At 26.8% G+C, this 72,089-nt stretch overlaps 7 protein-coding genes across 15 annotated transcripts in view; 3 read left to right on the top strand and 4 right to left on the bottom strand.

Moving 5' to 3' along the window:
• The window catches only part of LOC119678848 (muscle LIM protein Mlp84B), an 11,706-nt gene extending 1,915 nt beyond the window's left edge, over window positions 1-9,791 (top strand). Inside the window, exons 4-9 of the mRNA XM_038090918.1 lie at window positions 3,912-4,041; window positions 5,521-5,617; window positions 6,960-7,044; window positions 7,673-7,969; window positions 8,033-8,353; window positions 9,473-9,791. Of these exons, the coding sequence (XP_037946846.1) occupies window positions 3,912-4,041; window positions 5,521-5,617; window positions 6,960-7,044; window positions 7,673-7,969; window positions 8,033-8,353; window positions 9,473-9,743 (1,201 nt within the window). The 3' untranslated portion in view covers window positions 9,744-9,791. The remainder of the gene's footprint in view (window positions 1-3,911; window positions 4,042-5,520; window positions 5,618-6,959; window positions 7,045-7,672; window positions 7,970-8,032; window positions 8,354-9,472) is intronic.
• Window positions 9,792-12,956: 3,165 nt separating this feature from the next.
• LOC119678847 (histone-lysine N-methyltransferase 2C) lies at window positions 12,957-21,443 on the bottom strand. The gene is made up of 13 exons (XM_038090917.1): window positions 21,304-21,443; window positions 20,489-21,091; window positions 20,296-20,415; window positions 20,053-20,222; window positions 19,710-19,900; window positions 17,516-19,617; window positions 17,078-17,115; window positions 15,428-15,504; window positions 15,320-15,356; window positions 15,007-15,241; window positions 14,418-14,620; window positions 13,740-13,881; window positions 12,957-13,668 (listed from the first exon to the last, which is right to left on the bottom strand). Exons 2-13 carry the CDS (start codon window positions 21,084-21,086, stop codon window positions 13,004-13,006), a joined length of 4,578 nt encoding a protein of 1,525 aa, XP_037946845.1. The 5' UTR covers window positions 21,087-21,091; window positions 21,304-21,443; the 3' UTR covers window positions 12,957-13,003.
• A 2,028-nt stretch (window positions 21,444-23,471) lies between these two features.
• LOC119686420 (E3 ubiquitin-protein ligase RBBP6) lies at window positions 23,472-41,487 on the bottom strand. Of its 2 annotated transcripts, none has more exons than XM_038101003.1 (13): window positions 41,168-41,487; window positions 40,885-41,116; window positions 40,350-40,532; window positions 40,146-40,285; window positions 39,930-40,088; window positions 39,539-39,864; window positions 38,545-38,903; window positions 34,682-34,828; window positions 34,344-34,619; window positions 34,193-34,285; window positions 34,057-34,134; window positions 32,810-32,926; window positions 23,472-25,602 (listed from the first exon to the last, which is right to left on the bottom strand). In XM_038101003.1, the coding sequence occupies exons 1-13, from the start codon at window positions 41,331-41,333 to the stop codon at window positions 23,664-23,666; spliced, it is 4,215 nt and encodes a 1,404-aa protein (XP_037956931.1). In that variant the 5' UTR covers window positions 41,334-41,487; the 3' UTR covers window positions 23,472-23,663. The 2 variants fall into 2 exon arrangements, with proteins under 2 accessions (XP_037956931.1, XP_037956930.1); XM_038101002.1 differs by having other exon boundaries at window positions 39,539-39,867; window positions 41,168-41,486.
• Window positions 41,488-43,335: 1,848 nt separating this feature from the next.
• Window positions 43,336-51,257, bottom strand: LOC119677896 (methyltransferase-like protein 9). 7 transcript variants are annotated; one of them, XM_038089469.1, is made up of 5 exons: window positions 45,095-45,195; window positions 44,846-45,017; window positions 44,508-44,638; window positions 44,097-44,378; window positions 43,336-44,005 (listed from the first exon to the last, which is right to left on the bottom strand). In XM_038089469.1, exons 3-5 carry the CDS (start codon window positions 44,598-44,600, stop codon window positions 43,454-43,456), a joined length of 927 nt encoding a protein of 308 aa, XP_037945397.1. In that variant the 5' UTR covers window positions 44,601-44,638; window positions 44,846-45,017; window positions 45,095-45,195; the 3' UTR covers window positions 43,336-43,453. The 7 variants fall into 7 exon arrangements, with proteins under 7 accessions (XP_037945397.1, XP_037945395.1, XP_037945398.1 ...); XM_038089467.1 differs by having other exon boundaries at window positions 44,802-45,017; window positions 45,095-45,183; XM_038089470.1 differs by having other exon boundaries at window positions 44,802-44,957; window positions 45,095-45,183.
• Window positions 47,058-54,425, top strand: LOC119677895 (guanine nucleotide-binding protein G(s) subunit alpha). The gene is made up of 9 exons (XM_038089464.1): window positions 47,058-47,139; window positions 48,613-49,094; window positions 49,162-49,258; window positions 51,024-51,144; window positions 51,587-51,715; window positions 51,783-51,962; window positions 52,249-52,373; window positions 52,967-53,040; window positions 54,063-54,425. The coding sequence occupies exons 2-9, from the start codon at window positions 48,819-48,821 to the stop codon at window positions 54,207-54,209; spliced, it is 1,149 nt and encodes a 382-aa protein (XP_037945392.1). The 5' UTR covers window positions 47,058-47,139; window positions 48,613-48,818; the 3' UTR covers window positions 54,210-54,425.
• A 7,593-nt stretch (window positions 54,426-62,018) lies between these two features.
• On the top strand, window positions 62,019-66,055 carry LOC119683400. 2 transcript variants are annotated; one of them, XM_038097063.1, is made up of 5 exons: window positions 62,019-62,318; window positions 62,557-62,602; window positions 63,774-63,813; window positions 65,682-65,770; window positions 65,893-66,055. In XM_038097063.1, exons 1-5 carry the CDS (start codon window positions 62,253-62,255, stop codon window positions 65,997-65,999), a joined length of 348 nt encoding a protein of 115 aa, XP_037952991.1. In that variant the 5' UTR covers window positions 62,019-62,252; the 3' UTR covers window positions 66,000-66,055. The 2 variants fall into 2 exon arrangements, with proteins under 2 accessions (XP_037952991.1, XP_037952992.1); XM_038097064.1 differs by lacking the exons at window positions 63,774-63,813; window positions 65,682-65,770; window positions 65,893-66,055 and adding an exon at window positions 63,398-63,597.
• A 1,576-nt stretch (window positions 66,056-67,631) lies between these two features.
• Window positions 67,632-72,089, bottom strand: part of LOC119684869 — a 5,123-nt gene continuing 665 nt past the window's right edge. Inside the window, exons 2-4 of the mRNA XM_038099002.1 lie at window positions 68,680-68,876; window positions 68,206-68,483; window positions 67,632-68,140 (exon numbers count right to left, since the gene is read on the bottom strand). Of these exons, the coding sequence (XP_037954930.1) occupies window positions 67,897-68,140; window positions 68,206-68,483; window positions 68,680-68,876 (719 nt within the window). The 3' untranslated portion in view covers window positions 67,632-67,896. The remainder of the gene's footprint in view (window positions 68,141-68,205; window positions 68,484-68,679; window positions 68,877-72,089) is intronic.

Below are 72,089 nucleotides of genomic sequence, written 5' to 3'. Positions count from 1 at the left end.
TTTATTTCTACAATTTCATTGAATTTGTCAGATATTTCAGTTCACATTATATATGTATATGAGGTTTTTTATTGCTGTAGAAGCTCAATCGTTCCTTTTCAATATTCAAGCTTATTGTTATAGTCTCAATGTGCTCTTATATCGATTCCTCTACCTTTACTTCAATCTAGTATGTTTTACACTTTTTTTAATTACTTACCAAATTTATCGAACTTATCGAAAAGAGCTCACACTCAAAAAGATGCATGACACCTTAATAATGTAGAGATTGATTATATCTTAATTGATTATATTAAATAATACAACAAATAAAGATAATAAATAATATTCAGTAAAAGAAAGAATAAAGAAAAGAAAACACTTAGCTTCACACAAATTAATTTTATTAGATAGTTATAATCTATATTTCAAAGACGATTAGTTAATCTGTTAAAGAATATTAAACAGAAGTTTTTTGAAATATATGTAACTATTAAGTAATTATTTGGTATGTAGTAAATATTGTGCTCACTGCATGCGTCCCATGCTCTGACTAGGATAGCGAACATTATAATATATAACATCATTATTAATAATACTTGTTTTAATATATATTTGTATATAAATTGTCAAGGAACTAATAATTTTTTTAATTAGTTTATATATTTAAATTATTTAGTACGTAGTACATATTGTGCTCACTGTATGCGTCCCATGCTCCGACTAGGATAGCAATCATTATAACATATAACATCATTATTAATAATTCTTGTTTTATTATATATTTGTGTATAAATAGTCAAGGAACTAATAATTTTTAAAATTAGTTTATATATAAATTTTATTTTTTAATGTACTCACAAATGTGCACGCAGAGTTTTTAATATAAAGTTTTTCAAAAATTCACTTTAATATTTTTAAAATGAATATAACTAGATTTTGTTATATGTTTTAAATTAACAATAAATTATCAAAACTCAAAATTACGGTTTGCGGTCAGTTGATTAATAAAGGTGACCATGCGGTTAAAATTTGGGAAGGTATGAGTTCAAATCTTGATTCTTGTAGTTCAAAAAATTATTAGTAAATAATTAAATAAAAAAAAATTATAAAAACCATCAATAGTGGGAATTTCAAACAATTTAATTAAAGTTTGTAATAAAAATTATTTATAAAAAATTATATATGAAAATATGTCCAAAGACCATTAGAAGAGGAAATTTAATTTTAATTAATATAAAGAGGTTTTCGAACAGAAGTGAAACAACAACAAAAATTTATTTTTAAATTATTTTAATTAATTGAATTTTTGGCTGACCATACAGCTGTTTCGAGTATTGCCAAATACCCTTCATCAGTGATCTTGGAATTATTTCTTATATTTAATTATTCGTAAATAATTTTTTTTTGATACTGCAAGTACAAAGAGTGGGACTCATGACTTGCCAAATATGACTTGCTCAGAATCAGCGCACCTTAACCAACTGATCCAAAGCCGTACTTGACTTTTTTATGTTCGCATATTTTTGCTGGAGTTTTGTTACTTTTGCTATGAAAGTTTTATTAACAATTTTACTTGCTGCATTTATATATTAGAACGAAATCATAAACCAGCTGTAGAATAATTGAATTAATTAATTAATTATATTTTTTATTTTTAATTGTTAAATTTAAAAACTATTCTATTCGTAGAGGCATTATTTGTTGCATGATTTGTTCTTTCTTATGTATAGAACCTAATCTAGGAACGTAATGCTGAGAAAGTCATGCTAATGTTACTCCACTAGTCGCACCACTAATTTTAATTAATTAAATTAAATTTTGTTGTAATTTAACACTGCTCAATATACTTATATTTCTTTCGTTTCAATTAACTTTAAATTAAAAAAACAATATTATTTAAATGGCTGTTAATTTTCACCTAAAACACTTATACAAAAAACATAGAATTATTTCTATGTTTTTGCTTATACTATGTCCATTACCATACTCAGAGTTAGAGCCAAATAGATTACTTAGATTTAATGATTTATATTATGTTGAATCAATCGTGAACCCTCTTCACTTCATAGTTGACAACTTGAAATATTTATAATTATTTAATGTCATTAAGACTAAAAAGTTTTTAATGATATGTTTTTTAAAAAAAAAGTTTTTTTTTCTGTAAAAAAAAATAAAAAATTTCTACTTGTTTCTTTTTTTTAAAATTTTTTTATTTTTTTTTTTTAAAGTGTATATTTAGCTATTGACTAATAAGCCCGTTGAAAAAACAAAAGTATCTTTGAAATATTTATATAATCCACTTTATGTAAAGCAAGTGTCAATACTTATCATTGAAATATTTATATGATCCACTTTATGTAAAGCAAGCGTCTATACTAAAATTGTTTTATCCAAAAACAAAGCATTTTAATTCTGTATAATTCTAATTTTATAGCATATTTTTAAAATTAGTTTTTTATCTTTATTGAAATTGTCAAACCAATATATTATATATTTAACATTTAAAAATGAAACCTTTTACTTTTAAAAAAAATAACATATTAAATTCAGTAATTAATGAAGCATAGAACCACAAAACTTCTCCATCAATCATAATACCACCAATACACATTCTTGTACGTGTATCGAAACACACTTTTATTAGTAACCAAAATATATCCTTTAAAATGATACGATGAAGAAGACAATTCAGTTCCTATTTGTGAATTTGCGGATCTAGTTTTCGATTCTTTGGTTATCTATGTCCGGGTACGCGGAAACGAATATGCAGACAAACTAGCCAGGAAAGGAGCAGGACATAGTATGCTCCTTTCTCTCATAAAATTAAAGGAGAACCAGAACAAAAAGGATTACTAGGATAATATACCAGGATTAACACAATCGAAATCACTTTTTGGTACCTATAACAACAAAAGATACCAGAATTGTATGAACCTATCAAAAGAAAAACTTAGAATCATCGCAGGGATGCTAACAGGGCACTGTAAATTAAAATATCACCTTACGAGACTGAGTATACATACGGATGCAAACTGTAGATTCTGCGAAGAGAATGAGGAGTCAGCCACTGCACTAATGCAGATATGGGATAGACTTCTGCGAATGTATATTATTACGTAAGATTCAATAAAACTATGTAAAGTAGGTTTTATTGACTAAGACCTACTGGCTAAGAGACGTACTGTAAACCCATAAGGGGTCACAATAGACTCGATGGTCGCAGTGCCACATCCCTTAACAATAACAATAATAAGGATTTCACCCTATGCTCTTACTAAGAGCGGTATCTTTACTCATAAAGATAATCAAGAATTATATAGTTCTAACTAAATAACTATGTTTCTTACATACTTAAATTAATTTGTTCTACTGCGATTGCATTACTAGAAAATGACTAGCAGAGATGATAATTTATAAACTACAGGGAAAGTAAATTAATATTTGTAAACTGAATATATATATATTCAATGATATATACCGCAACTGCTGAAGTTGTTAGTGGTTTTACGAAGTTTTTAGTTCGTAATTGATATTAAACTATATATGTTTACAATTTAAAAAAATAAACTTTTTCTTATTGCCACAACGAAAATGTGTCAATTATTGTTGTTGTAAGTTTCCTTATATATACGAATAAACACATATATTTTACATAAATATTTCTTAAATTATATTTAAGAAAAAAAATGCTCTGTTTAACTCAGTAACTCAGTAACCTTTAAATATATATATTAAAGCATGATCTAATCAAATTAATGAGACCATTCTCTCCGTAATGCCTAAACAAATTATTATCATAATTTTTTTTTTCAAAATAGTTCCAATTTAGTAACAATAAAATAATATCACTAAATAATTATTATTATTGAATAAATATTATATAATTAATAATTATTAAATATAATTTGTTTATTTACTTTTATTTTTAGCGATATTGATGGTGTTCGTAATGGAGCCCGTCTTGAACCAAGAGTAATCGCAAAAGCTCCAGAAGGAGAGGGATGTCCAAGATGTGGAGGTTATGTTTACGCTGCGGAACAAATGCTTGCAAGAGGCCGCGTAAGTAATATATATATTACATATATAAATTAATACATAATTACTATAAAGGTTTTAACCCTGAAGACAAGAGTTCAGGGTTATTTAAAAGTACCAACAAACCAAGAGAAAAAAATTTTCGAATAATTTTTAATATTTCACAATTAACTATATTATATGTTATATAATAAAATATATAATAACTAAATTCTGATTGAAAAATTTTGTGACAAAAAACTTTAATATAGAGTATAAAAAATATAAAACATAAAACATATTTTGATTAGCATAGTGTAACGAAAATAATTTTAATCAACTATACCAAAACACTGCTGAAAACAGTTATATATAATTAGTTTCCATGTATAGGAATACATACTTATTTAAACATTTTAAAAAATGTTTATTTGTTCTTAAAAGATTTTATTTTAACCGATATTTCGACTATAATCTATAGTCATCATCAGGGTACTATAAAATTTAAATACAGTGCAACAATATTTTAGTACATATCACAAAGAAACGATTGTAAAATACATTAACATTGAAACATGAATTATATATATGTATATAGAAAATATTTATACAATACTATGACAATAGATATAAAAAAACAATATATATATTTATCCTCTTCCGGATTTATTGAAGTTGTTTTTATACACCTAAGCACAGTGTTGTATGTCAATTTTACAGTTGAGTCTGGTGTTACTAAGAATTTCGAGGATATATAGCATTTCCAAGAAAAATCATTTATGTTCATTATTTTTTTGGTGTAACACCTTTACTTATTTAAAAAATATAGATTCTATTCATACTTTTTTAAAAGTAGCACAAAATGAGTAGAGGTTGTTCATAAATAAAAATAGACAAATTAACAGATAAATTATATTACATTCACTGTCTAAATACAAATGTATACAAATATTAGGGTTACCATAGACGTTGCTTCAAATGCGTTCTTTGTAATAAAACTCTGGACTCCACACTGCACTGCGATGGTCCTGATAAAAGTATTTATTGTAGAGGTATTTTAATAAAAGACTTAATTAATTCCAAAAAAGTACGAAAAGAAGATAAGTATATTGTGTACAAAAACAGATTCAAAACGGAATGATTTGTTGTATTTTTTATTGTTTGTTCTCTTAAAAGAATAATCAGTATATTATTTGTGTGTTCAATGCATTATTCTATATGTATAGTGAAAGATTTTTATATGTTTTTAATATATTATATATATATTAAATAAGTTAAAATTTCACAACAAATTGGCAAATGAGATCAGTTAATAAAAGTAGATAATAATACCATATGTAGTTTTTTTTGTTATTTTTTAGACATGCTCGTATGTTAATAATATTATATGTTCTACATTTTATGAAATCCAATACCTTTAGATTTATACAACTTTGGTTTATTAATTTATAGTATATTGTTAATTTTGTATATTATGCATAACTAACTATAACTATTTCAAATAAAATATTATATATTTACTAGCAATGGCATAAGGAGTGTTTCAAGTGTGGCAACTGCGCGAAAGGGTTAGATTCTATACTATGCTGTGAAGGTCCAGACAAAAACATATACTGCAAAGGTATTTGATAAAAATAATATATAATTTATTTCTAAAAGTATTAACAAAAAGTTTGGAAATTAATAGTATATATTAAATGCGTAGCTTAGTTTTAAGATAAGTAATACTATTTTAATTCAAAAAACAAAAAAATGAATGATAAATGTTTTAAGTATAAAAATATATCAGAGTCCTAAGAATAAGGCGGACAGGCTGTATGTACCAACGAAGCGCTATATCTTAATATAAAAAGTTGAAAAGTAATATCTTATAAATAAATGCTTACAAATAAATGAGTGGTTAATGTTTTAAGCATTGAGATACATCAGGAGCCTAAGAATAAAGTGGATAGGCTGTATGTACCATAGAAGCGCTATATCTTAATATGAAAAGTTGAAAAATAAAACCTTATAAATAAATGTCAAGAGATTTTTATTTTTAAATAATTATATGTTATATATATTATATATATATATATATATTATATATATTATATATATTCCTCGTATTCAGGTTTCCATATTTGCTGAACAAAAACTCAATTACTTGAGCTTAAGAGTCTGTTAGAAAGGTCCACGCGTAATCAAAACAAGGGGAACTTTTTGCTCAGATTCATAACTGTTGATGAAGAGTGGATTCATCACTGCACTCCAAACACTAAAGAATAATTAAAACAATAAATTTAAACTTACTTAACTTTTGAATTTTCTGCGCTGATTTACAACTGTTTATGAAGTGTGGATCCACCACTGCACACCAAACTCTAAAGAATAATTAAAATAATAAACTTAAAGAGGTGGACACCACTGAACATCAAAGACTAAAGAATAATTAAAATAATGAACTTAAAGAGTTGGAATAGTTTCAAAGAATTCGAAAGTTGAAAAGGGTAAAAAGATATTTGCTATAAATGGATATTTTAAAGACTTTGACGAAATGCACCATTAGAGGGGCTAAAAAACTTAGACCTATATTAAAAAAAAAATTGGCTAAAACGATGTTATGTTAAATAATAATAAATTTTAAATCATTCCATTTTAAATTTAGCGCGAAATTTTTTAAATACCCTTCGGAAATATATACTTCAGAATATATCACTACTACTAAAGATTAAATATTATTATTAAATTGAATGAACTATTAATAGATTTAAAAATAATATATCTATGTGTATATTCACTACAAAATGTTTATTACTGTTTAACAGCCCTTAGTAGTCACTCGTATTTTTAGTGAATACAATTAAAAACGTATCTAAATTTTAAATAATGCATAAAATTGAATTTGAATGTGATTAAAAATTTTTATTTAATAAATTAATCCAGAAGCATGATTTATAATTTGTGTGTTTAATGTTATATAGGATGTTATGCTAAGAAATTCGGACCAAAAGGTTATGGTTATGGCCAAGGTGGTGGAGCTCTTCAAAGCGATTGCTACGCAAATGGGTAAGTACTTTATACAAAACAGAAATAAATCTTAGATATATATGTATATATTTAAATTTATATGTATCTTATATGAAAGTTTTTAAAATCGATAATGACTTTTAAGTTGACTCTATTTGGCTAATAAGTAAGATTTACTACTTTAGGATGCTATGCACAAAAGTTTGGGGCTAGAGGTTACGGTCATATAGGCATTTCATCTCTTGGTTTGATGTGCGATATTAAAGATACGGAATGGCAAAGGTATTTGGGTGTGAAGTCAAAGCGTGTTATTTTCATTATTTCAAGTTCGCATTCTCAATGCGTATAATTATTTAGTGTTTAACATAAAATACATTTACTTGGTGCCCATTTGATATATTCAATAAAGGGATATTTGAAAGCAATTTATTGTAAAACTTTTAGCGAATTATACCTGAAAAAAATGTTAATAAATATTTATTGTTAACTGTTAATAGTGTTCATAGCAATGTGGTGGTAATGTTGGTACAATCCATTTATTTTCCTAAACACTTTATGTTGTCATTATCCATTCATAGGGAAAGAACTATTTTTTAATGTGCTACCATATATGTTTTTGTATGTATTAATAAAAAAATATTTTTATCAAAAATTTTGTATATTTCAGTGAGATGGCTCCAAAAACAGCAGCTATTGATGTTGGTAAAATCCAAGCACGTCCTGGTGAAGGTTGTCCACGCTGTGGTGGTGTTGTTTTCGCTGCAGAATTAGTATTATCAAAGGGTCGAGAGTGGCATAGAAAATGTTTTAAGTGTAGGGATTGCACAAAAACTTTGGATTCAATTATTGCATGCGATGGACCCGATAAGGAAGTTTACTGCAGAACTTGTTATGGCAAAAAATGGGGCCCACATGGATATGGTTTCGCTTGTGGTTCTGGCTTTTTGCAAACTGATGGATTAACGTATGTATATTTACTTTAATATAAACTATTTTATTTATATTAGTTTCAATGTTATTAAAACAGTGAAGATCAAATTTCATCGCAACGTCCCTTCTTTAATCCTGATACAACATCGATTAAAGCTCCTGAAGGAGAAGGGTGTCCACGTTGTGGAGGTGCTGTATTTGCTGCTGAACAACAATTATCAAAGGGAAAAATGTGGCATAAAAAGTGTTATAATTGCTCAGAATGCCATAGACCACTTGATTCAATGTTGGCATGCGATGGACCAAATAAAGATATCTATTGCAGAGCATGCTACGGCAAATTATTCGGACCTAAAGGTTTCGGTTATGGCCACACCCCAACTTTGGTGTCCACCAGCGGTGAATCAACAATTCAGTAGTAAGTTCATAAAATTAATTTAATAAAATAATATTATTACAAATATTTATAAATATAATTTTAAAAATATATATTGGAAATTGCAGTAGAGATTGCAGTAGAATTGCAGTAGAAAACTAATATTTTTATATAAAATACAACATATACGTATATATAATATAATCTATAATATAATCATATTATCTATATATTATACAATTTAAAACAAGTAACTAATTTAAAACTTAATAACATCTATTTAGTTTTATAAAAAATATAGAACTTATTTTACAGTTGTCAGATATATAGCACTAGATAGTAAAAGTGGTTAGAATTTTTCAAATGAAAAAAGGAAAGAAAAGTTTACAAAAAATCCGATGATTAGCTTTAATTTTATTTAATCCAAACTTATAATGAAATACTCAATAAAATACTTATTTTTGCTAAGTCATTTAGATTTTTAGTGGAATAAAACCAAGTAGGATTATACATTATTTAAGTATAAATCATCACAAGGTTAAAAATCAAATGAACAATAAGAACTTCGGTTGATATCTAAAATCCTTTTAAACACACTTCTGTTTGAGGCTAGATAACTAGGCATATCTAATTGTATATATAAATATAGTATTTTCGCATATTTTAAAACCACCGTTAGATGTAGAGAGAATTGTAACTTGTACAACATACGCACAAAAATCTTTATATGACTAAACTCTATTTGTGGCTTTCGTATATTTTGTCTTACCAGACTTGTTTACTTGTAGGATAAAAACCTTAAAAATATCTCTGTTTGGATATTCGTCAGCTTATATTTCGGAACTCATTTTAGATAAAATCAGAATATTGTTTATATTTAATATATATTTTATGATAAATTTGAGAAATTTTATTAGATATATTCACTTGTGAAACACACGATATCAAAAATTCTTTTTTGACATTAACGGATTTAGTTTTTACATATTTTAGAATTATTGTTAAACATAGACACTTATATACTTATAGAGCATCGAACATTAAATTTCCCTAATTATATATATCAAAAATAATGTTATGTAAATGCACTTCAAATAATAAATGTATATTTTGTGAAAACCATAAATAACATAATTTTTATATACTTCATTTAAATTATAGTCCTGATGGTAAACCTTTGAATGGACCACGTACATCTGGTGGTTGCCCACGTTGTGGATATGCTGTATTTGCGGCAGAACAAATGATAAGCAAGAGCAGAATTTGGCACAAAAGATGCTTCTTCTGCGCCGATTGTAGGAAATCTCTTGACTCAACAAATCTCAATGATGGTCCAGATGGAGATATCTACTGTAGATCTTGCTACGGAAGAAACTTTGGACCTAAAGGTGTCGGATTTGGCTTGGGCGCTGGTACTTTAACGATGGCATAAAGCTTTTTTATAAAACGAAAAAAAACGAAATATATAATTGAAATGAAAGATATTTTAAAACTGAACATATTTAAAACGATTTGAATCAGTAAAGTAAGTTTATTTTTTTGAAGATTAATGCAGGGATAATTGGATAATTGAGCAATAAGTTTGCATCAATAAGTATTTTCTTTTAATTTGGCTTATTCCATATTTCTTATTTACTGATTTCATTTACTAGAATATTTATAAAACCCTCATAAAACTATTGTGTCCAACAATAGATAGTTTTATTTTTACTCTATTCATTTATTTATAGTGTATTATATAAAAAAAATTGCTTGAATATATTAAGCTACTTAACTACATAAACGTAGCTGATAAGATGTAAAAAGTTTAAGTATGAATTATGGTAATGCCCTATATACATATTGCATAGATATAATGAAGCTTACAGATTTAATAATATGCCAAATTGTCGTGTTTTGGTAGTTATTATTATTTACATCTTATTTTTAATTTAGCTTAATTTTACAAGTAATTTAAAAATTTAATTCCTATTTAGATTTACTGATTTTTTTATATTTTGTATATGGACTTAATATAGAAATATTTGATTCCTGATTTTATATATTCTGTATATATGTATGTAAGAGTAAGTGCTACTTCTACAATATAAGTACAATTATAAGAAAGTATAGATTTTTTACTCTAATCCTAGATCTATTATACTAAATGAGGAATTTCAAAATTGTATTTGAAAGTTTAATAAATGAAATGAAAAAAAGAAAAAAAATGTGTCTATTTACAGATCAGATTGAGGTGTGAAATTACTTCCTACCTAAAATTTTCTTCACGCCTACAATAACAGAAAATAAACCAGAGCAATTAAAAGTTTTTGTTCGGCTCAAGCTCCAACATAATTGCCATATTGACAGGATACCGCTTTGTTGAGCAAGCATGCCCCGTCCAAATTTATCACAATAAGCCTTTATCACAATGTCTTACGTTCTAATTAGATTGAAAATCTCTTTTGAGGTGGGTTGTTACATCATTTCTCAAAACTTTATTCTGTGGTATCACAAAGAACCTTTAACTCAACAGCTAAATGACTTTTTTTATTGATTTTAGAACTCTTCTTCAAGTTTTGTATAGATAAGCATGGTTTTGTATTTTAAAGAAATTGAAAAAAAATTATAATGATAATGTTAACATTATAATGATTATTCAGTTTCTTTTATTGTTCAAAAGAAACTGAATAATGGTTTCAAAAACAATGAAAAACTAAGATTCACATTACATGTACATTAGTCATTACTTTTTAATGATGAAAAATTTTCATTTTAGCTCTTTACATTTGGAAACTTTCGGACCATCATTATTTTATATTTTATATCCTATCAATGCCGTTAGAAAATGTTTTGCGTCCGGTTCTCTATATGTTATTCACTTATATATTATTCATGATATTATCTCGAATAACTTGTTAACATACAATATACACAGATAATACAGCAATCGCATTTACTGTTGAAATTCTAAAACCAACGTACAAAAATCTGTACAAATTATGTTTACGCTGAGAAGAGAAAGCTTCTCTGTTATTTTCAATAACAGTGCGACTCCAAAATGAGAGTCTTTACACTATCTAGAAATAAAGTGGAGGCTTACCTAGATAACTTAGATAAATACCGAACAGTTGCAATTCATAATGAAGATAAGAAAAATATATTGGTTATATTGGTTATTGTCAATTACAGTGCAACTCCAAAATGAGAGTTTTTACACTATCAAGGAATAAAGTGCAGGCTTACCTAGATAACTCAGATAAATCCCAAACAGTTGAATCTCATAATGAAGATAAGAAAAATACATATTGATTATACTGACCTATTTCTTAGTTAAGTTAAGAGACCAAAATACTTAACTAAACAAATTTAAAGCACTTTATGGGGATATACTGCAAAGTTACTAATCTAAAATAGAAAAATTGCCAAAACATAGATCCATGCATTCTTTTTGTAAAGATTATTTGCTGCTTATTTATTACATTATTCTTTCTTGTGTAGATAACCTTAGTTGAAAGAAGTGGTGTTTATGTTACTCCATGATCACTAAATCGAAACGGAAAATTGAATAATATTTTTGTTCATTTTATTTTATATTATTTTTTTTATGGTCAATTGCAACGAAAAATAACCTAATTTACCACTGAAGAGTATTTGGCACCACCCAAAACAGTGTTAAGATTACTAAAATATATAATGCTACATATTTACTTTAAAAAAAAGTTTATAGTTTTTGTTACTTAATTTCCGAAATATATTTAATAGAAGACTTAGAGTATTTGGCAATACCCAAAACAGTGGTAAGATCACTAAAATATATAAGGCTATATATTTACTTAATAAAAATTTTAGTTTTTGTTACTTAATATCCGAGATATATTTAATCATAAACTATTTTTTTGTTTTGAATTTCTCTGCCCTAAGCAGAGTTTGTTGCCCTAAGCTAACCAAGACAATTTATAGCCATTGACAACCTAAAATTATGTCTTAATTTCCTTAATTTTATTCGGTTGAATGAAAGTCAAATGGAGGTACTGGATTCGTATGGCATCAACCGTTATGTACGAGTAGAAAAGACGCACGGACACTTTTTAAAAGGTGGTATGTGGTAGACATTGCTAACTCATATAAGCTGTTTTGATTGTTTTAAGCGTTTAGAATTGGTCCAGGCATTTTCAAACAATTTTTATACACGTTGTTCCTATGTACTGATGCAGTCTGCCAAATATTCTCTGAAGAAAGTTAATGCTTAATCTTTTGAAAGCGTTATATTTGTTTTAATACCGTTGAATCCAATTTGGTCAGGTATCTAGACGAGTGTTACTTTATTCGAAGTAAACCGCTCATACATACGATTATAAAATCAAAGGGCAAACTAGGATTTTGTGGTCCTGGATTCTCTTGAGCATTTTATTTTTGTAAAAATCTATATCAAACATAAATATATCCTTCAATTTTATGAAATTTTTATTCTTATATATTGAAACAAATTATTTTATAAAAATTTTATTGATGTTTTATTAAATTACTCTTTTTGTTAGTTTGAAATGACAAAAATAAAGTATACAAATAAAAATCAATTCAACAGTATAATAAATAACTAACTTACAGCTTTTATACAATTATTTATTACTTTATTTTTTTGTTATTTTTTTTTACTTTCGCGTAATTTTTAATTTTTTTAGAAAATATTTCTATTATTTTATATTAATTCTATACATTAATGGTAGATTTTTCATTGTCATCTAAATCCAATTTATTTAAAATATTTTGGTTTGTTGACAATTCATCCAACTCTGGATCTGCATATTCTAATATATTAAAATCGTCACCTATTTCTGTAGTTAATGATTTTAAAAGATCGTCATCATCTCCTTCGCCGAAACCTCCTAGTATATCACCTAGTCCGACATTTTCGTCTGGATCAATTCTTTCTAATTCAGCAACATTACTACTTTCCACATTATCGATTACTTTAAGATCGAATTTTGGATCGATAGAGATATTTGATTCCAACATATCTGTTTGCTGTTGTGATTGTTGTTGATTTATATATATATTATGTGTCATATTACTGTCATTTGTTGGAACTGTATTTGTTATGGTACGCGGTTGTATTGCTAAACTGTTTGTTGGTGGAATTGTATAAACTGCCTGCGTTTGTAAAAGATTTCGTAAATGTTTGTTATTACTATTTGAAATATTTTCAAAATCTTTCTTTCTATCCACTGCACATATTTCACGATTAATCTGAAAACTATTTTGTAAGAATTCAACAGTCTTTGTCGGATCAGTAACATTCTCAGAAATTTTATTTCCATTATCTAGGACTATTTGTCGATCATGTAATTGTAAATTTTGGTTTAAAGAATCACCAACTAAAAATATATGTATAAAATATATGTATGTAATTAATTTAATCTATATAAAATAAACTGTTTATACTTACTTAAATTTTTAAAATCATTTGTTGTAACTATTTCATTGGGTTTTGGTTGTGGTTGTTGTTGTGTTTGTGGTTGTTGTTGTTTTCTTATATCTTCAACATAAGGTTTTGCTACTTTTTGTGGCATATATGATTTTCCATGGAACTAAAAATATTAAAGAAATACTATTTATGCCAATCTATATATAAATGGAAAATATTAAAAATTGTGTTGCTGATTCAAATTCGCCATCAACACAAAAAAAAACCAAGTAAAATTATATTTTCAATATTACGAATAGATTTTCTACAGAGATTTGAAAACCTAACTCTTGAATCTGCAGTTGTTGATTGTATTTTCTGATTTGATTAATTTCATAAATAAACAAAGCCATATTGTTGGGTTTTGTAATAATACTAAAGCAAAAACAATGTACAAGACAAAAACAAAATATTCACAACAACGTTGTTGTCTTGTGTGCTAAAAGCATTAATTTTTGCAAAACTCATTTAAGTGTAAGTACATCTAGTAATGAAAATGTTTTCATTTCAATGCTTTATTTAGTTAATAATTTTAGAATATTTTTTCAATATTTTCTATTCCCAACATTGATCAGGAATACATGATTGAAAGAAAAATATATGTATATATAACCAAAAATTTTCCATATTAATATTAATATTGTAAAAACGAATGCATACTTGCTGAATCCTTTGTAATCTTAAAGCTGATCTATTATCCTTTGCATGTTGTAAAAAGGGTGCCTTCTTTTCTGTCGGTAATGAGCGCCACTTTTTTAGTATTTGCTTACAGCGATCATTCCAATTTGGATAAGTTTGTTTAAGTTCAGGAAACTGAGTGTTAGCGTATAGCACTGCAGATATAGTAGCCATTTCGCCCAATTCTGTAATTACACGACAATATATTATATACATGCAGTTTTTTACTGTGAACAAAAATAATATTTATATAAACCAGATAGGAATTGTGTTTTTAATATTTATAATACTTTAAAAATTTTAAACAAAATTGATTGTTAAAATATATATATAATTACATGCACACTACCAAACAAAAACAATAATTTGTATAGTGTGGTCTTAAAAATAAAAATTAAATATTTTTTTTTCTTAAATTAATCAATTTTTTTTTTGAATTAATTAATTTCTGTTTTTAAGACTACACTATACAAATTGTAATTTTTGTTTGAAAAGAAAGAAATCGCTTCAAAGGCGTTTGAACTTTTTAATGTCTGGTATGTCCAATCACTATAATTAACTATAGGTTTACCTTCATCGCGTCGCATTTTCTCTGCGGTTTTTTGTGTTCCCGCAGCAACTGATTCAACGTTTTCTTCTGATGCCATATTACGTTTGGGAACAGTTTCTTTTTGCACCACTTTTTGCACTTGAAGATTTTGATTTTGTAATTGAAGATTGTGATCCATATTTATTGTATTACTCGATGTTTGCAATGAGAAAGCCGTTTGATTTAAATTTATATCACACTGTGTTGGTTGCATAATCTAAAAATATTATTATAATATAAAAATAAAAATATAATTATTTAATAATATTTTTTTAACATAAAAAAATGTATTTACCTGCACTGGTGCAGTTGTATTTTCAACTCTGTTTAAGCTATAATTAAACAAAAAAATATTTTGTATAATATATATATGTAGATATATATAATTAATTTATATACATACCTATAACCGATTTTATTATTATCTATTACTTCTTTCGGAGATTGGTTTATCCTTAAATTATCCATTACAACGACTCCCTGCATGTTAAACAATTTTTTCTTTAAATATATTACAAAATTTTATTTAAATAAAAATAACAAAAAAAGTAACTTTTAACATTGCGGAAATTTAAATACTGTTAAAACACATAATTATGATCTAAATAAATATTCGTTATCTTAACGAATTTTGTTAATTTTTATCTTATATTAACCTCTATCTCTCATTTGTATTATTAAGGGCTTTAACGGTTACGTCCACAGCAGAATAAGTGTTTTAACATATCACCAATAGTATCATGATATGTGATTCATTATACAGCAATTCTGTCACCAAGCTAAAATCCAGAGGACAATTAATTCTGATTTTAGAAAAACTAGAAAAACTTGACTAGTTTCTGATTGGTATATACAGACATCTAGGTGAAAATGCGGATAAAAGAGAAAGAATTATATGCTAGTTATGGATACCAATCTCGGTATTCCGGGATTAACTAAAATTGGTAATTCGGAATTTTATTTGTTTGATTGATTCATGTAAACAATAATTTTTTTCATATACAACATTAAAACACAACATAAATTTTAAAAAATAAAAAAATATTCTTTTTAGAAATTTGACCGAAAACTACAATTTTTGGGAAACTGTATTACTTGTTTGAAAACACAATAAAGCAACATGCCTTTATTTTGAAACGCGATTTTGTTTTAAGTAATATTGATAGCAAGATTTAAATTAATTTTGCAAAATATTCTGATGAGAGATTATGATTGATATGTGTAAAATATTAATAATAAATTAAAATTGTAGAAGTGGAACGCTTTTTCTTCTGCAGGCTAAATATACAACAGTTTTCGACCCCGACTGGAGGACTGCACTAAATCCCTTAGTATGTTTAAGATCTGTTTTCAAACATTTTAGTTAAAATAAAAAATATTTTTTTAATTGGATAAAATGTTATAAAGAAATAAAGCAAAATATAATCTTAGCATTACAAAGTGTCGAAAATTAGCATCACTTTCCAAAACTCATTTGATAACATTTGATAAAATATATTAAATTTGCGTTATTGTCCAAACTATAAAACGCTTTTAAACACGCACTGCATAGTTTTTACATATGTGCATAAGTCAAATACTACCAGTAATGAGAAATGCAGGTAATGTATAGAACCAGTTTTTAAAAAACTCTGAAAAATCTCTTCTGTTTCCAGTTCTTTCGATAACTTTACTAAAATTGTTTGGAGCTGTTACTTTTAAGGTACTGCACTTCGTTTTTGATATTGGGGTATATGTTGGAAAAAATGGATAGCATGGAACTATGAATGGAGGTAATGGAACCTAGTTTGAGGTCATTTATGTTAAAGTAATTTGTATCATGAGACAGAAATACAAAGAAGAAAGTCATAAGCTTTATAATAGCAAAAGTGCCAAGATTTGTATATATTCACATCTTTTTTAAGAGTTTTTTATTAATGAATTCTTTTGTTTAGTGTAATATTTGTTAATGTCTCTATTTTCTATTTAACATAGAAAATATTTTTAATGTTATTAAAAATGAAATAATAAAGCACGGTATTTATTTATTGTATACAATTTCAGTTTTACTTACGTTTAAATTTCCACAGTTATTGTTTAAAACAGCAACGCCTGAAATGTAATATTATCATTAATATATAATAATTTATAAGTAGATAATGTTCAAATTTGAATAAATATTTTATAACATATATAATAAATGTTGTGTGAAATTTTATAAGTTTTTTTTACTAAGAACTTTGAATACATTGAAATAATTAATAATAATGTTCTTTATTAAAAATAGAAGAAAAAAAACTGCAAGTTAAGTACACTAAAAACACAATATCGATATGAAAAAATTCGTTGTAAAATACATATCACAATATAAACAATCTTAAGAATATTACCCCACACAAATGATAATCGCAACAGCATCCACAGTTCCAATAAGTTCAATCAGTACAACTGTTTCTGTTGTACTAAAAACATATCATCTGCACGGGGCACATATATAATAAATTTAAATTACCTGCAGTATCATTTCTGAATACTTTCTTCTCGACCGTTAACTGCGTGTTAAGATTTTGAACTTCGTATGAGTTAGTTCTTTTAAAATTATTTACGTACATCGCAGATGTTAATGAGCTTTCAGCATTTATTTTAGGTGGCGCATTCAATGTAGTTGGTATCGGATTCTGTTGTTTTTCAATAGTAATAGAATTAACAGTTTCATTTTTTTCACTCTGCGTTGTCGCGGTCACATTATGTTTAGGCACAGATTTATTCTGCAGAGCTGAATACGCATCATTTACTAATTTGTTTGAATTATTATAATTGAAGTCATCTGAAGAATCTGACTCCCATTTTGTACTGTCTTTCGCATCTAAAAGTGGTTTTCCAAAGAAAGCTTCTTGTAAATAAGAAGGATACGTATCAGTTAATTTTTCTTTCGACTTTTTACGTGCCATTTTTTTCTTTTTCTCATTGTTTACTGGTTGACCGGTAACTTGATTGTTAGCTGAATCCGGTAAATTAGAATTTTCCAAATCTTTTTTATAAATGCGATTTCGAGCGAGAAAACCACCGATTCCCAGTTTTTGTAAATTACGCTGCCGTTTTTTGCGAACAGTTTGTGGTGGACTATTCGTTCCGCTTAGACCCATTGCACTTACTTCGTTTCCGTTTTCTCTTTGGACTTTTAAATTGCTGTCACAGTCATGGCCGTCATCAACAATATTTACATTGGCAGCAGAAACCACTGATTCAATTGCAGCTTCTACACCTTCATCTTTCACTGCAACCTCATTACAGAGACGCATTTTCCGTTTTCTTTTAATTTCCGCGGTTAAAGATTTAATACAACTAAGACCTCGTTCAGTAACATAAACATCATCCAGTACATGTGCCGTATCCATGGAATCATTTTGTTCAGTTTGTGAATAATGGGAAAAAATAGGTTCAGAATTTTGTTTACGTACCAACGCGGTACTACAAGTCGCAAGTCTGCTATCAGATATTGTATAATTAAGTGAACTATTGCTATCTGCCCGTATATGTGGAGAACTACTTTCGTTTGGTTTACAAAATATACAATGATACTCGTTATTATCAAAAATTTTTGTATCGTTTTTGATGTAGAAAGGATCACATTTACAATGAAGCCATCGTTCACAGCTGTTACATTGAATAATAAGTTCATGTTCATTGTATTGCCGGATACATATACTACATTTTGTTGTGCTAGCACAAGGACCACAATTCATATATTCGTCAAACGTTGAGTTTTTTCCTGGTGTACTTCTTCCACACTTTTCACATACTGCACACAATTTACATTTCCAGTTTCCATGTGGAACTATTTCTAATGGCGGTTCCATACAATAAATGTGATAAGAAATGTCGCACTCGTCGCAAAGTATTAGTCGTGCTTCATCATCTTTTTGACCACAACCTTCACAAACAGTGCAATCTAAACAGCGCCAACCCTTTTTAAGCAAAATCTTAGACAGTTTCACGTTAGCACAGTAAGTATGATAACATTGACCACACTGTGCACAAGATATCATTGCATCCTCATCATCAATGCCAACAGATCCACACGAAACACAAATATCTCCTGTAAGTGTGAATATATCATTAGTTGAACAAAATAGCAATCTTTTTTCCATAGCTATATCATCATCAACACTTCGACTTTTGTTTTTATCCATCATTCTTTCTAATCCATTATTTAATATACGGTTCCTTCCACGAGCTCCGCGTTTTCTGTTTAAATGCGTTAGCAGGCAGGTTTTTTGAAAAGCTAATTTTCCTCCACGCCCCCGATAAAAATCTTTAAAATTCATACGTTTCTTGGAATTTTTAATTAGTTCGGCAGTTTTATCTTCTAGACTATTCTCTTGAGAATTTTTTTCCATAAAATCCAACTCTAAGCATTTTCCAGATTTATCACTAAAACCATCTAACGTTGAAAGTGCTGTATCCGAAGCATGTGTACTTTCACTTATTGCAAAATCAATAATGTTTTTATTTTTGCAATGCGGACATGTATAATCATAGTCTGGATTGTGTTCTTTTCTCTTGTGATAAATGCTAAGATCAGCTTCCTTATCACATTGGCTATGTACGAATCTTTACGAAATAAAGAAAAAATGATAAGTTATACAAAATTATATTTGAGATTCAAATTATCTTTTGTAAAACTCATTACAAATAGCATTTACCTATGACAAGTGCTACATTTAACCATTTCTTTGTGAGCCGCTGCCCTATACGCCTTGTGACATATCGGACAAGAGAAGCCTTTATTACGTTGTTGATAGCATGAATCACATATGGTGTAATGACAGTGCCAACGTGACGATGTTCCTCCACCCGGTGTTCGAGATCCACAGTCTGAACAAACTCTGCAGTACTGAAAACAAATAGTAAACAATATGAATATGTACACTTAATTATTTTAAAAAAAAATAACACTCTTTCTTTAAAAAGGATTTTTTATTTATATAGGAAAGATTTTTTTATTATATGCATATAAACTCTAGACTTTACTTAAATGCTGCTTACATTGCATTTCCAACCATATTTTGGAACAGTCGTTAAAGCAGGTCTCAAACATGTTGTATGATAAAGCTTTTGGCATTGTTCGCATTTTAAGGAACGCCCTTCTTGTGAATCTGATTGTCTACAAATTTGACATTTGCTGCAGTGGAGGCAATTCCAACCGGATCTTGTATCTTTATAAAAAGAATTTTATATGAAAGAATTCTGTGTAATTTTAAATTAATTTGTATATATATATATATATACCTGGAGAATTTACAAGTCCTATACAAGTAGTGTGATAATGTTCGCCGCAAGTAGAACACATAATTAATTTTGAAATATCTCCAAAAACAGAACAACTTCTACATACATTATTATCTGTACCTAAAAACAGAGCAAAACGGAAAAAAAATAGCATACATTTTAATTTTAATTTGAGTTTTTTAAAAAGACTTACAATGGTAAGGCACTTGGTTTAAATGTTCATTGCAAAAAGCTGTAAAAGTTTGCAACACTAGAAAACACCCTGAAGCGGCAGCACATGGTAAATGATATGCTTTTTTGCAATCCAAAGAACATGTTATACTGGCACCATATTGATCACAGTAACAACATTTGCGTTGTAAACTCACTATCCCGCAATTTTGCAGAGACTCAACATTAATACAATTTGTTCGGGTTGTCCACATGGCACACATTTGATGTACATAAAAAAAGGTGCCATCACACTGCATTCGCAGTTGAAGCATTTCTGAATGACCAACATTATCTAAATCGTGTACATCATTTCCAAATTTTGCTTTGCCAGTATTTTTTATCCGACGTATTGTTTGTTGTGACAGCTCTTTATGTTTGATGTCTCCATTAAAAATATCATCGATGATATTAGTTTCAACATCGTTCAGATTACCAAATATTTCTAGTCGCAAAAATTGTCCCTGTCCTAGAATACTACGTTCACCTAAATTGCACAAAAAGCAAACCTTTCCAGGATATTTTTCTAAATTGATATTTTCTTCTGAGCTTGGCGATGCGTTACTGTCCGGATATACCATGTTAACTAAAACAAAAATTAAATTAATTGTAAACGTTGAGTGAAGTGATCAATTTTACAATAAGTTATATGTAAAGAACAATAAACAAATATTATTGAAGATAAAATTTATTTGAAATTTAAAATACTTTATTTAATTCAATAATAAGTATGGCATAAAATTATTTTTATGGTCTTTACATATAAGTGGAGGCATCAGCATTTATTGTATTACTTACTTTAAAATATTTTTTAAAAAAAATAAAGTAAACACAAAAGTGCAATTAAGTTTGCATAATCGACAAACTTTAACGAAATAACTCAAAATAATTTAATATTTAAGTAACCAAATTAAAAAGATTTGTATACAATCGTAACTATAACAATAATACAAACATGAGTGGAACAGTTGACATTGTGGAACATTAAAAGAGCCTGTCAAATTTGAGCTAACAATTTAGGAAGAGTGCATGATAAAATTACCTTTATTTTTTTTTATTATTATTAAATAAATTAGAATAAATTGTTGTACTCAATATTGTTTTTAGTTTGTCATGTATTTGTTTTTATTGAATTAAGATTGTAAAGTTCATTCAAAGTGTGGTTTATAAAATTTAACTGTCGTAATCAGCAACTGATGATATGATATATTTTCTTAACATTTTTTCGCGACGAATTAATCAAACGAATTAATAAGTTAATAAATTACTTTAAGTTCAGTAAGGCCTCAAACACTACTATTCACCAACTACAAATTGCACAAAGCCAGGTTCTGAGAAGACTTTTTCAATTGCCATTGTACATTAGGGCAAATGACATTCTCAGGGACCTCAGGATGGATCCGATCAAAAAATACGTAACAGATAGAGCCCTGAAACTATTTATGAAAACTGACAGACTTACCAACACTGCGTTACCGAATCTCAGAATTGTTACAGGCTTCTCGAGGAGGTATGCAGATCTGAGGTCAGTTATTACACAGTCTGATGAAGTGATAAACAATAATCCAGTCAAGTTGTATAGAGGGGTTATGAAGAAACCTTACAGTTAGTAGAGAATAAAAATGCTTAAGTGCACTGACTCAATTAGCTTCAACATATTAAATTACAGAAACGATTTTTTTCATTTCACTTGCTTTGACTCCTTTCTAGTTTTAGATTTTACCTATTATTGTATACCGATCCTCAAAGTTTTATGCTTGAATATTGTTTCAAACAAATTGTAAATATTGATTTCCTTTAACCAAAAATTAACTTTTTTGAAAACTTTTTTGCGTTATAAAATATTCACCCAAAATTATAATTATACTATCTACAGATATGTTTGAAATGGTTAATATCTTTTGAATTTTAATTTACAATTATTCGATAATAGTATTCAGAGGCGAATAATAGTATTCGCCAAAACATCGCTTAACATGTATTCAATACACACAATTGTCATAACATTTCTAAACCTTTTACTGGATTTGTTGTTACTTTTCCCAAAAGAAAACACAGCATAGTTTTTCATCGTTTTTTTTCAGTAACTAACCGTTGAAATATCATGAAATTTTGAAAAATATCATTTAAATGTTGCGACTTTCTAGAAACTGTATAGCAGTTAAATTAATTAAATCTGATTAAATTTTATTGTAGTTTTGGTTTTAAAATCTAAATAAGCTAGTTGTCTTATACGAGTACAATAGTAAGTTCTTATGTATGATCATATATATGTTACTAGCATTTACCTTGATGCTACGTCATTATTGATTCTAATTGGTTGATAAAACAGCGCTTATTTATAAATATTGTTAGCAGTCTTTATTTTTCACTGACAAACTTCATATAATCGAATGAGAAATTTTGATTATTATCAATTCTTTAAATATTCGAAATGGAGAGAAAAGTAACTATAATATATTTTACATATTTACCATCCTACAATTTATAAATCTTAAAAATATTTTAATATGATCTATTAATCATTAAGACCACCCTTACAGCACGGTGCGTGTATATTTAAAGTACGGTATACATAGTCGGCATTCAAACTTTACTAACATCTGGCCTAATAACATGCTTTCAAAAATTGTTTAGGAATGATTAGTGGTTCTGTTTAGTGGTAAAAATAATAAAACACATCAATAAGACATTAGACGTTATTAAAATGGACTAACTTTCACCACTTAAAAAAAATCTTTGTCTTATATATTTAGCAATGCTATTATGTGTTTAATCCAAGTCAACACAGTACTAACCGCTTTAAAATTCTGTAGGACAACTGTAGGGCAAAGATAAATTATTAATTTCTGATTTAAATGTACACAGTGATGGACTTTAAATTATAATTATGAACATTTTGTACTTACTTAAAAAATCTCATAAGAAACTAAAATATTATATTTAAGTTTTTTATTTTTAATATTCATTATGTATTTATTCTTGATATTGACATATTTTAAAAATACAAACGCATTTTTTTAATACAGTTATATTTCTAATTACATTTTTCTTTTTTGCTGTATTTCTACTTCGATTAAATTTCTTATAAATATCATATATAAAGGAGCAAAATTTACAATTTGTAAATATAATTATTTTCTTTCAACGTTAGATCCTTATTTCTTGCTTTTTTTCTTTTTTTTCGCTGACTTACTTCGCTTTTTAACTTTTATATTCTTCTTTCTTTCACTTGATGTTGATTCGGACGATGATGTACGCCGACTTTTATCTTTTTTTGTTTTATGTTTTCGTTTCCTTCTTTCATCAGAATCAGAACCTGAACAAGAACCTTTTGTTTGGTCTAAATCCTCTAATTGTATTTGCATTTTATTATTTCTATCAAATTTTGTAGAGTAATCTCTTCTGTCTCTATTATAATCTCTATTTTTTGTTGCAAAAGGATTCTCATATTTTACTTCTTTCTTTTCATTACGATTAGAATTCCTACTGTCATATTTATCATAAAATCTTTTGCAATCGTCAGTATCTTTTCTATTATTAAATCGTTTATCAACTTCATTTACTGAAGACTTTAATCTTTCTCTTTCCGAATAATTATTTGAATGATAGCGCACATCTCTTTCTTTATCTCTCACGTTATCTCTTTCTTTATCTCTCAGGTTATCTCTTTCTTTATCTCTCAAGTTATCTCTTTCTTTATTCTTATCTATAGCATCCCTCTCCTTATATTTATCTAAATTATCTCTTTCTTTAAATTTATCATTTATAGTATTTCTTTGATCCTTTTTAGTTGATCTATCTCTATAATTTTCATTTTTCATTCTATCATAATTTTTGTCCTTTGAATAACTTACTCTTATTATAGTAGCACTTCTACCACTCTTATCTTCTGTAACTTTATCACCAAGTCTTTCCATAATTGGTTTTTTAATAGTTGGAGAATAAGATCTAATTTTCTTTTCATCTTTAATATCAATGGATCGTCCATCATGGCTCTTTGGTACTGTAATTTGAAAATTTTGTAATTCACTTTTGGAGTTACTAAATTTAATCGATTCCTTCGGAGACGATCTTATAGAGCTACTAGTCTTTCCAAAATCTGTACTGGCCTTATGGCTTATATGTTTATCTAACTTTGAAATTTCCGGTGAAAATGATCTTTCTACTTGTTCTTTGCTATTATGTACTTTTTCCACAGCACTCTCAATTATTTGCCTATCGAGATTAATTTGATCATATTTTTCTTTTGAAATATTATCTTGCTTTAATTTATTTTCAGTTTCATTCATTTGTTCCAGCTGTTTATTTTGTTGTAAATTATTGTTTATCGGTGAAAATGTTGCACGTTCATTATTAGATTTTTCATCTTTTTCTGAACCAGAATTATCATGTTGAGAATCAGAATCATTTACAGACTTTCTTTGACCTTTCTTTTTTACATCAAATTTTTTATCTTTTTTTAATTTTTTTCGAAGACCTTTCTCCTTCTTCTTTTTCTTTTTTTCTTTGACCTTTTCCTCAATTTTTGCATCTACTTTTTCAAAATATTTAGCAGTTTTTTCATCACGGAAAGTTAACTGATTTGTTTCAGAATTTTCCTTTTTTATGTCACGATTTGGCGAGTGAGACTTTGATACTTCTTTTTTGTCAATAGTATGAACATTATCATGACCTTTATTTGTTTCCAATACCTTTTCTTCTTTACCTTTCAGTTGTTCGGAACTATCATCTACTTTTCTTGTTTTTTTTGAATCAATTTCATCTTTCAAATCTGTTTTCTCTTTCTCGTCTACTTTTCGAAACAGATTTGTTTTGGGTGTTTGACTGCGTGAATGCCTTCTCTTTTTGGAGATATGAATATCTTGTTTTCTGTAATCAGGTAAGTTATCATCATTCTGTAGTTCTGGTGTTCTGTCATTTAGGTTTGGATTAGCATACGATTTTGCGTTATTATATAGAGGCGATGGTGGTTCGAAACCCGGTGGTGGTGGTTCATTGCTTTCAAACGAACTGTTTTGAAACATATCCGCCAGTTTATGTGACGAATTATCCCTCTTAAATTCCGGACTCATAGATAATCGTTCGTGTAGGGGCCTTGAAATAAAAAATAAAATAATTAATTGTAAAATATAATTAATTTTAATTATAATTAAAATATCATCGTTGTATCATATAAGAACAATGATTTAGGTAAATCTTAAAATTGGATCTTTGGGAAGATCTTCATCTTGCACAGCAGTATATGTAAGGTAAAAGTTTAAACGTTGGCAAAGGTGTGACTAAGTTGCAAGTTTTAAGAGATGGTGTATTTTAAAAAAGGTCATTACTGAGCGCACCAATTATTTTAATTAAACATTACCTTGATCCCTTAATAGAATTTGCTAGAATATGATCCACAACGTTTTATATGCAAACAGTTATCGGCAAAGCAAACTGCTTACAAAAAAAAATGCAATCAAAATTCAATAAGTTAGTAGTTCTGAATTTAATAAATAAAACATAACTTTAAACAACTTGAAACTTTAACGAAATGATTTAGTTAATTAATAATAGCCTTTCTTCAATAGTTCTTTCTTTGATTTTGTGACTACAAAAATTAAAATTTTGTTAATATGGTAGTAAAATGAAACTCTATAAGAAGGTGGTTCTTTGTCCCACTTGTCTCCGTCCACCAAGTGCCGTTCAGAACTTCCGTTAGGTTATTAATATTCGCAAGAAGGTTTTATCATGAATATATGATAATGAAATTTAATATTTTGCTCAGATTCTAATCTTTGTAAATTATTTTGAGCTTTAAATGAAACTTAGGGTTTTGCTCTAGAAGTTTACTAAGTCTTTTAAACGAATACGATCTTAGACAAAAAAAAACTACGATATTCGTGTTTGAGTCGTCGACGTGAGAAAGAGATTTTTTCGTCGCACTTAAGCCTCATGTAATTAGAGGGTCCAGAAAATCATTATAAATAATCGTAAAGTTTGAGTAGATAGTAAACCGATAATGCAAAAAATGTGTTCGAAGTGAATGCCTCAAATGTAGGATTAGTGAAGAGATAACCAAATCACTGGCGACTACCACCTATTCCCTGATGTCTAATATTATAGGGAAAATATATTGCTTAAACAATGAAGTTACATCAGAAACAAACGCCTATTTTAGGGCCGAAGGTACATTATTCCACAATAAGGGCATGAAAATATTAGAAACGTATTGAAATGAATGTATTGCTGTTGATGAAGTCAATTTTTGTAAAAAAAAAATATTGCTTCTTAATAGTCTCGAGGCTTACTGTGTGTTAAAAAAAAGGAATGCAATTTTCGTGGCATCGAGATCTCATGACGAATTTAATTAAAATCAAATATTTTGAACAACTTTTTCCATAACTCTTGATGTCGACCGAGCCTAGCCCTTTTAAATATTTGGCTTTACAGCACGATATATAAAGAATTAAACTATATTAACATCTTTTGTTATGAAAAAAAATTACTCAAATCAACTAATTTGTTCAAAATCCGTTTTACAATCGTGGCGTCCCGGAAATCATAGTCGTGCTGAAAAAAGAATCAGTTGTTTTTATTTATTTGTGGCAATTGCTCACGAGATTCATATATAAGATTTGGAAAAGTGCAGTTACAGCACATTCACACTGTCTCATTTATGCAGTTTTGCTTATTATAGCCACTAATGAGAATGATTTACCATACAAAAATCTTTCAAATAAATGAACTCATTATCAATGAATCAGCTCATTTAAGGCGAAAAATGTCAAATGCAACCCTTAAAAATATATTTTCCACGGGACAAAATTTACATAATTTTGAAATAAATTTCATATTTTTTATAAGTAAAATGTAAACAAACAACAGCTGAGCTCTAAACAAAGGCACTGAGAAAGCAAGTATTTAATAAAATCTTTGTTTTATTTAGTTGAATATGTAATTGATATATAAAATGTATATAAATGATTTAATATATCAATTATATATTTAATTTTCTTGTGTCATATATTATTAAGTGAAGTTTATAAAATTCAATCAGCTGCATAGATGAGTTCATTATAATGTGAACGTTCACTCATTAATATAAATGACCAAGTGCCAAAATGAGACAGTGTAAATATACTATTAAGCTGCAATAAACAGATGACGAGTAAATCTGATTTCATCAACAAAAATACTAAAATATTATTAAGTTACACAATGTTCGACATCGATTATTTCAGCTAAAGTTCTATCGTAAAGTGGTTGCCAATATTCTATTATTAACAATTTTAATTAATTCTCAATATACTTTGAAATCTTCGAAATCATTCCAATAAGCTTAATTAAATAATAAAATAATAATTGTAGTTAATCAGTAAATAAAAAACTACTTTATTTAATAGAATCCCAAATAGTATCACTTCATAAAATCATTTTGGTTTATACTGGTGAGAAATAATTCAAATCGTTACCTATCTTACAGTACATTCACCCTGTCACATTTAGGCACTTGCTCATTTATATTAATGAAAAAACGTTCACATTATAATAAGCTCATTTATGCAGCTTATAGCACTAGTGCAGCTGTACTTAATGTACATCACACAAAAAAATTAAATATGTGATTAATATATTAAATCATTTTTATACATTTCATATAACAATTACATATTCAATTAATAAAAACAAAGATTTTATTAAATACTTACATTTCCTCACTGCCTTTATGTACAGATCAGCTGTTGTTTCTCTACATTTTATATAAAACATGTGGTCAAAAACCAGAATATTTTTCAAAATTAAATATGTGGTGATTCGATTTGCATCGCTTTTTAGAGTATACATAAGCATATAAAATATATCTGTTAGTATGCAAATGATCTATTAATGTGATGAATCACTGGAAGCTCGGACTAGCGGAGATCTACTACTTTATGTTAAATGTGAACGAAGAGCATAACATCGCTCTTAATTGAAAACTCAGAGCTGTAAACGTATTTTATTTTAATTTATTTTAATACGAGGGGTGCCTTTTAAATCTTTAGAACTAACAATGAAAACACAGTGGTTAATCAGTGAAAATGATTTTACTGTTTTTCAAAGTATTCTCAAATGGTGATCAATACATTTTTGCATTCGATTGAAGCAATTTTCGAAATAGTTTTGCCACTCTGAAGTGGGTATCTCCAAAACCAGGATGTTGAATGTGTCAGCAACCGGTTCGGGTATAGAAAAACACTCGCCACGCATTTTTTTCTTAATATTTGTGAACAAGAAGAAGTCGGATTGAGTTTTTTGAAGATCCGGTCAGTAATATGCCGATTCATCTCAATAATTTCTCACACCGCATCGATGTGTGCAGGTACAACAACAGTTCTTCGACGACGCATTTCAACTAAACGTTATAATAATATCTATGCTAGAAAATATCAAATTTTCAAACCGAAATGTTAAAACTTATCTGACAATAGTTAGTGTTACTCTACTACAAGACTTAAAAGGCAGCCTACGTATTGCATTTTGCATGTAAGCCGACAAAAATCCGATTGTATTTTTAAACTATTTAACTTTTATAAAATCACATTTTATAACTATACATATACTAAACTTCTGCTTTAGGCCTCTGTTTTTTGGTGGTTTCCAAAAACATTTCATATATCACATGGGATTATATTCTAACTACATCTTTACATCAACATAGTAAGGCATGGTAGACAATACCATTTCCATAAAAATGCTTTCTTAATCAGCTCCAAAAAATTAGGATGTTGGAGAATATTATGGACTAATCCAATGTATGCTGTGCACATCAGTATGTCTGCATAGTGTGTGACATGTATATTGGGATCGAAAGTTAAAAAATAGTGAATCTCTGATAATATAGTAACAACCAAATATTAATTTTTAATAAGTCTGGTCTGTAGTTTCAAAGTAAATAAAATTTTCATTGTTAAATTCATGTAGATCATTATAACAATTTAAAAAAAATATTAATGTCTAAAAATTTATTGGAAATAACCCATCACAGAAAATTTCAAAACTAATCACCAGTCAATATCAATTATACTAAATAAATAACACAGATGAATGTTATTAAAAATGAACACATTTTTTCTTTTTAATTTAATTTAATTTTTTAACGGTTTTACACAAAATTGCACAAATTTACAGACCGTTTTTTTTAGATTTTTTGGTTTTTAACAAAAACTGGTTAAATATCGAAAATTAATGTTTTAAACAGATGATGTAAGTTTGGTTTTTTCAGTAAACTATCTACGACTGAATAGAAAAACATTTTTGCCTTAGACATCATTCTCCAAATTCTTTTTCTTACTTCTCAAAGACATATTTTTCTTTAAATCAACTTATATAAATTATTAATTGATTATGTGAAAAGGGGTAGTGCACTACAAACTAAAAGACCTATTGTTCCCTTAGTCGGATTAGAGTGTTTCTCCAAGTCCAATTTCTTTAATGAAACACAGTATAAAGCTTATCTTTCCTAGTCTTCAATCCTTATGATCCATGAAATACCCTCCTAGCTGTTTTTTCCGCTTGTGCAACAGTGCCGGGCATTCCCCATGGTATGCAGTTTCTAACTTATACAAAAGACAGTTTTAAAAAATATTTTAAAAAAAAAATCACATTTCAATTTATGGACTTTAATCTGTTATTGCCGGAAACATGTATATGTAAAATAAAAACGGGTTGAAGATTTAAGAACAGCAGTCCCAAATTAACCTAATGGAATTAAAATATCAAAAAGGAGAATAAAGATTCGTATAGTGTAATTTTGAAAATTTCAATTTTTTAATGACACGTGACAAAGTTTTATATTACGACCATTATCGATTCTTGAATAATAAGTGTTTGTTCCATAAAAATTAATTAGTTTTAGTGGTTTGCTTTACTTATCGATGACGTTGAAGTTTTAATTTGGTAACTATACCATAAAATAATAAAAAAAAATCCACGAAAATAATTTAAATGGTCATAAAATGACTTCAAAGGATATAACTGAGACTTTAAAGATACCAATGTAAAGGTAATGTGAGCACGAACATTCATTACATGAATATAGATGTAGTGAATGTTCGTTGTTTATAGATGCCACATTTGTTTATAAGCTCTATTGATCTCATAATGATTAGTGCGTTTAAAAGAAAATTCCGCAAATAACCTTTTTTTCTTTACCTTTTTTTCAGTATGTTAAAATGAAAAGAGATTTTACTTTAGTTTCAAAACAAATACCCAAATATATCTGAGACATAACAAATATCTATTTTGAGGCTTGAGATAAATCGTTTAACAAGATGAAGAAACGTTAGAATGATATTGTTTGCTTTTAAGGAACCTATTTTGATGAATAAAGTTAATTTTTGGATATAAAAACAATATTGTTTCAAGCAATTGGTTTCAGCAATTACTGAGTGATATGTTGTATGTAGAAATTCTCTCAGGGTTTTCATAAAATATAATATAAACTATAACATTTAATATAACATAAAATATAAACAGAACAACATATAATAAAAAATAAGTTTATAGATGTATTACCAAATTTTCTTCTTAATAAACATAGATTAATTTACTTATCATTTTTTTATGGTACATAATATACAAGGAAGCGTAATTGAACTGCACCGCATTCTAAACTCCAATAATTTTCAAATTGCTAAACAAATAAATGATCTTAAGAGAGAGGTTATATGAAAATTCATACATTCGAATAGCTATAATAACTCAAATATCGTTTTTTTCATCGTATTGACGACCGATGATCACGTTTCGTTTTGCGTATTTTAAGCATTCTCGTCAAAGTTAGTCTGATTGTTTAGTGCAATCATGGGAAATCAAATATATAACTGATCAAAAGTGAAATTTTAACACGATTTTATGCTAATGCTAGAGACATCGCCGAGTGTGTTGAAGAAAGGGCCCCCAGAAACTTAAATCTAGTTCTGGCCAAACCTGAATATAGACACATCAGGTGTTCTGGTGGCCTTTCTTCAAGACCTGGTAGACACGCACTTAAGGAGATACCACAGAGTAGGCCAAGTCTAGCTCCATGCCGTCCTATGGTCCAGTGCCCTATAATGAGAAATACTAACCTAGATACCTCTGATTTGCTTCTATGTACAAGAAAGTCATTCTTCTTGAATAATTGAAGAATCTACAGATATTATTTATACATCTCATGATACGTCGGCAACTATTTCAGAGTCTTAGTTGATGTTAACTACGATTATATCAATATTTAATAATGAATTCCAAAATTTGAATGATTTCTCAACATAATTATGTTGGCTTAACAATATAAAATTTCTGACATGTCACAGTTCAATTCAGCCACATTGTATTTTGAGCCACAATTTTATTCATTTGTCTGCTAAAGCTGTTTATTTAAAAATATTAAAAACTTATTAACAAACATAGAAGTAAAACTATGTAACTAAAAAAACGATTTTTTAAAAAATAAAACAACAAATCCTTCAGACAGCTGATTGAGCTGGTTTCACAATTGCTTTAAAGCTTTAAATTAATATATAAAAATTTTAAGGATAAAATTAGGAAGAAGTTAAAACATCCCGCTTTTAATATAGGCGGAATATAAGTAAACAATCTACGTTAATATTTTAGTTATTAATAATTACAGTTTATAATTGAATAATTAAAAATGAATCAATTAATAAGAGTAGATATATCGCATTGACGTTTAATTAAAAATTTCCTGCAAATAATAAAGTACTATTATTCGTCGCTTAACTTTGAAATCTTTATTAAATCTATTTTAATTATACTGATTTTGTTTATTTTTGTCTACATGTTTTTGTTTTATAGATTTATTATAAATTTTGTGTTCACCTTTTTTATCTTGCCATGGGGACAAATGCTCTACAAAAATATTTGATTAATATTATCAATAATATTTGTAACCCAAATTAATTGAAACAAATTACGATTAAGAAATTTACTTCAAAATGAATTCGATTGACTTAAATAATTATATGTTAAGTAAGGTTTTTATGTATTTGCATAAACTATAAATTATATTTGGAAAAGTTGATTTTCGTTAATTACAATTTTTATTTTATGAATTGTAATAAACAATTTAACAAATGAAAACCGCACGTTTAGTGCGATCGGCGGTTTTTTTTGTTGAATACAAAATATATTTGAATGCTAAATTATATTTTAACTTATTCGAATTATTATCACATCAATGTTTTATTAATTATAAAAAGCATTAAATCTACTAAATGTTTTTAGAAATAATATTAACTATATATACATTTATGCTATATTATATATTAAAATGTACCTTAATACACCACTCTTTACATATTTATCAGATTTTGTGTTATTTTGCGATGTGCGATTATTAGAAGTCCGTTTTGAATGCTGGTAATTATAGGAGCGTTCACGACTACGACTTCTCCTGTAATTTAAAAAAAAATTTGATTTAATTAAAATAAATTATTATTTCTTATATAAAAAAGGATTTCTCTTAATAAAATTATAAAACGTCTTTATATATTACACTTTTTTTCTTCATATAATTAAATTATAAATTATTCAATTATTAACAATTACTTATTTTTATTACTTTTAAAAATAATAAATACTTGCTTTACTTAATAAACATTAATTTATTGATTATTAATTATAAATAAATACTATTATCAATAAATAAATTATTCTCAAAATTTTTTAAATTTTAATTATTAATTTTTTATTATAACTTTTAAATATATAGAATATTAATACAAAGTATTTTTTTGTAGACAGAAGTAATACGATATTATAAGGTTTAAAATTTAAAAGCATTTGTGTTAGAATTCATGGTAAAGGGTTCCTATAAATCACCTTTATATCAATACATTAATTTTTAAAAGCACATGTTTTATTATATGCCCAACATCAGTGTTTCTGACTCCAAGGCTTGGCAAACTATTTAAAATAAAAATCAACTTAGACGAAAATACAATCTTTTACTGATCGGTTAATTTTACTCGAATTTGTAAACTTAAAAAGATTTAATTTTAAGGACTACTTTCAAAAACATATAAAAATTAGTGAAAATTATGTTAAAAAAATTAAAAATTTCATTATAAAAGTTCTGAAATTAAAATTATTATTTTATTTATAATCAATTTTTTGTAACAAACTAAGTAAACTTTTATTAGTCTCCCTCTATTTCTACTACAATTTTAGTTGTTTGTTCTTTTTTCTGACTATGGAATTAGTACTGATTAGAATACTTATTATTTTATTAATTGATAAAAATAAAAAAAAAAAACTTAAAATGTAATAATAATAATAATAAAATAATAATAATTAATATTAATATATTAAATTAATATATTATTATTATAATAATATTATAATAATAATATTACAATAATAATAATATTATCATAATAATATAATAATAACATAATAATAATATAATAATAATATTATAAAAAAACATAATAATAAAATAATAAATTATGAAACCTAATATTTTAATAATTAAAAAAGAATTTTAAAAGACTAAAGGCTAATATTCCATTAAAATAATTTTACCTAAAATGTTGCTTAGCATTGTTGTGACGATATTCATCATCTCTGCTGGGTAATCGATTTCTAACACCCTTTAAGAATCTATAAATATTAAAGGGAATTAGATATATGATTCTAAAAATGTGTTTTTTTACGTTACTTTTCTTCAGCATATGCACGTTCACGTGAACTTCGTTTATTCATCGGTGAAGCATTTCTTCGTTTATATGATGGGCTTGAATTAGATCTGGATCTAAAATTAAGTATTGATTAAACAATATTATAATTAATAAGTGAATTAATTTTATTACCTTGTATTTCTATCACTATAAGAGTATGAACGTCTCCGACTATATCGTGTATCCTTTTCTCTAACTCTATTATATCTACGGTCTTGATCACGCGAGTGTTCTCTTTTCTCTCGCATAGGCTGTCGCCCTTTACGATCATATGGCGATAAACGATGATCTTTATGTTGGTGTTCAATAGATCGTGACCGTCTAAAATCCATCATTCTATTATCTTGTTTCCTTTTTTCTTTTTCTTTCATTATTCTATTAAAAGCTTCCAATGGATCATCAATAATTCTATATTAGTAAAATGAGAAATTATTATTTTAAATATTTAATATAACTTTGTATATACATACCCTGGACCCACTTTTGCAGCTACTCCTTGGTATACAGAAGCTAAATTCATTAACGGCGCGGAGTGCTGCATATTTTCAGCATCATTTCTAATAGGCATACACATAGGATTCACATTGGGATACATTGGTCTTCCATATTGAGGATAACTATATAAATTATGAGTGGTAAATGAATTTTAACATTACAACGAACGATATTGTAATAATATATATTTCACTGTAGCATTATTTTAAAAATAGAGTGTAGCGAATCATACTAACCAACGATTTAATTAATGACATTATTATTGACTCTAAAAAGATAGATATTTTAATATCTTAATAAATTTCCTATCTCGTATGCATAAACATAAGAAATATTTAGATGTTTTTGTTGAAGAAAGCAATGTTTGGTTAAAAGGATGATTACTGGAAAACAGTGCATGATAGAAAGATAGCAACGTATTGATTACGAACTGAAATTTTTTTTAAGCTATTGGATATATTGTAAATATAATTTTTGGACTGACATCCTGTATATCGCTGAACATTGAAAAATTTATCATCTTCGCATATAGTTTTCCGTATCTTGAATCAAGAAATTATGTCTCGAATTTATGTAAATTGTTAGGCAACATCCTTTATTATATATATATATATGATAATATTTTGTTTCTTGTTTGTTTTTTTTAACGATAAGACTTAGTGCCTTATTTATTTCATCCTCCGATATTGTTCTAATACAATAAAATTTTATCGTGTTTTATATAATATTACCGAATAATAAATTATTGAGCAATTAGTCTAACGAAAAACAACATAATATTTTTAGTTCTGAAGTGATTTAGTTCAGTATTTTGATAGCCTGTTCACATTGGTATAGTTCAAAAGCCGTTCGGTTTGTACTATTAAGATTCCGTTTTAAGAGCGGCTCTATGCAGTGATTTTAATAAACAAATGTTGTTTATAACACAAATAAATTAGAAATAATTTTTTTTTTTTTGAACCAGTTCTATTTAAAACAACATTAATTACAAATATTTCTGAGCTATATTTAGTGACCCACATTTAAACTATCTTCTCTATCTAAAGGAAAATATGAATCTATATACAATTCATCTTTTAAATTTCATCAAAATGTTATTACGGATTTTGGAACAATATGTATTATTAAAGTCTTATCGTTATTAAAGTCTTGGAGTATGAGCTGGTAATTATTATATTTAAACATTTAATGTGTATTTATTTTATAGACCTTAATTCTTTCAATTTAAACATACAATACAAGGTTTTTAGATGTTAGAATTTTAGATGTCATCGTATCTGCTATCTCAATCAGTGTTTATTTTCAAAGATTGTTGGTAGCAAATCAAAACTTCCAATTTTTTATTATAGCATATTAACAAATTTAGTACTATAAAATTTGTTTTAAAATTTAAATAATACAGTATACCTGCTTATAAGTATGTTAATTTTTCAAGTTAAATCAAACCAGGTGTTAAATAGTTTACGTCCAACGTTCAGTTTATGAAGAAGTACTTCTAACAAAGCAAATAAATAAGCTTGTTGGTGTCAGGTTTAGTCCCAATATCTTAAGTATTCACTGAATATATTTGCTTTATCTGAAACCCGTGGGTTGTATAAGGCTATAAGGTCAAATCAGAAAAATAGCGTACACAAAATTTTAAAATCTAAAAATGAAAATATTAGGATGAAAATAGGTCAGATGTAACTATAGTATGGCGAAATATGATTACTGAAAATGTTTACACAGACGTTTACAACATAAGCTCTTTTAGTAATTTTTTTTTTTAGTTAGTTCTTCCAAAGAACCTGTTCTGCTTTTTCCGAGTAAATCGATCCGATTTATTTAGATTTGGAGACTAAAATGAGGAAACTCATGAAAGCCTTCATTAAATCATATTGTATCTCTTGCACCCTAATACAAATTAACCGCAAAACTAAATTATCTTTTCAGAACAAAGAGTAAGAATCTCAAAGCCGTTTATCCATAAATTGTTCAAGCTGGCCAGCACAGCAGAATGTTTAAAATGTTAGGAAGAATATAAATTTGTTATTAACTTTATGAAATAAAAGTCTGCTATCCCAAAAAATATTCCTGAGAATGTTTCTGTGTAAGTGTAAAAAAAGTTAAATACTGCGAACGATAGAAAACTACTGTCTAATACACATAGACAAAAAAAACTGTATCGAAATTCTCAATGATACTACCAGCATATACTTTCCAGATTGCATTACTGTAAGTAACACTGAACCAACGAAAAGGATTGCTGACTCTGTACCTAAAAATACCATATTGTTTCCAACGAAATTCTCAAGTGGGTTATTTATTTATTTTATTTCTATGTTAAGGCACCAACTCTGAATATAATCTTCCCAGTCATGATACAAAGAGCTTTAGGATTAGTGCAACCATGGGTAAAATTAATCTGTACAGGGTGTCTTTTGGGATATAAAGAATATGCCCTGGAGTATTTCTACTTTAAGCAGTCTTGATGACTTAAGAACTGATAATGCAACTAATATTCTAAATTGTAAAAAGATAAGACCTTAATGGAACGAAGCTATACTAACCAGAGAAGAGTATCGAAAAACTCGGTGTTTTAACGCCGATCCTTTGACTACTACTGATAAATAAAAATCTCGATAGATTTGAAGGTAAAGTTCCAAAATTAGTTGCATATGCAAAGGACAGGCGTAAATGTCTAAGAATAAATATGTTACCTTTTAGAAGAAAGTACAAGTATTTTTCGAACACTACTTAATCTAAACGTAATTCAATTAAACTTAAAAAATCGTGCCAAATACCTAGGAATAATCTCTGATAATAAACTACTGTAAAAGCTTAATATAAAGGAACAGATGAAGAAAGCACTTATGCTCTATACACATGTAAAAAGTGCTGGGAAGCACATAAGGCCTTTCTTCTGGACTTATGCACTAGTTTTGCTCTACGATTTTTAAACCCAAAAGTTATTTAATTTTTAATAATTATATTTTCAACGCTCAATTAAATTACATTAATAAATTTAACCATTTTATTATAAGTATAGATAAAAAATAAATATAATGCAACAGTATTTTCTTTTTTGTATATAAGAACTAATAATATTAATTAATTTAAATAAGAAGCTATCTTGGCTAAATGAGATGTAAGGACTACTTCTTAGTGTTAATGATCTATGACTATAAATTTAGATGATTATCAATGATTCACAAACTAAGATAAAGAAAATTTTTATTTAAATAATAAACACTTGATTGTTTATAATATTCTAAAGAAAACATTTACAGAAAAAAGTAAAAATTAAAGCATATATTAAATATTTTTTATTGAAATTTTCAATTCTAAGCTAAAAAAATATATTATTTATTATTAACGTCAAGCAAACATGTGTAATCTCTTAATTCTTATATTTATATTTTATAAATTCAATTGAATTTAATTTTCTTTCTTTTGCAATTTACACCATGATTTATATTCTTTTTCTTTTTTTATGCACATAATTATAATAAAAGTAAAACTAAAAAAAAAAATTAAATTAAAAATGCATTGCTGTAGTAACACATTTTAATATATGATTAAATGTTTTTTTTAAAAATGAATCAAATTTCCGCGTGAACAAACAATATTCTTATTTCAATTATTTTTAATTAATTCTGATATGAAAATTTCTCGATTTTATTTAAAACTTTTATTAACATAATTTAACTTCATCCACGTTTATAATATTTAAATACCTACAAATTATAAAACAACTACAAAATTATATCTTACGCAGTTTTTTAAACAATATATATATATATATATATATATTAATTGTTAATACATACAACAAAAATAAAAAATATTCATTACATACCGGGCATCAGAACGTACTCCCATTTGATTATACATGTTATTATACGGACCCATTTGTTCCATTACTGGATTCATAAGAGGTGGTTGTGTTGGTACTTGATGATAAGCATTTAGTCTGTGAGGAGGTCCCGGATACCTGTCCGTCATATTGTTTGATCGCATTGAATACTCTGGTTTCTTAGAGTAAGCATAACTTTGTATTATATTTCCCTGCGATTTATGTGTACTTGTTTGTTTATTGTGACTACCATTTTCATACTTATAACTCTCTACTCCAGGCGTATTTGTTCTTCTCTCTGCATGATTATATGAGTTAGAATCTGAATGTTTTTCATCTCTGTGTGAATCGCTATAGGATGGCTAATGTTATAAAAAAAATTTGATTATAAAAATGAAAATTATACAGTAAATCAAAATATATATAAAAAATAAAAGTAATAACATATAAAACTATTTTAAATAATATTTTCCACTACATACAAAATAATTAACTTTACAAATTTGAATTTTAAAGATTCTATTCTGAAATTATAAACTTTACAGAAAAGGCAAAGTTCTTTAAAATTATTTGTACTTTAAAACGGTTATTAAAACTTCAGTCTAATATATAAACAACTCAACTAGACATTCAATCCAGTAGGATTACAGAAAAGTGTTCTATGGGACAGAAATATTATATTACGGTGGTTTCTTAACAATTGAAACATTTTTTTTATTAATACAGAGAAAGCTCTATTAAACGAACGCACTCATATGCGACATCTTTCTCAACTCTGTAATTTAGCTAATCCCGTTTGCAATTTTCACACAAAATATCTTCTTTTAAACGTACAGTGCTCCTAACCGAACAGAAATACTGGTGCTGCTGATTTTCGTTTTACTGATCTTATATTAATGCATATTAAATAAACCCAGCTGTTTTCGTTTGATAGTCAAAAATTAATATTATAGCTAATTACTGAAAAATATTTTAAATTAATCATTTCATATATTACCTGTAAATGTTTAATGTTGGAACTTTCCGGCGTTCTAGTACTACGCTGACTACGGTCCTTACGATCAACTAATTTTACATAATTACTCTCCATTTTATTTGTTGGCATTGTAACAGTTATATTATCATCATAATCCGATTCTCCTTCATCATGACATTCCTTGGTAAATTCTTTTGAAATTTCTTTCTCTTTATTTTGCTCTGGTGTTGGGTCATGGGTTTCTATGCTATCTGGTGATTTATTAATAATGAGCTCATCAGTTTCTTCTTTCTCAGGAGATTTTGGAGGCGGAGAATTTGATTTCACAGGTTCTGGAATATTTTTCACTGCTAATGAAAAATAAAATAAAGGTTTTTATATTTAGTATTATATCAAATTAATATATATTTACACTTTTTGGATCCGGGATCCTTATACCCAGATTCATTCTTAAACGCATTTACCGAGTTTCGCAAAAATCGATTCGGAATCAATGAACCTGGTGAAGAACCTCTCTCTTTGCAATCAGGACACTCGTTATCTTCGGATTCTAATAGAGCACTGCGAACACCTAAAAAATAAGCAAAATTTTAGAAAATATAATTTAGTTACAAATTTTTAAACATACAATCATCACAAAATGAACTTCCACAACATGGTATCATAACTGCGTCCACAAATATGTCATTACATATACTGCATATCAGATCATCTGGAATATGTGTGATTTTCTCCGTAACTTTTGGTTCCACTTCAACTTCTATTGCTCTATTGAAAAAAAAAAAAAATTATATTAAAATTAAGTAAATAATCAAAGGGTATTTTTATTCACTTCTCCTCCTTGTTGCGAAAAGATTTTGGTATGCCAGTATTTCGCTTAACAGCTACCTCCATATGTTCCTTATTTGAATTCAGTGGACAATTTTTAATCCAATGTCCTCCTTTTTTACACTTATTACATCGGTATGACGCAGGAACTTCTGAATTCATGTTTTGCCCTCGAACTTTTTGGTAACTAAAATGATGAAAATTTATTTAAAAAATGAGATGTGTTTAATAAAACTACTTAATAAATAAACTACTTAATAATTAATAAACTACTTAATAAATATGAAAAAACTAGAACTAAAAAATATTCCACTTGGTTCAAAGACTACGTCTTTCAGATGGGGTGGGCATAAATAGAGCATTACATTTGTACGCTAATAAAATATACATATAAGCGCATACTATACCATATATACAATCTTGACACATACAATTTACAAAATAACTCAAAATTCTTTAAATTTCTTTTTAAAACTCAATTTATAGTTTGACAATTAATTTGTCAATGAAAACAAAATTAATATCAAAGAATATCTAACCTTTTCGGATCATAATCAACAGTACTTTGATGTATCATTTCTTGGATTTTTTCTTCTTCGGTTCCAGTCATTTTTGACAAATCTAATGAGGTGCCATCTACTTTAGTTGTAATATTGGGCAAAACTGCTTCTGTATATAGATGAGTTGATTTTTTCTGAGCATTAGTTAATGGAATCCGCGCTATCACTAGTGACGTATTTTTGGGAATAAGTACAGAATCATCGGCATATTCTAAAAATTATAAGTTATTTAACACACTATATTAGCGACTATATTTTTTACCTTCTTTTGTTTGTGCATTCGTAATTTGCAAATCAAAATCGGTAACTTTGCCTAAACGCTTTTGATGTATAATTGCTTTTTTAAGATCACCCACAGAAATGTGCAATCCATCAAACGTAATTGTATCAAAGTCTCGAGTACTTTTGAATTTATAGTGCACAGACATATTTACAATTATATAGTTTTTTTCACGTTTATTGAGCACTTAAAATCTTCAAAACCATCTTCAATCCGATAAAAGAAAATAAAAAGGCAAACGTTTCATGGCATCTTATTTCATTTTCAATGTGTGTACTCAAACGTTTTTGGCTGTAAGCGAAAGAGATAATGAAACATAACACAGACCGTTACTCATAATTTAAAAAAGTTGTAAAAATTTTAAACTGTTGTGGCTGTTCTTATTATCATAATTGTTTTCATAGTTAAAATGTAGAATATTAAAACATTTAAGGATTACTACTTTGTCAATTGGAAAGTAAAATTATATAAATAATTAATTAAAGTTGTAGACCAACAATTTTGTTAAGAAGTTTTAATATTAGGACTGTTCCACGAGCTACTCGTAGTAACTTTAAGTAACACTGTGACTTTAAATAGACAAGTGCGTTCTACCAGCAAATTTTCCCTGTCGAAATTTGAAAATGCTACACAGACTTTACTCGTACATTTTACTTTAAGTAAAATTTGTATTAATATGTAAATCAGCTGTTAGTTTGAGTTTAAATTTTTGTATTACTTATTTGCGCGGCACTAGTTCTCACCAGACTTTACACAAAGCTGTTTCATGAAAATTTGTGTAAGGAGCGTAATTTGGCATTTGGATTTTATTTGTATTTTACTCGAGTTTTACTACTAATAGCTCGTGGAAGAGACCTATTATTTCAGGTAAACTTTCAAAAATTTATTTGCACCATAACAATTAACGTATTTCCATAATTAACTATTACCTTTTGTATTTGTATTCTTCAAACAAATATGTTCAATGCAATTCAGAAAACAGAACATTTCTTTGTTAGTACCTTCAAGTTGGCAGAATATTACCTCGAAATAATGATTTGTGGGCTCTACGTTTAGGATTTGTATTATAAACTGCAAAAATATATCAAAACATATCTTATTAAAGAGTAAATTATATGCAATAATTATAAAAATTTAAAGTTTTCAAAAACAAATTTAAAATAAAGTTATTGGAGTTAGATACATTTTATATTATTTTATTTTTAATAGATTTAATATATAAATTAACTCTAAATTTTTGTGAATCTTATTATTCCACCTCATTATTTTCGTTGTTACACAGTTCCTTATTATAGTATATTGACACTATCTCATTTACTCACTTGCTCATTTATATTAATAAGTGAAGGTTCACATTATAATGAGCTCATTTATGCAGCTGATAGTATTTTTATATACTACACTACTACCACAAATACTACTATCACACAAAATAATTATATATATAATTGATATATTAAATCATTTATATACATTTTATATAACAATTACATATTCAATTAATTAAAACTAAGGTTTTATTAAATATTTACTTTCTCAGTGCCTTTTTTTTCATCTTACATATAAAACATATGACACATACTTCAAATTTTGATCGTATCCATTGTGGGAAATTTATTTTTAAGGGTTGCATTCGACATTTTTTGCCTTAAGCGGGTAATACACATTATACTTGGTGCGACGTCGCTTGTTATTACACATCATTCACTGCCGACATTATTATGAACACTCCTTAGCAAAAAAATACTACAAGTATACAACAAAATAGAAACATGCGCGCAATGAAAGAATATTTTCGGTTCCATGACAAAACAGAATGAAATTTGCATGAATTGTATACGAAAAAAACGACACAAGTCTGACGAAAAATCAAAATATTTTGATTTCTATCGCACCATTTGTCATATCAGCAAATGTTACTATTACACATGGTTTTATGTGTAATACTCCGTTTAAATAAGCTGATTTATTATTAATGAGCTCAGTTATACTAAAGCTCTTTATATGACAAATTATCCTCATAAGTGGTTATAATGAGCAAAACCGCCTAAATGAGACAGGTGAATAACACGTCTGTATATATTAAAAAATATATTTATGTTCTTGAAAAGTTTAAAGAAAGAAACTAATGGTATAAGTAATCTGTTTAATTATCTAAAATTTATTCGTTTGTTTTATTTTATTGAATGTATAAAGTATAATAGTTAATGTACATAAAGAAGCTTCATTTATCTTTAAAAAAATGTTGTTTTATAGGAATTATTTTTCTTACAAAGAATTTTTTTTAGATATAACAACAACTAAATCTATAAGCCAATAAAATGATTGATGAAGATCTCCTTCGCATAAGTACGGTGCCTTAGTCCAAGCATCTATTTTGAAACCTATATTTTCCAGCAATTCAAAGAACATTTTAGCTTCGGCTTCAAATGAAAACTGTTTACTCTTTTCTGGCCAATGGCTCATTAATGGCCTGATTGGCAAATGCGAAGAGTTTATCTCAACATAATGCATATATGGTAAAACCAAAGCCAATATGATATGACCACTTGGAGCTAATGCATTGTACATATCTTGAAGTATTTCGAATGGATCAATACAACGATCTAATACATTTAGACATGAAATTAGTTCAACTTGTTGAACTGATTTAATATTCTCAACTACTTCAAAATCTCGCTTTTTTAATCTTTGTCGCATTGCCCAACTTGTTTCCGTCGCGTAAACATTAACTTTGGCACATTGTAGCAGACTTTTGACAGAGTTTAATAAGCGTATGGAAATTTCTCCATCCCCCGCTCCAACATCCAGTATATTAACCTTATAATTTCAAAATAAATATTTATTAATAATTCTATTTAATCATTTTATGTATACTATAAAATTATAATAATGTAAAACTTAAACTTACTGTTTCTTTGTTTGTATTAAAATTAGCTGCTCGAAGCAATTTGGCGAATTGTTGCTCTGAAAGAATGAACATAGATCCTCGTTTTAGATACCCGTTGATATCTGTTTGAGTCATGAATAGTTTTAAAAATGGTCGTGCAAATGCATGCCATAAATGTAGCCAAATATTAAGTGATAAAAGTTTTGCCTGCTCCAACCACTGTATTGTAGACTCATCCGGCCGAAGTAACGGTAAAAATTTTCTTTGAAATACATATGGTAATTCTTCATTTAAATTGTACCACTATCAGTATAGAAGAAATTTTTAAATTAGTCAAAAGTTTCTAATCTCATACTTATTAAACAAACAAATATATAGATAAATATAACATGAGAAAAATACAGATAAAAGGTATGACGAAAAAAAACTCACCAATGTAGTATCGAATTCATCCAACCACTTGTCATTGTGAAACTTGTCATATATTGCTCTAGCCAAAGTTCCACGAGGCCGATAAATCTCCATACTTAAATTACCATTCACGCAAAAGAAAGAATATAAAACTGCAAATATTTTATATTAACTATTTTTCGAAAATATATAAAAGTCATAATGTTGACTTATTTTTGTAATTATAATTCAATAAAACTATCATTTGTTAAGACAAGTAAATATATTATAGTATTCAAGTAGGTTTCAATTTGATATAAGATTTATTTATATTACCGAAGTATAATTAAATTTGTAGTAATTTTAATTTGCAAGTTTACCGTCACGTCACCGTAGTCACGATATTACAATATTGACATAATGATAGTAGATGGCAACTAACTGACTTGGTTGGCACTTGCGCCGGTTGATAGTATTAGACGCTGAAAAATCCTATTTCATTTCAATAAATGAAACATATTTATATATCCATATCGTTTTAACTTTTACATACTGTCAAAAACAGTTTAAAAATTTAATAACAAATTTAATATAAACTGCTAAACTCCTACAATTAAATAGGAACTTACAATAAACTCTAACTAACTCTAAATAAAATGAAAATACATTCTTAACATTCTTAAGTACTCAGAAATTACTCAATTAAATTCAAGAACTCTTTTTTCTTAGTGGAAATAATGAAAAATTGAAACAACGTAGAAAGAACTATATAATTGAAATATAATACACACGGATGAGACGCTTCGTTAATTTCAAAATAATTAATTTCAAAAGTATTAAGTATTATCATATATCTTCTGTAATGAAGACAAGTTAATCTAACACTACAGAAGGAAAATTGATTTATTAATTAAATTAAAATATTGTTAATATCAAATTTTCAAAATCGGTATAAATAGCATTTAGACTGTGTGCGAGTTCAAGTAAATTGATGGTGAATTGAGGGAAATAGTAAATTATGTCGGTATGACAGTGGAAGTTGGTATTTACCAGAATTTCGAGTAGGGTAAATTAGATAAAAATTAGGTAAACTAGGAGTTACCATTGTGAAAATTTTATAAGATGTTTAATAAATAAATAAATAAATTTGAAAATTTGAACCAAAAATAATAAATAAGTGCAATAAATAAATAAATAAATATTTACATATGTGCAGTGCGAAAAATCCCTAGGAAATTTCAATTTACTTTATCTCAAATTACTCGAACTCGCACACGGCCTAAATATCAAAAATTATTCGTTTGTATTTTTTACAGTATTTTTATAAAAAATAAAAAAAATATATACTTTTTATTATAAGTAATTTTTGTTTCTTTGTACTAGCATTTCTTTATAAGAATAAAAATATAACATATTATCCTAATAAATTCTTTAAAGTGAACTTATTTTAATTAGCTTCTTTATAATTAAATCAAATAATTTTAATAGAGTTTGTAAGAATATAATATACATTAAATTACTTCATTGCATGTCTTTTTTTATAAATTATGTATAGATTTATTTCAAAACAAATTTGAATATAACGATTACACCATATTAGAACTAATAATGGCTATCCATAACTATCCGTGTTCTGCCGTTTACAATTCGTGTAGCATTAAACGATTAGATACGATTCTAATAAGACGTCATTTGATATAATAATTTCAAACTGCATATCTTTTATTTACTTGTGGTCAAATAGCTAACAATTTTTCTTGTTACTTTTCTAAATGCTAATACAATGTTCCCATTATCTTCGTTAATAATACATTTGATACCTAGTGCTTTTCACCACACTATGGTAAAAAGTGTTTTGTATACAAAAATCAAATATAATATATTTTTTTTTTGTTAACTCGTTATTTGCTATTTAGAATTTTATCATGCATATAGATAAGTCAAAATTATTGTTATATTTACATAATACTTTAATAAATAATTATAAAATCACTAATAATGCCATTTGGAATTTTATTATAACTATTTTTATACGATGCACTAAATTTTATTTTATAACTATTGTTATATTTTAAGTATTTTAAAAAATAACTATATATTCAGTAATTGTGCTATTTTAAATTTTTTTATGCATACAAATAGCAATAAAAAATGCTTGCAAGGAGTATGTAGTTTATTTGTCATAAGCATTTGTCATCACTCATTTATCAAGAAAAGAGCTTTTTATTTATAATACCGAGTACCAAAACTTTGACAAATTGTCAATCTTGACAAATAAGTAAGATGGTGAATAATTGTCAATTGTTGACAAATTTGTCAAGTTTACATAATAGGCACATTTTAATATTCACAGAATATTAAAATTTATGTAAAATAAGTCTTATCAATATATAATTACTAAAATTTGTTTATAATGTTTTATCTATATTTATATGTATATATTCATTTTAAAGTAATATAATGAATTTGTTTTAAAGCATAAGCAACATACTTTAAAACTTTTATATAACATATATATAAAATTGAATTATAGGAAACATCATTTAGTTTTTCTATAAAATTTCGCAAATTATTAAGTGTTGGTAATCTCTCTTCTATACAATTGTTGGTAGAGGGTTGAACTAACAGAAACGAATGTGAATGAATACACAAGAATGGTATATAAAATGTAAAAGTAAGTTTACCTGGGTGATAAAAATTGTAAAATATTTGATTTTAAATGTTTGTTTTGCAAAAATTGCAAATAAAGTGTTTGTGAAAAATTGACTATTAAAATATATAAAAATACTTTGCAAAAGACCTGTCAAAAAGAAAAATTCTATGATAATAATGTCAAAAAAATGTATATACATATAGCTAAACGTATATATGTAGAAAAAAAAATATACATATATATTTATATATAGTCAATGGAATGTTAAACTAGTGTATATGTGATAAAATTTTGATATTGTCAACCAAGTTCAGCCAAATTATGTTAATGTTTATTCTTCACCACGCCTCAATCATCTGGATTGTTTATAATAATATGATTTTAAGGTTACAAACTGCAGAAAGTTTTCACTAAAATAGCAAAATTGTATTTGACATTTACCTACGAACTTTCCTTTATATGGCTCAACTACCTTTTTTGCAATGTACAAACTGCAGTGTACAGAAGAAAAATATTTCGAGAAAATATGAGTTAATAAAATAAATTTAAAAATACTTATATATTTTTATTATAAATGTTTCATTAAAAATATATATTTATATATATGTATATATATATATAAATATATATATATTTATATATATATATATTTATATATATAAATATATATATATATATATATATATGAAGAACGAATTATGTGTATGAACACATACATATGTATGTACATATGTCGTTTATGTACATATAAATTATTATTTTATTTATACATATTTTATTTTTAAAAATATATAAATATAGTACCTATTCGCGTGTGTATAAAATTTCCGCTTAACTTGACTTTTTCTTGAATGAATTTTTATCAAAAGATCGATCAAATAAAAATAAGGATTTGAGATTCCTTCAGAAAATTTAAAAAGTTTCATCCCATTTATTATTGTGTAGCACCTTCTTTTATAATTAAAAGAAAACAACAAAGAGATATAAATTAAATTAGCGTTTGTTAAATACATTTTAGTAATAAAAGGAAATTTTGACAAATATATTTTTTGACCGCTAATAAACTTGGGTTTGTCTTGTGCTTAGAAAGTGGTCAGTACCATAAAGTATATTGTGCTCAAAAAGTGGTCAGTACCATTAAGAATATTGTGCTCTTAAAAGTGGTCAGTACCAATCAAACCAATAAAATCGAAATATACATGGTGTTTTTGGCATATCTTAATAAAATTGTATATACCCAGAATGGTAGAAAATTTTGCAATTAATAATTTAAAAATAATAGAAATTATTATAAAAAAAGGCGGACACTGCATAAATCATATAGTATATATATAATCTGTTAACGATTATTAAAAAGGAAACTGTGCTTAATATTCTTCATTTTATATTGTTTAAATTAGTTACAACTCGTAAAATCATAACCATATAATTTATAATATCGTTTTACTTTCCGCATATTTCTAACATACACTTTTTTGTTGTAAAATAAACCAGGCTTTGACAGAACGTTCCAAGTGTAGCTACAATTTTTTGCAACTTTAAATTTCTTATTTGAGAGTTTAAATAGTCCGTGTCTAAAAGTTGTAATTGTAAGGAGTTAGCTAATTATACTGGATCATCAAGTTGAAAATAGGGAGGCTGAGTCTCCCGACGGAACTCAAGAGAGTAGGGGTACTTGTTGGTGGACTCCTTGGTCAGCTATGGGTTGTTTTGGTTCCGCTGGTTCTAAACAGTCTGATATCAATTCAGATGACTCCAAAAGTCAAAAGCGTCGCAGTGATGCTATATCTAAGCAGTTGCAAAAAGACAAACAATTATATCGAGCCACTCACAGGCTTCTATTACTGGGTGCCGGTGAGTCCGGCAAGTCAACCATAGTCAAACAAATGCGAATATTGCACGTAGATGGATTTTCCGAGCAAGAAAAGAAACAAAAAATTGATGATATTAAAAAAAATATTCGAGATGCGATTTTGGTAAACAAAAAACAATTTTTTTTTAATTTTTCAATAAAAAATTTATATTTTTTTTTATTTTTTGTAGACAATTACTGGTGCAATGAGCACATTAAATCCACCTGTAGCTTTAGAGAAAAAAGAGAACGAAGTAAGGGTTGAATACATACAGGATTATGCATCAAGTAAGTATTCCCGAACATTTCTTTATTCAAAACTTTTTCCACAATAAAACACAATTTTAAATTTCGATGACAATAATTAAAACCAATATATAAAATGTCAATATAAACTGAATTTATTTATTCTATCTTATTAAAATTGCTCACAATTACTTATATATAGATATATACTATATATATATATATATATATAATATATATATATATATATATATATATATATATATATCCATATAAAATTATCGCAGTTTCCAGACTCGTCATATTTATCACTATGCGTAAATATATTATTAGAATACATTACTTGTGCATAAAACAACTATATATCTCCAATTTTTAAAATACTTAAGGATATAATCCACAATGAAAAAGAGCTATTCTTGCTAAATATTCTAAAGTAAAAAGTCAAATAGTCACGATTACGTTATTTTAGCTAGAAAAATTATTTAAAAACTAGAAAAATCTTTTTATTTGACTAGTGAGTTTGCAAAAATCATGGATAAAGCTCAAAAATTTAAAGAATGCAATAATTTTATGGAGTGAACAACAGGTTATGAATTATTCAAAAATATAGAATTTTGCATATATGAAAGTTATTTTTGATTCATACCTTATAATTTTCGATTAACTGTGATGTACAAATAACAAAATTAAATTTTAAGAGCATTAAAAGAAAACTATATAATATAAAATAGCACGCGCTATTAGATCTTGTACTAACTCTAAGAACCACTGAAACTTCAAGTCAGGCATTAACAAGTACTAAAATCGATTAATATTTCTTTGATTCTATGAGCGCTCGGATTTACATCCCGGAAATAATTGTTTTTTTTTAGTGCCACTCACTCTCTCAAAAGAAAATCAAAAAATAATGCTTAGTCTGTCTGCTTTTAGTGTGCCCAGAAGAGATGTAACAACAATATTGTTTCTTTCAAGCTGGAAACTTAATATCAAGAGATCCATTAATTTTTAATTAAATGGATTAAATGTGCACTTGAACCTTAATAATTCTATTAACACAACATTTATTAATATAGTTGTGAAATTTATTTATCTGTAAACTGTATAGATGCATAACTGTATAATTCTGTAAAAAATTTAGTTGATTTTAGTTTAATTGAAAACGGAGATGGGTCGAAAAATAATTTGGTTCAAGTTATGAAGATACTACCTTTCTAAAAAAAATGATGATTGTTTAAAAGAAGTCCAAAGTTAACGAGAAGGCGCAAGCAATGTTTAACTTATATTTTATTCAAATAAATTTAAAATTATAAAGAAATAAAGAGTTCACTTGTACAAGCATTGGAAAACTAATAAAAGAAATAAATCAAGAAAAAATATAGCAGTGACTTCGACGAAGGTTCAATAACCTTTACACAGGTAGCTATATTATAAATCAATTATTTACGATTTATTTAAAAAAAATTTTGAATATTTTTTCAAAATAACTGTCTTCAAAATATAAGACAGTTATTTTGTAAGGTTTGGTCGATCGATTTAATTCGTATATCGATTTGAAACATATCATTTATTTGGTACAAAACTTAGCAACACCTAAAAATTGTGTATATCTATACACAATAATATGATATAGAAAACATTATTATCATTTGCTCTTGAGATATAGCTTTAGGTATACAGTTTTAACAAGACAAGTTAAAAGTTATATTGTATAAAAAATAATTGTATTTATCTATTTTAAAGGGTAAAAACATATCAATAATTAGGATATCAATAATAAATGTACATATTTTTAATATTATTACAGACCCAGACTTCAACTATCCTCCAGAGTTCTACGAACACACGGAGGAGCTTTGGAAAGACCGTGGTGTTTTACAGACATTTGAGAGGTCAAATGAGTATCAACTGATTGACTGTGCTAAGTAGTACGTTAAAATATTTTAATGACAAATTTATTTCTTACCTTTCATAAATAACCTTTATCCACCGTATTTATTTAAATGATTTTATTTGATTTGATTTTTCATTTTTAAATATTAAACTGTTAACGAAAAAATATTTTTTAATATATTGAAATTATTACTTTATTTTTTTATAATTTAGAAATTTTTTTTTTATTTATTTGACATACAATATAATTAAATGAAGTTTATCATTACAATTACCAAAAGTTTAACTAATTTAATTGAAGTAAAAAAGAACATTACGATCAAGAGTATTAAAATTCCGAAATATTGAACTTTATATTTTACATACATATTATATGAACATTTTACATCAAAAGCAAGTAATTTAAATATTAAACCATAAAAATAATTCAACTTGTATTTATAGTAACATTACACACTTATTACTTACTATTTTTAGTTTTTTGGATCGAGTCAGTACAATTAAGAATCCAAACTATACACCAAACGAGCAGGACATTTTAAGATGCCGTGTTTTGACTTCTGGTATATTTGAAACCAGATTTCAAGTTGATAAAGTGAATTTTCAGTAAGTTCATATATGCCATATATTGTTTATAATTTAATTTATTTTAATAATTAAAAATTTTCTGTAGCATGTTTGATGTGGGTGGCCAACGAGATGAGCGTCGAAAGTGGATTCAGTGTTTTAATGATGTGACAGCTATAATATTTGTCACTGCATGCTCAAGTTATAATATGGTTCTAAGAGAAGATCCAACTCAAAATCGACTGCGTGAGTCCTTGGATTTGTTTAAAAGTATTTGGAATAACAGGTTATTATCCTAATTTTTAGAGAAATTTTTTAGAGTTTTTATTTATTTACAAAGTAAAAGGCTTGTAAACAATTAAAAATATATGAAAATTGTTATAATATTTTTATTATGCACGTTTCGAAGTTTATTTTGGCAGGTTTTTTTAAAAGACCCTTAGATAACTTTTTAAAACAACCTGACTTTAAAATGAAGACAAAATTATGTTTATATATAACCTTACACTTTGTAAATATCATAGTTTTTACAAACATTTTGTTTATACTATACATGAATATTTTTTTTAAAGGTGGTTGCGCACTATTTCTGTTATTTTGTTCCTTAATAAACAAGATCTGTTAGCTGAGAAAATCAAGGCTGGAAAAAGTAAACTTTCCGAGTATTTTTCGGAGTTCAACAAATATCAAACTCCAAGTAAGTTAATTTTGATTTTATTATTACAAAACGTTTTAAAAATGTATATTTTATATAAATAAAGTAATTTATTTATTTAGTTGTTTAATGTTATAAATCACATTTATAATATGTTCGTTATTTAAAGGCTTATGTGAACTTTACTTATAAAAATGGTTTTTTAGTTTTTATATATATATTTATTTATATAGCTCTTTTCAGTGTTTCGAAGTTTTTTGATTTCTTAAATAGGACGTGATATATATTTTACAGTCATTGGATTAAGACTTTTTATAGAGGAACAAAACTGCAAAAATGTAACTAAAAATCATAATCAGTTGAGTTTTGTTGTGCTAATGTTAGTACTATTATCTTTCCTGCCATAGTTCTGTTTATATTTTTTATTAAAAACTTCGCATAAGCCATGAAATGACGAACATTATTACGGAGCGAACTCAAAACAATTAAGCAGTAAAACTTATTTAAATTGTGAAATATTTTATTTACAATTTAAATATATAGTAATTGTGAAATATTTTATTTACAATTTAAATATATAGTAATTGTATTTATATGCAATATAAAAAAATGTAATACTTATTTTTGTTTTCAAGGTGATGCAATAATGGAAAGTGGTGATGATCCTGAAGTAATTAGAGCAAAGTATTTTATTAGAGATGAGTTCTTGGTACGTAATGAAATATATTATATATAAGGAATTTTCATTATCATTTCCTAATATATTTTTGCCACGTCTACGTACATGGAGCAAAATATAACCGGATGATGCCGTTTGTAATTATGCTTTAAATGCGATAGGGAGTTCAAAAGACTGTATGAGTTTAATGGATACGCGCAATATACATATTTTGTATATAATATATATATAGCAAGGAGGAACTAGTTAATATTGTAGGACTATAGAATTAACTTGCGTATTACTTATGAAATGTAATGGAGTCCTCTAAAGGCGCTTTGCTTTTGTATTATATTTATGACTGTTATAATACGTTAAATGTATTTCAAATACATCTCATTTAGTGATTAATATTATTTACTTGAATAAGGCTTGATATAAAAATAATCTCTAAATACAATTATAAACAGGCTGAGGCGCAATTTTGATCGAATTTGTAGTTTTGACGACTACGTTCTAAAACGTTCTGACTTTAAAAATATAGCTAACTGTTACACGAAAATTATGCAAGTATGCTTAAATGCAAATTCCTTTAGATACATTTATTGAGTAACGAATACTCATTTTGATATATTTAAAAATTATACAAGTAACTATGGCATAGCTTATTTATGAATTACATCCATAAGACGAAGCGTTAGAAAATATTTAAAAGTTTTCTTTATAAATATTTGATTGAGTATTAAAGTAAGAGATGTTGGTGCATTATTAAAGTTATTTAAAAGTAAAGTTAATATTTTATAGTTAGAATATACAGTAACAAATAATAATTAATTTGAAAGCTAATATGTAGAACTGCTAGTACGGTAAAGTAAATTAAAAAATGTATTACACTATTATTAAATCATTCACTTTGATCATATTTTAAATTTTGTTTTTTATATAATGTTTTGTTGTTTTATTTTATTATACCATTTCCGAGTTTCTCTAATATATCAATATCAATATCACATCACCTTTTAACTTTTTGCTCTGTGTATTGTAGTCGTGTATTTTCTTTTCTATTTCTTTAGCGTATTTCAACTGCAAGTGGAGATGGAAAACATTATTGCTACCCACATTTCACATGTGCTGTTGACACGGAAAACATAAAGAGGGTTTTTAATGATTGTCGAGACATAATTCAAAGAATGCATTTGCGTCAATATGAATTATTATAGGTTTTTTCCGTTACAAACTACAACAAACATTTGATAATGAAATAAATCAGCAAAATTTTATTATTTAACAGTAGATATATAATACGTTTTGTGTTTAGATGAATATTATGATTGTAAATTCGCTGCATTTAAATTTGCTATGTGTCCTAATCATTACTTCGATAACAATTATATGTACGTGAAATCTAGTTAATAATAAAGAACACAAAAATAGTTTAATTTTTTATTGCTAAAAACTTTCATTTGTAAATATTGAAGTACGCACAAATTTATTGTATTCGATTTTGATTGGGCTATACGTTAATTACTAATTTTTGTATTAATAAAAGTAGTTTTCCTTAATCGTCTACAGTAGGTGTAACGTTAAAAAATAACACTCATGTATGCATGTTCAATCTAATACATTGCAATATGCTAGAATATACATATATATCCAAATCAGTATACTAATCGTAGATATAAAATAAAATTGTAATCCTTAAACATACTAAATTTGCTTATTGCAACAACAAATTATTATGATTTATTTTTATTTACGAAAGCTTCCTGTTCTGTTAAAAAATTCTTACTTCAAAAAATTGCACAGAAAATTATTGTGACTTGTGTTTATTATAAAAAAAAAGAACTAAATTTTAATTAAGAATTATAAAAATTAAAGAATTAATGTGAACAGTAATATGGACATTAATCGAATGACTTTCAATATTATAAATTCAAAAATAATAGCATTTCTCAGAATAAAAAAATAGTGTTACTAATAATACTTAATAAATAAATTCCAATTCAAAATCTAAAATTTCTCAAATCTATCACAGGTTAGATAAGAAGAGCTTAAACAGCACTGAATGCTAGACAAGAACCACAATGAACTGCATTTCATTTAATTTAAAATCTTTAAAATATATTAAAATCTACATTTCCTTCTATAAAGGAATGCTCAGTATTAAATTCATATTTAGTTCACTTGAGCATCACTATTTAAAAAAAAATACAATTAGGAATAGAATATTTCAGCAGAACAATTTTTCTGCAATATAAATTATATAAAGTATTTACAATATAATAGTTACAATATACATCTATATAGAGAAGAAAAAATGCAAGAGTCGTTATTAGAAAAATATTGACTTTTATAAAATTATAGTCTAGATGAAACATTTAATGGACTTTGGTTACGAAAATTAAAGAAAAATTTTATCAATCAACCCACATTAAGGAAACTTCCTATCATAACACAATTGAACTACAGATTACCTAATTCCAATCAAATCAGTATCCTTCTCAAGAAAACTTGAAAAGTTTTCTTATAAAAAGACAAATTTTCATAATGCTTAAGTTTATCATGGACAATTTTTTAAAAAATTCGCAAAAGAAGAAATTAGTTATATATTTAGCGGATATACGTATGCTAAAACGTGTCTAGCTCCGTAAATTAAGGGCAATTATAATATTGCGTGATTGGTATCGTTATATCACTGGGCTGCTTGATCTACACTGACCTAAAAGCAAATAAAATGATGAACAGTATAGAGAACTCATATTAAAAATCGAATGGGTAGGAATGTTGAACATTATATGGATCGATATAAAAAAATCTTGTTACCTCAACGAATCTATATGGTTCAAATTTAAGAGTATATTTTGTAGAAAACAATGAGAGACCTCATAAGAAGCAGAGTTGCAGTTGTGCCACATATTGGAGACAAACGTTACTGTTTCCACGTAGCTTTATCCAGATCTCAATTATCTCAGCACAATTCTTAATGCACGAGACAAACTTCTTGCATTTCTAGAGATTTGGGTGAACACCAGTTGAGAATTTTGTTATAAAACAACCGTGGTGCTGAAATAATGGCAGAAAGCTCTTATTGATAATCAGCGTCGTCGATACCTCCGTTGCGATCTTATACTTTAAACAAAATGAAATAGCTCTACTAAATTTGGATATCTAACTGCGTAGCTATGGAAAATCAATTATTTTGACAATGGATGCCTTATTATTGTAGATATTATAACCTGTGAGAATCTTCGTCTTTTTCGAGACAACCTAAATCCGAGACATTAACACAGCCGCTACTGGAACCAAGGAGATTTTATTATAAGATTATAAAAGCTATTATATTAGATTAACGATATGATTGTTGTTGTCATTTGTGGTGTACCCTGCCAGGTTCAAGGAAACTGTTGACAGCACACTTAGCCTACAATGTTAAAGGGATTAAAATTGAGGGAAGAGTGAATGGTTGTATTTGGGATGTTGAAACATGTTTATGTGAAAATCTAATTAGGAAATTTAAATGTAACATAAGTTTTATGTTAATCATGTACATAGATACAAATATTTACATTACTTCTTCATCGGATCATACAATATAAGTTTGTTGACTGATTCGACAATCAACAATTTGAGAGAATATTTGAATAAGAAAACATATAATATCAAATGAACAAAGTGGTAATTTAAAAATGCTGTCATATTGCAGAAAGAAAAAATACCAAAATCTGTTACGATCTAATTATAAATTTCCTAACTCTAAGATAGAGTAACAAACGAATTGGACTTAAATTTGTGTTGAGAGTCGGCCAATTGAACAGATAGACAATGGCAGTAGGTCATTTTTACTACAGGTAACTACAATAGACTTGTAATTTCGGTATCATCCGTATTAATTCATTTCAAGTTGCTGTTTAGCATATAACCTAATTTGAGCCAGAATAGATTTTTCTACAAAAGGAAGTCGTTTTTCTTGATGCATCACTGTAACTTAACACATTTACAATAGTTATCGATGTGTTCTGTATACTAGGTTATGAATGAACGCAAAAAGAAATTGTTAAGATAATAATTTTAAAACATATTGGAATTACGTAGAACAGAAGTCGACATAATAATTTATATGTACTTTACCGAATATCTTTTTCATACGAGAAACCACCGGCCAATTTTATCTTGTTACGATATATTAATAAGCCGCGCAATATATTGCCATATTTTAGATAGTGGCAGTCCTGAATTCTTCGATTTACATAAACAGAATGTCTTCATAGTAGAAAAAAAGAATGCGTAGTATTAAGAATGTGAAAAAGGGAATTCTTAAGAATGTGGCCATTTGGTAAGAATATGCATTAATTTTGTTGCACAGTATTATGAGTACCTGCCCCTTTATGAAGGAATGAAGTTCAATCTGTAGGTCCAAATTCATAGCTCCATCGTGTATTGTATTCTTATTTGAGTCAAGTTATGGAGCAAAATATTATGACAGACTATATCAAACGCATTTGATAGATAAATAGTGGTCAAAACGGCATGATAGCAAGGATATTGATCTATAAGACTTGCTTTCACTCCCCGGGTTAGAGGACTTCAATAGCTTTGAACACAGTGTTCATTTTTGACCTCTTTTGAAAAACTGTTAATTTGTTTTTGTTACTTTCTACTTTTCTCTTTTATTTATAATAGATAATATATATATAAAGTTGATTTTAGAATTTTTCTTACCTAGCGTATAAGCCGTTCTAGGCCGTTCTAAAAGGGCAGAATCATAACCGTTACAAAAGTGTGATTAGAGCTCACTATAAGATCACCACATTAATTCAACTGGAGGAAATACCAATAATTTAACAAGAATAGCAACAAATGAACTAGAAAAGTAAAGCATATGATGATTAAAGAGAAGATCTGTTTAAAACCCTGAACGTGAAATTACTAATTTAAACTTCAAAATATTGTCTCTAATGATATCTTCTGTTGTTCGATTTTAAGGTGTGCACTTAAATAAGCTTATGAAATTTATTTTGCATAAAAAAAACTCAATCCATATTATATGATAATATCATATAAGTACTAATTGAACACATAAAAATTTTTCTAAAAATTTTATGCCTAATATAGAAAAAATTTTCTTAAATTTATAATTATATATTTTCAATGTAAAGAGTGCATTATCTTTAAAAAATCTATATATGGTAAATATCACCTCTTCAATCGACGAAAAGCTGATTCAGGAACAACTTTAAACTTAAGGAACAAAAAATTATGAAAGATCTTTTTAATAGGGTCTAAAGTTAGCAAACGCTCAAATTTTCAAACAATATTTTCCAAATTTGTGTCAAAGGGAACACTTTTAGCCACAACATGTTCTCTTTTTTTTTATCCTGCGATAATATGTTACAATACTATTTGATTTTTAGACGTTATGTTTTGCAAGAAAAATAAATATGATAAAAATTTTAAATTTTGCCCAAATGCTAACGCAATTCTTAATTAAAATAATTTTATATCAACTAAATATACATCGTAAAATTATTTTTAAGGAACTAGAAATATTTCCTGCCACATAATAGAAAAAATTAGAAATGCATGGGTGAACTAACTTTGGTCTTCAGAACTATAATTTATGCAGAAAATAATATCTTAAAAAAAGATAAAGCAAAGCAGTATTTCATGATCTTAAGTCTTCTAAAAATGACTCAAGTAGATACCAATTAATTCAAGTCTGACAAAGAAATCTCGCATGCAAGCCCGAACAGCTTAGTTATTGATATGAAACTAAATATCGGTACCATGCTCCTATAGTATATATTTGGCTCATGATAAAATTACATATTGAGTAAATTTAAAAAATTATAGAAGGAAGCATTGCAAAAACACATTTTGCAATAAAAAGAGAAGAGAAAAAGTGTTAGTTTTGAAAAGCGAATGGTTCTAACTAACAAAGCTTGTAGCACTCATATTCCTTCAATGGCTCTTCATTTTGGAAGTATATGAAATTACATTTTTGTTATTTAAACAGAGCATCTGCTATGTAACTACACGACTACAATCGATTTCTCTCGTGAAATCGACAAAAATACTTGAGGGCTTCTGTTGAAATCATAATAAAATTCGCTAATAACACGTGCATCCTAAGCTATGCACACTATTGTTAAAAAATTAAGACTTTGATCTGGTATCGCAATGGACCTTAATGGTCTACATGTGACCTTTTTAGTCTGCTAGCATAATCTAACCTAACCTACTTAAACAGATAACCTTGTGTTTGCAAACTGTGACAACTTCGATTCTCCTATATGATAAGCAAATAATTACAATGCCGCGCTAGACCATAAAGGAGTCCTTCGACTCTGGTTACATATGCTATATATTATAATTCCATACGTTTGAAGAATTAGACATTCGATTAGTCTATATTTTGAGTAAATGTTGGGTATAGTGTGAAAGCTTCACTACACAATATCTTAGAATGTGTTATCTTAATATTACATGCCATAAATCTTTACGTTTTGAAAACAATTCTATTACTTGTAGTACAATAATTTTACGTGACAAAAATACTAAATAATTTTGTTGCCATCATTTTTATAATGTTAACAAATAAAATTTTTTAACAAAAATATTTTCAAAATATTTTTATTTAATTTAAACAAGAAATTTACAAAATACAAAAATAAGAAGCATCCTTTTTATTTTTAGAAATCATAGAACATAAATGAGCTTTCTGTTGTAAGTAATAATTCTGTTAAAATGTTTAATGGAGCTTGATATCAAAATATAAATATTTGTAGAATATTATTTATTATCATGTGTGCTTTAAATTATCCTAACATTTGTAACATACGTCATTGTCTGTTACATATTAAGACAAAATAAAAAAGATATATTTAACTTCCATATGGACAAATTCGTTCATTGCTATAGCAACATAATTTCGAGCTCATCATTTAAGTTAAAGTTTTGAAAACCGCAAAAATATACAGGGTTTATTTGGGAAAATTAAAAATTTTAAATATATGATATGAAAATTTACAAAAATTATTTTCAATTTTTATATATTCCTTACTTTTTTAAGAAATATACACAATATATTGCTTTTTATAAAAGATAGACCTTTTCATTTTTACCGATTTCACAAGTACTACTTTCATTTTACAACGTATTTTCAGTATTGCCCATATGTTCTGTATTGGGCCATATTTTATGAATGAATTGTAAATATATTAATATTCCATATCGGTCCATAAATAATCGGAATCCAGTTTTTATAATCAAAGGCAGGCAAACGAGGTCTTTATATTTATATTTAGTAAGCTCAATTCGTGTAAGCCAGGAAGCATTAAACAATGGAGCTGTGGTAATACAAAGACAGTTATTAGGTTTTTTATGGACTCTACGTTTGGGTCACAGTTATAAAGAGGAATAAAACCGTAACTGGATTGAGCTTCATCGAGATTAGAGTCAGAATTTGAGAGAGCTTTTGATTCATTTATTGAAACAAGTTATGGGATAGCTAGTTGAACCGAAGAATATAATAAGGGTCGTATAATATATTAATTATGAATTTGAAGTTAAATAACAAGTATTGTAATAACAAAGGATCTCGAATTATATCAAAGGTAGAGAATATTGATACTACAGATCTCTCTTTTATATTAATTACACCTTTTATGGTAAATTCCTCATTTCATAAACTTTAATTATTTTTTTTACTAATTTAGTCATTTAATTAAAAGATTAGGAACTTATTGTTGGTAATCATAAAAAATTTCGACAGCTCTTCGTGTCGTACAAATCGCACTCTACATTAAAGTTGTATGAGTAAGGTCGTTGGCATATTTTCGGAAATATTATTTCTTATTTTAATACATAATAGAATTTATATTCGATAGGACAATTTATACAATGATTTCCTTAATCCTTGACATTAGAAATGCTGATATCTTTCCCTTCTTGTAGAACATATGCTTTTAATATTCTTTCTAAACCTGAGTTCATATAAAGATCACATCTGCAAGTTTCCTTTTCATCGTTCTGTGCCATGTACCAGCTTTCGGTATTGACTCGCAACTCTTTAGAAGATCGTACCTTAGCGTTTCCCCTGATGCATTTTTTATAAGTAATTAAGCCAAAAAATTCATTAAAAAAAAATTTTATTGTTATAATTTTTATACTAATTTATCCTTATACTTTAAAAAAGTTCCGGTTTTATTACAAAATCCTTTTGTTCACAGACTTTGGATAACATATAATATTTATATTTAGGCCTAGTGTGAGTTCGATTAAATTGAGGTAAAGTAAATTGAAATTTCCTAGGGATTTTTTGCACTGCACTTATGTAAATATTTATTTATTTATTTATAAGTGTTTATTTTATAAGTGTTTTATTTTACACTTATTAAAATTATTTGGTCACAAAATTATTAACATTTATTTATTTATTGCACTTATTTATTATTTTTGGTCAAAAGTTTTCAAATTTATTTATTTATTTATTAAACATCTTATAAAATTTTCACAATGGTAATATATAATTTACCTAATTTTTATCTAATTTACTCTGCTCGAAATTCTGGTTAATACTAATATTCGCTGCCATACCGACATAATTTACTATTTCCCTTTATTTACCATTAATTTACTTAAACTCGCACACGGCCTTAATAGTAATTTTATTTAAAAACTATATTATGTTATAAGCTTTGACAAGTGTTCGCAAAACAGTAAAAATATGATGTTTGATGGATAAATATTATATGAATATTATTCATATATATTATTCATATTAGTATTATATGTTGTATTATATATTATTATTCGAGAACGGAATTCAGGTTAGTTAATATCTTAAAAATAACAACACAGATTTTTAAATGTAAAGCAAATAAATTTATGTATTCTTAATGAAATATTCGATTTAAATTTATAAAAATTTGTGTAAAAACAAGTATACTCAGACATCATAGGTTTTTCAATATTTGTTATTATTAACCTGTATAAATAAAATTCATTTTTCCTGTGCATATGTTCATATATTTACAAAAGATAAACTTTCTAATGTAAATAAAACCCTGTAAAATTTACGCAAAACATTATCATAATCAAATAATTGTGGATAGGAAATGTTCTATATAAAAGGAAACAATTAAACACACTAACCTAGTAGAGAAGAAGTTTTCCATCGGCATATTCTTATTCAATTTATAAAAAAGATATTTTACTAGTGTCAGTAATATATGTGCTAAGAGTCAAATAGGAAGTTATTAGCAATGAAATTAAGAAATTATGTTTATATATTATTCATATTTACACAGGCTCTGGCAATACCCATTAAGGTAAGTTTTTAATTTATATTTGATTATAAAAACAAAACATAAAAATTGTCTATAAATTATTTCAGAAATATTTAATTCATTTTGAAAGCAAGGTTTAAAGGTTGCGTTTGCAGTGAATTATAATATTTCCTAATACTATAAATTTAAATTATTTTTTTTAATATTCTTTCAAAAGAATCTTAAACTGATATGTTTAATTGAATTAAATTAAAAATTAAATAATTTTTTCCATTTTCAGGTATTACTACCCTCCCAAACGTCTGATGAAACAATCGCTCCCAATGGTAATATTAATATTTACTATTTATAGATTCATTAAAATTAATAAGGTTCTTCAAAAGTGTTTTTTATTTCAACTTAAAAATTAGTTTCGTATATAGGTTAAAATTTTTTTTTTAAATAACTAACTCTTGACTATTATTTGAGTCGAAATTTTTGTTTGATTATTTGAGTGTCTTTTGTAAAATTATCATAAAATTATATTGAAAATATATTACTGCAAAACCCGAGTGTCCTACTTTTAACGCAGAGTCAAGTCAAAGTCAAAGTATATAACTCGAATTCTCATCCTCTTCCAGAGCAAGATAACAAATCAAGCAGACATATCTTGTGAGGTATAGCATAGGGTAAAATGTTCGATCAAATAATCCCAATCATCAACCTCATCTTTGGCTTGCTAATCCACTAGGTTTTAGCAGTTGTTAAAAATATTCTCCTAGTAATGTTTTTTAAAGAATCTTAAAAGTGAATTCAAATTAAAACGAGAACTTAAATTCAAGACAGTTTTAAGATTTTGAAATTTCATAAAATCTATAATATATTAAGTTTACCATCTTATCATCTCTCTGCATATAAGGTATTTTGAATTTATTGATTTTATAAGATATAGTAAAATATGACTTATTTGAAATGTATGAGTTTTACGGGTTTAAGCAACTTTTTTGTCATATGAAATGAGTTTTCTTAGTTTTGATTTATTTAAAAATATCTTAACAATTTTTGCTTATATTTATTTAAATTTAATTGTTATAATTTTTTATTTTAATTTCTCTTATTTTTTAAAATTTATTTGATTACAGATTTTCAACAGAATTATAATTATTTGAACACTCCCACTTCTAATGATTATTTTAAAAAATATATTTATTTGATGCTTCCTTCTGATTACAAAAACTTATTGGACCATAAATTGTATATAAAAAGAAGTTTAGATAGTATTGCCGGAGGACATATCATTAGAAAATGAAGCCTTTCACATAAATGACAAAACATAAATAATTCGATTGTAAAACATTTTATTTATTTCTTATAAATTATATTATATTATATTTAGTTTAAATAATTATATATTACATTTATATTATATTATAAAATATTAAAAAGAAAATATATTTTGAAATTATAAACAAAAACCATTTAATAACATTTTAATATTTTTAATATAATTTTTCAAAGCTGGCTTTAAAAAAGCAATGAAGGAATATGTATTGATAAGGTAATTTAAATAACATATACTTTTGTACTTTGTTATTTCTTTAAAAAACTCATATTATTTGTCTATATTTTGTATTTGTGTTCACTGAACATATCTTAGTGCAAAATTTAAAACAAAATTAAATTGTGTTTTCAGCGCTGTTTGCTTTCGATCAATTTTGTATTCATATTGTATTATTAAAATATTTAGAAAAAATTAGTTTCCAATATATAGTTTGTGAGTAAAGGGTAATACAACAAATAAAGGCGATATTATAAATATATTTTTGCATGCATCTACTAAAATATTTGGCTTTATATTGAAGAAATCAAATGCGGAATTTAAATATGAATTCGAATACATATCATTTCGTGTTTGCAGTGTAGAAAAATTAATTTCAAAATTACACACCATTTGACCAAAAACCATTCTAGGTTAGGATGTAGCGTCGATCACTTCGACTTATTGGCCTATTGTGTTACCGTATATGTAGGAGAATACACAGGGTTTAAAACCGCCTAGAACCTTTGGCGAAGCTTAAAACGCTATTTAGTGTCCGGTCTTACAATTTATAAAGATCCTCAAGAGAGGGGCCTCCTAAAGTGGCGCCTCCGTACATGAGCTGAGCAAAAATATAGTAGATGAGAGGCACTCTCATCGTCTTCCCCACAGCTGCGACAAGTTTAAATGAAGGGGAGACATGTTTTCCTATTATACAGTTACCTGTAAGTAAACCTATCAAAAGACAGATATCTATACGGGGTATCTCAATGAGAATTCTGGATTTCCTTTTATCGGAACGTGCCAGATTGCATACAGATGCCTACATATCGTTGAGTCTTCTCATCTTTTATTAAAAATTTTAGCACAGAAAGAACTCAGTAACAGTTTACAATAGAAAATTTAGCATCGCATTTAATTTTATGAACATATTTACCTTAAGCTATTTCTTACTATTTGATAGTAAAATTTAACGGCAACTTGTAAAAGTGATTATTATAATCATTGAATAATAAATTAATCACAAATAACATAATCAATCTAACCCTTATCTAAGATTTCTATACCGTTTTTATATTTTAAGTTGGAATTCTTTTCAGACCTGCTGACAGGTAATAGTCATATGTATGCAAATCTGGTGATAAACCTGAATGAATTTCCAATTTGAAGAAATTTGTCTTTCGTAACCAATAACTTATAACATGGTTTATCGTTTTGGTGAAAAAGTTTTTAATTTAAATGCATCGATAATCCAAAATAATATTAACTGTCAATACTTTTTGTTATATGAAAGTATTCCATATGTATTATCAAGCTCATCCCTAAATATAGAGACCATTCTGTTATTGGCGGAAATGTGATTGTTTTTGGGCAACTGTGAACCATGTGCCCATTTCGTTTACAATTTTTGCATCATTATATTTTTATGTAAAATACTTGTACGTTGCTTTCCTAGAGTAACTGCCGAATTCTTGTACTCAGCGCTTTTAATATCAGTGGCGCCTGAAGGGCCATATTTAAACTCAGCAAACCACTGACAGTACCTAATCAAGACATACAATTGTTTGTTTTTTATTGTTTTACAAATACCAAAAGTATCGTCACATAAACTCCTTGAACTCAATGGCTAATGATCGGAACGCCAAGAATATCGACCACCAGTATTATCATTTTCTAAAAAGTAATGGTAAGAGGAGCGTTACCTGATGAATACCGTTTGAGAGACACTGAGTTATTTGATATATTTAGTTATGAATTAGTCAATAACACTATTGAATATGTTGGTTTTGAAAAACGTATAGATAAACTTAATATTACTAAAATTTTATTATATTTTACGTCATAATCACTATATTTTATTTAAAAGTTTAATTTTTTTATAAATTAAGAGCGTTATCAAATCAAGAACTTCCGCAACTTCTACGGGTTTCAAGGAAGGACATTTTTCAAGATCGTGAGGTCATTCATCGTTTTCAAGGTATGTTTTATTAAATTAACAATTTATAAAATATAGTATAAAAATGTAAATATACTAAGTCTTGCACTATATATCGTAACTAAATTATTCGAAATATGTTAAAAATTGAAACTATTTTGTAGCTCTTCGGGACAATTGTTGTAACAAATTGGATCATAAAACGAAAAAAAATTTTGATGAAATTGATAAAGTGTCATCCAGTTTTAGTACATTTAATCAATTGCTGTAATTCGATTATTTAAAAACTATGCTTATTGTTCTCATATATAAATATATTTACGAAGCCCTGGACTATTAATGGATTTAAGAAAATATATATATATATCTATATATATATATTTAAAAATTTAAGTTAACCTAAGATATTAATAAACTATTTTTCGTGTACCTATGAATATAATGTATTAAATGTATCAAAAATGGTATGATTAAAAATGCTAAGAAAATTTCATTTATCTGTATGTCCACCATTTACAAATGTTAGTTATGAATATTGTAAAAGATAATAAAAATTTTTTAAAAATATGGTTTTAATAAAATAACTGACTGGTTGTCAAATAATGAATATACCCGAAACTGTTTTAATAGATTTGTATTTCAGCTATAAAAATCATACTTAAGTAAAAACCGTGACTTTACCGAAGTTAAAAAGAAATTAGGTCATCTTCATTTTTTCAACATTATCATCATTTTCAACATAATTAATCATTCTGATACTATTTATGATAACAATCTCCTGTTTTGTAGTTGTACGATAAACAGTTTTTTAAACATAATAACGTCCAAGATGCTATAGTTGACTTATTTATTATATGCATATAAAAACTATTTGTCTTAATAGCAAAAAAATTATTGCCGTAATTCAGATTTAATTATGACGTAATAGAATAAGAAAGATGTAAAATGTACTATACACTACACTACTGCACAAACTACATATATAATAAATAATAAAAATATATATAATATGTGAAAAAAATAGGAAAATTTTGATGTAAAATGAATGAATATTTTAATAAAACCGAAAGCAAGATATATGCCAAGTTTAATGTTGTAAATATGTAGGTTATATACTTGTAGCTTTATATATACGGTAGCATGTACGGATTACAGATGAAAAATTTCTGGTTCCCAAAAAATGTTTATCACATTTTTAAAGGAGATGATCTGATGACGACTCGTGAATAATGATATGTAACAAAAATAGCTGGAAAACGTATATAAATACCTTAAGATCCTGATAAAAGTATGGATTTAATAAATTATAATAATATAAACGTTAGAATAAAGAGGATATCGTAGATCGTGATCCTGATGATGACTCTCAAGGAGAGTCGAAATATAGAATATAATAAAAAATATTAAACTTTGAATTATTTAGCAAAAAGGGACTTATAGCCGGATTAAAAAATATATAAAAATCATTATAATAATAATAATTATTATAAGTTTTTTGATTGTTACTGGACTTATGTCTTTTATTTACCACAATTAATAATTAATTAATAATAACAATTACTTTATAATAATCATGTTATTTAATGAGTGGATTTACTTGAAATAATTTCAATTTTACTTAATCTCTTTGATTTATGTCTGTCAATTTGGATCATCGATTTGTTGTTATTAATAAAATCATTCGTAGAACAATTATGTATTATTTATAGATGAGAAGAAAATTGTAGAAAATAATTAATTGCAATCGCGACAAACTTAAGAGGAAAATGTTATTTTTGTTTTAAATTAAATAGAATTCATCCATTGAAAACAGATAATATACTTTTCTTGATTACTTGCTTATAAAATGCAAAAACTATTAATAATATTTATAAACTGATATTTATTAAATGTATTCTAGAAATATATGATCACAATTAATTAGTGCACTTAAATAATCGTAAATAAATACAAATATTTTATGTTTTTAACAAATCAGTTAAAATTTTAGTTAAATTTGCTAGTATAAAAAAGCGTTTATTAATTTAGTAACAATATTATAATATTTAAATAATAACAACCATGAAGCGCTAAATATATAAGCAACTTTCAAAATTTCTTGAAACATCTTAAAACTATTATTCGTTGGACGCATTCGATTGATTGCCTATTCTTTTAATCAAATTGCATCAATTAAAGATTAAAAAAATTGGAATAATAAAAAGTGTTGCAAAAACATTCAAACTAGCCCCTTTGGATGACGTAGTCTTCGTCAAATTCAAAGGCAAATTTCCAAAAGTAATTACGCATTCATATTGATCAACATCATCATCATCATCATTAACTACTGCAACTGTCGATGCGTTGTAGTAACCGTTTTGGTCTTCATTAACTTGTGATGATATAATCGATATCGCGTCTCCATCATCAGAACTATAATTTAGAAAATAATTCATTATAAAAATATTCCAAATATGTAGTTTTATTATAAAACTCACCCTAACGATATCATTGGTTGAGGATATATATGCTCAATACTACATTCTAAATGTGTCTCATTTTGTATTCTGTTATGAAACAAGTTGAGTGTATAATTTGATATATCGACAATTTGTAGTTTCTTCTCTTTCGAATATGTCCCTTCTTTGCTTTGGACTAAACATCTATAAACTCCACTTGTATCTATTGTAACATTGACTAAAGCTATGCCTCTGTATTGTTGATCAGGATCAGTGGATATAGCAAAGTTTTTTTCAATTTTTCCCACAAAATTTGGCTACAAATTAACGATATAGAAAAATATATATCCATTATTTTATTTTAAAAAATTCATGGTTCAATTTTTTATTTCTGAAAGAAAATCTAAATAGTCAATAATATAATTCAAAGCATATATATTAATTTAAAACAAATTATTATACTTATATAGTTCTTAAAATTATTAAAGGCGTTGCTATATAACAAATATTTACAAAAACTGATGGTGGCTGTCCCCGTATCCATTGATAAGCTATTTCGCCATCCTTTAGCCATTTGACGACCAGAAAAGATTTATTATCTTCTATTTCATAGTGACAATCTAATATAACTCTTAAATCATCATCGTCCTCATTATTTATATGAACCATAGGCGGTACATCAACTTCTTTCAGTATTACACTTGCTACACCTAGAATGGTAAATAGTAAAAACATATTATATACCTATATGTATATAAAGATTTTATTAAATAGTGCATTAACCACCAACGACGAGATAACTTATAGCTTCCAATCTTGTGTCAGTCTCCATTTATGAGTTATTTTATAGTTTGTACAGGTTTGATTTAATTAATCATACGGATTAATAGTGTCGATATGAAGAAATAGCACCACAGAAAAAATTAAAAATTCAAGTTAAAAATTATTACTAAAATTTTTAAGATAACCTCTTACGCAAAGAAATACTGTTTTCATAAATTAAATAGATGTAAATTGTTTAAATTGGATTTTCATATCATTATCCTAAAACAAACTGTGGCAGTCAATATATTCAAGAATGTTAAATTTATAAATATATTTGTCTTATTTAGATGTAAACCTAACCATTTCGGGTTATACCATTGCCAAAAAAAGTTCTAGATAATATACAGTTAAACTTCCATAACTCAAAGTACCATTTTGCAAAGAAAAGGTTGGACTTATGGAAATTTTGAGTTAGAAAATAGTTACACTTTAAATTAAATTTGAATTACTCCCTGATCAAGTGATTGCAATTCAGAGGTCATATTCGGCGGAAGAAATACTAATTTTATGCATTTGCACAAATGCTAGCGACTGGCATTTGCACAAAGAAGCAACATAAGTAAGAAAAAAATTAAACATTTGGTTTAGAAAAAAGGACTTCCCCTAACATCAAACTGAATTCATACTTAAAACAAAAATTCGACTAATGGGACACCCATTCCCACATTCCGATTGGCACATTAACAATATTTTTATTCGAGTTATAGAAGTTCGAGTTATGAAAGCATATTTGCATGTAATTTGCTCTCTTAAACTCTGTTGCACACTTTTTAGTTCGAGTTATAGAAAATTGGAGTTATAGAAGTTCGAGTTATGGAAGTTTGACTGTATTAATTATAAGTGTTAATTACGTTAAAACTGTCAAGTACGCCTTTTCTTCGTATTATTTTCCATACATGCAAATTAGAGATTTTTTCAAATAAATAATAATATACACACAAAAATAAAAATAATTCCTAATAATAACTAAAATAATTGATTACTTAGAATTAGAATCTAAAATCACTTATATTTAGAAAAAATTACTCCTAACAACGAAAAATATGCAACATATGTCCATGTTAGCAAATGAAAGTAACTGAAAAATTTATCTTAGGTATACACAGTAACTAAGTTTAGTCAAACTTCTGAAAATTTTTTAAAATTTTACGCTTATAACACATTTATTAATGTATTTTATATAACTAATATATACAAATTTTATGACATCATTTAGGAATACAATTAATTTAATCAGCAATTAGTAACAAAATAGCTGCATATGTATTTTCACTTGGGAATCTACTCCCCATTGAGAAATTGGAGCGTGTCCAACTACCCTTGCTATTAACATATTTCGCTAAAAAATATGTAAATAAAATTTATATTTATATAAGTAATATCTTGCTTCAATAACGTACAGCTTTTAATATTAAAATATATAAAATATTATATTAAAAATCTGTCGATCTATAAATCTGTAAGCAGGGCTGTAAATATTTGCAGTGGATCCATCAACAGATAATTAGGTTGGTATCATGACATTTAAAAGTATAGAAGTTGATTTATTAAGGATAAAGATTTGACGATCTCGGTTCAAGCCGTTTAATAGCTTGTATATATATAAATGTTTTACTATCATCGGGAAAGGAATTTCTTCAAACATAACATAGTTGCATTGCATTAAAAGATCAAATTAGTATGAATGGATAAACATAGCATTATTCGGTTTCAAGTATGGAATAATGAGATTAATATTTAATTGTTAGTGAACTTATGACTTCTTTGTATAGACACCAAACAAAAACTAATCGTACGATATGCGTTTGACAGAATGTATATAAAGTGTTGCCAGCTTGAAAATAAAAAAATTTACCGATTGAATAAGCGCGAGAATTCAAAAATTAAAATTCTCGTTCTTTTTTGATCATAAGGTGATGTTTTTAAGATATTCAATTATAATGAAAATTTTGGTTGATCTTTGACGACTCTGATAGCATGGCGAGTCTATATTAGAACTACAGCGGACTGGATTTGGATTCAAGTTTTACTAGTGGTTTGTCTAAAAACACGCTTTAAAAAAGTATCAAAAAATCCTAGTAGCTTTTATTAAATAATATTATATTCTAGTTTTATTTTATTATTTATCGATTCATTTATACATAGGCATATCGAAAATTTCAGAGCATTGTTTTAATTTTAATATTGAATGGAGCTTTAAGTTTTCCTTAAATTGGTAAAAATTTCTATTACAAAATCTATTTGGTGTTTTAACTTTATCTCATAATACTAAGAAAAAAGAGGTCTATGCGTAGCTAAAGTCAAATGAAATTTATTAACCTAACCTTAGTTGATCTTGATTAATTTAAACATAGTTTCGATGGATCACAAATTTTAGTTGGCCAACGCACAAGTCATGATTTATATCCTTCAATTTTTTTGAATCATGTTTATGATTGCTGAGTTCTGCTAAGATGTAAACAGTCATCATCGTAAACTTGGTTCAAAATTAAAATTATTTCGATAAAAATTAAACCAAGTTTAAAAGGCTGATCTTAAAGTTTAATTTATTATATTGCTCATATTGTATATTGAAATTAAAATAATGTGATTTAAAAGACATCAGCTCTGAAATTTTCGATATCGATAAATAATGAAATGAAACTAGAAGATAATATTATCCATCAAAAGCTTGAAATCTTCTACGTATATATACCTGAAACTATGAACTTCGAAAACATAACTGCGAAATACAACTGCGAAAATATAACTGCAGCAATACTCCTGCAACAGCAATATTCCAAGAGCTGGTCAACTGAAGAATGTATATGAATGATAACAATCAGATACCAATCGAAGCACATATAACATAAATGTAGCATATATTGAAAATTTTCATTTAAGTTTATTTTCTCCCGTTGAAAAATAATGGAACTAATTACGATAAGAAATAATAATTGTTTAATAAACTAACCAAGTAATTTTAATACATACCACTTTTTTACTACAGTGGTTAGTAAAAACTTAAGTGGTTAGATGAACTTAATATCTATCTGTTTTTTTTTGCTTTCACTTCTATGCACTATATATAATCGTATAATGTTTATTTTAGACAATGT

This window comes from Teleopsis dalmanni, chromosome 2 (assembly GCF_002237135.1).
Source record: "Teleopsis dalmanni isolate 2A chromosome 2, ASM223713v2, whole genome shotgun sequence".
In the NCBI taxonomy this organism is placed as follows: domain Eukaryota; kingdom Metazoa; phylum Arthropoda; class Insecta; order Diptera; family Diopsidae; genus Teleopsis; species Teleopsis dalmanni.
This window is presented reverse-complemented; position numbering and strand designations above follow the sequence as displayed.

What these genes read in the sequence shown, in the direction of transcription:
- LOC119678847 (XM_038090917.1), bottom strand. Translation starts at nt 21,086, where the DNA reads ATGGTATATCCGGACAGTAACGCATCGCCAAGCTCAGAAGAAAATATC. An exon ending in AGGACTTGTAAATTCTCCAG is followed by an intron (nt 20,223 to 20,295) that starts GTATATATATAT and finishes CTTTTTATAAAG; the next exon opens with ATACAAGATCCGGTTGGAAT. An exon ending in AAATGTAGCACTTGTCATAG is followed by an intron (nt 19,618 to 19,709) that starts GTAAATGCTATT and finishes TATTTCGTAAAG; the next exon opens with ATTCGTACATAGCCAATGTG.
- LOC119686420 (XM_038101002.1), bottom strand. Translation starts at nt 41,333, where the DNA reads ATGTCTGTGCACTATAAATTCAAAAGTACTCGAGACTTTGATACAATT. An exon ending in GCTGCAAAAGTGGGTCCAGG is followed by an intron (nt 34,620 to 34,681) that starts GTATGTATATAC and finishes TTACTAATATAG; the next exon opens with AATTATTGATGATCCATTGG. An exon ending in TATAGTGATAGAAATACAAG is followed by an intron (nt 34,286 to 34,343) that starts GTAATAAAATTA and finishes ACTTAATTTTAG; the next exon opens with ATCCAGATCTAATTCAAGCC.
- LOC119677895 (XM_038089464.1), top strand. Translation starts at nt 48,819, where the DNA reads ATGGGTTGTTTTGGTTCCGCTGGTTCTAAACAGTCTGATATCAATTCA. An exon ending in CTGATTGACTGTGCTAAGTA is followed by an intron (nt 51,145 to 51,586) that starts GTACGTTAAAAT and finishes TACTATTTTTAG; the next exon opens with TTTTTTGGATCGAGTCAGTA. An exon ending in TTATTAGAGATGAGTTCTTG is followed by an intron (nt 53,041 to 54,062) that starts GTACGTAATGAA and finishes CTATTTCTTTAG; the next exon opens with CGTATTTCAACTGCAAGTGG.
- LOC119677896 (XM_038089465.1), bottom strand. An exon ending in ATGAATTCGATACTACATTG is followed by an intron (nt 44,379 to 44,507) that starts GTGAGTTTTTTT and finishes CTATACTGATAG; the next exon opens with TGGTACAATTTAAATGAAGA. An exon ending in TTAATACAAACAAAGAAACA is followed by an intron (nt 44,006 to 44,096) that starts GTAAGTTTAAGT and finishes TGAAATTATAAG; the next exon opens with GTTAATATACTGGATGTTGG.
- LOC119683400 (XM_038097063.1), top strand. Translation starts at nt 62,253, where the DNA reads ATGAAATTAAGAAATTATGTTTATATATTATTCATATTTACACAGGCT. An exon ending in CTCTGGCAATACCCATTAAG is followed by an intron (nt 62,319 to 62,556) that starts GTAAGTTTTTAA and finishes TTCCATTTTCAG; the next exon opens with GTATTACTACCCTCCCAAAC. An exon ending in AAGGAATATGTATTGATAAG is followed by an intron (nt 63,814 to 65,681) that starts GTAATTTAAATA and finishes TTATAAATTAAG; the next exon opens with AGCGTTATCAAATCAAGAAC.